At 40.4% G+C, this 72089-nt stretch overlaps 2 protein-coding genes across 3 annotated transcripts; both read right to left on the reverse strand.

Annotated features, from left to right (window-relative positions):
- Positions 1-732: 732 nt before the first annotated feature.
- Positions 733-34688, reverse strand: PAXBP1 (PAX3 and PAX7 binding protein 1). 2 transcript variants are annotated; one of them, XM_067739366.1, is made up of 18 exons: positions 34038-34651; positions 32473-32601; positions 27543-27719; positions 25760-25981; positions 25130-25233; positions 24011-24228; positions 23312-23501; positions 19624-19747; positions 16120-16219; positions 15917-16032; positions 13837-14036; positions 12228-12372; positions 11423-11544; positions 10515-10591; positions 10087-10153; positions 6462-6608; positions 4652-4806; positions 733-1927 (listed from the first exon to the last, which is right to left on the reverse strand). In XM_067739366.1, exons 1-18 carry the CDS (start codon positions 34378-34380, stop codon positions 1810-1812), a joined length of 2754 nt encoding a protein of 917 aa, XP_067595467.1. In that variant the 5' UTR covers positions 34381-34651; the 3' UTR covers positions 733-1809. The 2 variants fall into 2 exon arrangements, with proteins under 2 accessions (XP_067595467.1, XP_067595468.1); XM_067739367.1 differs by lacking the exons at positions 733-1927; positions 4652-4806; positions 6462-6608; positions 10087-10153; positions 10515-10591 and having other exon boundaries at positions 12250-12372; positions 34038-34688.
- Positions 34689-45826: 11138 nt separating this feature from the next.
- Positions 45827-65566, reverse strand: EPCIP (exosomal polycystin 1 interacting protein). The gene is made up of 2 exons (XM_067739368.1): positions 65172-65566; positions 45827-49247 (listed from the first exon to the last, which is right to left on the reverse strand). The coding sequence occupies exon 2, from the start codon at positions 49186-49188 to the stop codon at positions 48529-48531; it is 660 nt and encodes a 219-aa protein (XP_067595469.1). The 5' UTR covers positions 49189-49247; positions 65172-65566; the 3' UTR covers positions 45827-48528.
- Positions 65567-72089: the final 6523 nt, after the last annotated feature.

The following is a 72089-nucleotide window of genomic DNA, read 5'->3' on the forward strand; positions in this document are numbered from 1 at the left end:
ATGCCTATGGTTTACGTTGTCTCAATAAAGTAACTTTCCTTTTCAAAAATCTTCCTCATCTATTTTGGAAGTATTTTGGAAGACTGCGCCAAAAGAAAAAACTGCAAAGACAAAACCTCAGCTTTATTAAAATGTCACTCTCTGAATTTATCTTTTGACAATTTCCTTCCTAAGAAAGAATGTCCTTTAGCTATTTCAGGAATAAAAAACTTTGGGTTGTGAAACGAAAACCACTTGTTTTATGCACAGTTCTATGCTAAATTCACCTGACATCAAGGTCCTAGCGTGGTGTTCAAACTCATTCCTAAAACAGCCTGATGGATGTCACATGATGAAAAATCTGAGTTTACTTCAAGAGTCCTTAAATGCAGATATAGGAAAAGTAATCGGTTCAGTGCATTTGGAAACACAAATTTAAGAAACAAATGATGTGCATGTCATATATATATATATGCGAGTTTATATGTTTTAGTCCATTTAAGTTGAGAATAAGTGTTCTATTTTAATTCTATTTACTAGGCCACTTTCTCCAGAATGAATTCATCCAGAATGAATCTGTAGGGATAAGCAATGATCCTACAATAAAGATAAAATTGACAGAGCAATTAGAGTGCATGACACTGTTCTAAATATTATTTGACTTGACCAAGGGTACACATGCTAATAGTCTCACTATATCAGTCATTTGAAATGCTCCAACTAAAATTAGTCGCCAGCCAAATATAACAAAGGTTCTATTTAAAAATTAATTTAATGCTTGGCTAAAGCTTAATTACATATATAATTATCAAACAATAGTCCTTAATTTCCAAAAAGTTCCTCTTTTGAAAATCACAGAATCAGAAAGCATAAACTTTAAAACAAGTTCTCTGAGTATTTACAACATGGTATAAACATTACAGAAGACCATGGATATTAAACTGCTTGGGTGTAGCTCATCAGCAAGGCGTGTTCTTTATTGCATATCATAACTCACATATGTGAGATTTAAAATATAATGCTAGATTACTAAAATCCAAATGCATGTATTTTTTTAAGCTGGTCAGGGAGTAAAATCATGAATGAGACAGGAGAGTCAGCCCCAAACCATGCATTAGGTTGTGGATCTATTATTTCCAAAAATGAAACTTCTATGTTCTTTTCAAAAACCTATGTTGCATATATTTATTTAGAGCTCACATTAAACATACAGTTGACTGTAATGCTAATTCAAGGAAGAAAAGTTCACCATTCACCAATGACTAAGTCCACACTCAACTCTCAATTTTAAGGCAGCACAGCTGCGGTGGTAGCAACTGCTAACCAAAAGGTGACGAATACTTAGTCACTTGCCAGCCCTTTTGTTGCAACAGTGTAGTAATTTCCCTAAGACAATTTGCTACTGAATAATTTTCTGCTGTTAAAAGGCTTACTCTGTAGAAAAACACCACAAATTTCCAGTGTGAAAGTAACTCCATGGTGGTATAAATATATATATATATATATGCATAATTATACAATATACACTGCACACATTGTTTACAGAGAACAATTAGCTGAGAGAGTTAATTTAAATGACCATATAAAATACTTCTGTAAACAAAGTATGACAGGCAGTTAAGGAAACCATTCACAGACTTCCTAGAAATAATCTGAATTCATTTCATTCTGAAGAAATCGCATTTAAAGACACAGTATTGAATATTAATAATGTTCTTTGTATTAAAACAAGAGCCAATATTTTACAGTTTAAGAAACTTTACATATATACAAAATTTTTACATTGGGAATGGTATTAGAACAAATAGGCTTCTTTTCAGTCTCATAGATCTATTTTCCTTCGATCAAAGACTTAAATTCTTTCACATTGTGGTCACTTGCAACAGACATAGCGTGATCCAGAGCTCGAACACTTGCAAGGAGTTTTACTATCTGTTTTATGTTTTCCCTAAAGGAGAAAAAAGGAAACACGGATCAGCAGGTTACAGCATGTGGGAAAAAAAATTGTCCATATTAAAAAAAAAAACCCGCCCATGTTTAAATACCCAGAAACAGAGGACCCATTTTCAAAACTAAAAACACCCCAAAATCTCATTCAGATCCATGATTTTCATTAATACCGAGAAAGGAGAGAAAGCACTCTATTGCCTAACTTAACTGCTTCAGAGCTCTGCCTTCCATTCCTTCCCAAACCAGAGTCCCAGCTCTCCTAGAGTACACCTGGAACACAAATTATATTCGTGGGTATTCATGACCAACCCACCAAGAGCCAGAGTAATTGCCACTCCTCCAAAATTCACTAATAAAGTATAACCTGGCTTCTTTTTTTTTTTTTGCGGTACGCGGGCCTCTCACTGTTGTGGCCTCTCCCCTTGCGGAGCACAGGCTCCGGACGCTCAGGCTCAGCGGCCATGGCTCACGGGCCCGGCCACTCCGCGGCATGTGGGATCTTCCCGGACCGGGGCACGAACCCGTGTCCCCTGCATCGGCAGGCGGACTCTCAACCACTGCGCCACCAGGGAAGCCCAACCTGGCTTCTTTTATCACCCAGCTAGAAGTCATTCTCAGTAATCCTCAAATTTTAGCATACATCAGGATTACCTAGAAGAGTGCTAAAACACAGATCACCAGGCCCCACCTTCAGAATTCTGTTCAGTAGGTCTGGAGCGGGGCCTGAGAATTTGCATTTCTAACAAAGCTCCCAGGTGATGCTGCCAGGAACTACTTTTAACATTTACAATAGTTTGAACCACTTGTGAGAAACAACACACAATGTGACATTATTGGCTGTCTCTTCTCTACAAAATTGTAGTAAGCACCTTTTAGGGAAGGATTATAATTTTTAAGATTTTGTGACTCACACTCATAAAGTGGAACCTACTTTATGTGCACTGCACACAGCAGATGCTTAAACAGCTGCTGAAATTCTTTTCCATAGAAAAGTAAATAGTGTTTGTTGATACTTACTCCTAAACAAAAACACTGTTACATATATAAATCAAAGTTTAAAAAAAGTGAAGTGAATAGGATTTATCTAGTAAAAAACAACACATTGAGAAGAAATATTAGTGCCAATAAATAACAACCAACAGCAAAATGACATGGTAAGGATGAAATAAAAATATAAACCAGGGAATTCCCTGGTGGTCCAGAGGTTAGCACTCCAAGCTCTCACTGCCAAGGGCCTGGGTTTGATCACTGGTCAGGGAGCTAAAACCCCACAAGCCACACAGTGTGGCCAAAAAAAAAACCCCAAAATCACCTGGCAAAGATTTTTTTTTAACCACTGAAGTATTTACTATCTACTTTACCTTTAATTTTATTATAAAAGATAGCAAATTTTCTCTCAAGAAAATAAGGTTCTTTTTCCTGGAAGGGGAACAGGGGAAAAGAAAAGGATTTTGTTAGGGGGTATGACTAATGGTGTGATCAAAATGAAAATGAAACTCTGACATTAGGAAGAATATATGAAATGAAACTTTAAAAAATAAAATTCGTCTTTGGGAATTCCTTGGTGGTCCAGTGGTTAGGACTCGGCGCTTTCACTGTGGTGGGCCTGGGTTCAATCCCTGGTCTGGGAACTAAGATCCCACAAGCCATGCAGTGTGGCCAAAAAATACCAAAAAAAACCCGAAAAACAAAACAAAAACAAAGATTCTTCCAAATGGTGGTACTAGTTGTTATTATTACTACTACTTACTTTTTATGCTAGAGATCTACCCCCAAATTCCATGAACACCCAAGACAATGTACTGGAAAAGGGGTAATGGTTTGTTCATTCCTTCCTTGAAACCTTGATAAAAAATATGTATAAGCTGCTCCCCATAAATCATGAGTGATGACTTAGTCTATGATATGGATATAGAAAAACTCAACATAGAGCACAAACATCTCAAAATTGAGATATAACCTTCAATATACTTTGGGTTTCAGTGGCTGTCTTTTCTAGGGTTTGTATCTGTAAAATGAACCTCCAAAGACCAAGATCCATGACATTCTAAGAGACTGAGATTTCCCCAATTATTCAAGGGAGGAGACAGAAAAAGCAATGATTCACTTACCAGAAATCTTCCCTTAATATCTTCATAAATAAAATATTGAAAAAAGGTTAGGTAAAAGTTGCAAAAATGAAAAAAATAATGTGTATTTTTGGTAGGTTTATCAATACTAAGTCAATGTTTACAATTTAAAGTAAAATATAGGGCTTCCCTGGTGGCACAGTGATTAAGAGTCTGCCTGCCAACGCAGGGGACATGGGTTCAAGCCCTGGTCCGGGAAGATCCCACAGGCCGCAGAGCAACTAAGGCTGTGTGTGCGCCGCAACTACTGAGCCTGCGCTCTAGAGCCTGCGAGCCACAACTACTGAAGCCCACGTGCCTTGAGCCTGTGCTCTGCAACAAGGGAAGCCACCACAATGAGAAGCCTGCGCACCGCAACGAAGAGTAGCTGCCGCTCTCTGCAACTAGAGAAAGGCCGCGCGCAGCAACAAAGACCCAGAGAAGCCAAAACTAAATAAATTAATTAATTTAAAAAAAAGAAAGAAAAGAATCAAAATAAAATAAAAATTCAAGTAAAAGATAACCATGTCTCTACTGAAAACATTTTAATAATACTAAACCTAACAACTAAAGACTCTAGATCACTGTTTCATTCTATAATTACAAATAATTACCTTGCATTTCTTTTTTCCACATCAGAGCACCCGATACTGTTTCTGTAAATTGTATCTGCTAAGTGTACAAGGTATCGACAGAAGTTTTCTAACTGAGAAATAGTTCTTTCTCCTTTCAGATTCATGAACCACTGCTTGGGGAAACAACTGATCACCTATGAAGAAGAAAGATGTAAACAGTTAAAACAAAAATAAATTAAAGCATCTAAAAGCTGAGTCTAGATAATGCGTATAATGTACTTAACTAGAAGACTTGCTATTGAGCAACACATAACTAATTACTTAGAAGGGATAGTCTTTTAAACCTGATTTTCTACATAAACTATACAAATACACCTAGATATACCCTAATTTTAAACTTCAATATATAGACACTCAAAGCAAAAGATAAATAATTTCTCCAATATTTAAGTAAATTAGGGACATAAAATTGATAACCAATTGCTTCATTTTCCAGTCTTCCAGAAAGCCCTAAATGAACTGAACTGTCCTTCGATCAGCAGCTTTTAATGTAAAAACATGTATAGCATAAGTACCAAACTGCAGCCTCTCCCCATGCCAAACAGTTCAGTAAGTAGGCATCCTTGCTGGCAGTAGGAGCCGTGCTGGCCCAGAGAAGTGAAGAGAGCATCACACCGGAGGGGCAGCCTAGGGCAAGAGCCCAAGCAGGATGCGAACAGGGCATGGTGGCAACCTGGCATGGGGTACCAAAACCCGAGCAAGGGGAGGCTGTTTCCCACCCGGGAGAAAGCAGCCAGTGGGTAGAGACAGCTCCCCACCAAAGAACCCAGGGATGCTTGGAGAAACAACTGATTCCAGAGCTGGGCCAAGCAGGTACAAGATAAGCCTGGAACATCATGTGCCAGAAAGCAAGAAAGTGCTCCCCCCAAATTAGACATGCCACAAGGTCACAGAGGTCAACTTGAAGGAACTCACACTAATGAAGTCTAGGACAATTCCTGACAAAGATGCAAAATCTGAATCTATTCATGAGAGAATATCAGACAAACCCAAATTGAGGGACATTCTACAAAATAACTGGCTTATCATCTTCAGAAGGTATGAAGGTCAAGGAATCCAGCACTCTTCCAGATTAAAGGAGACTAAAGAGACATGACAATTAAATGCAAAGGATGATCTGGGAATTTCTTTTGCCAGTTCCTTTGGATATTATTGAGATAGCTGATAAAACGTGAAAAGGGGCCTAAGGATTAGGTGACAGTAATATATAAATGTTAATTTCCTGATGTTGATGGTCATATTGTAATCGTGTACAAGAAAATCCATGTTTATAGGAAACAGACACAAAACTATTTGAGGGTGAGGGAGTATCATGTCAGAGAATTACTCTGATGTGGTTAGGTCGAAAAACTGTACTGTACTTGCACATTTTCTTTAATCATATGATTGTTTAAAAAATAGTTTAAAAAATTATCAAAACTGTATAACTCATGTATATGAAGTAAAAAAAAATTAACTAAAATTATTTCTTAAATGAGAGAAGAGACCATTTCTTTAGTAACACTTAAAATAGCATTCATTCAACTGTTAAAAAATTATCCCCAAATTAAAACTTTTATTAATACCTATAAAAATATTGATACAGATAGATGGATAGAAGGACAAATATACACATATATAACAGTACAACTTTTTATGTAAAAAATGCTAAGGGGAGATTGTCAACATTATACCAACTTCGATAATCAAAGGGGTTTTCATGAAATTCTCAAATCTCTTCAAACAAGGAAAACTTAATCCATCTTAACTCGTATGCTTTAAAAACTACAATATGTGTCATTTAACTCACATTTTGGGCTTTTTTGATGCTGTCATCGCCATATTCTGAATTCTGAAAAGCCATGAGAATGTATCTATTTAATAAACCGTCTATTGATAATTCCTGAAGAGTTTTGTTTGAGAAAATGCCATACCATTGAAGAAAATTCCCTAAGAGCTAGAAAGAAGAAGAAAATTATTTTCCCCCAGTTTTATTGAGATATAATTGACATGTAACATTGTGTAAGTTTAAGGCATACAACAAAATGATTTAAATATATATTGTGAAATAATCACCATAAGTTAACATCCTTCCCCTCACGCAGTTACAAATCTTTTTTCTATTCTCTTAGCAACTTTCAAATATACAATACACTATTGTTAATTACAGTCACCATGTTGTACATTACATCCCCAGAACTTATCTTATCTTACAACTGGGAAGTCTGTACCTTCTGATCCCCCTTTATCCAATCTCCCCACAACTCCCCACCTGTGGCAACCACAAATCTGATTTCTATTACTAAAAGTTTGGTTTTTTGAGAAGAAAAAAAAATTGAGAGGCAATGTAAAGCAGTTAAGTACAAAGTAAATTACTTACACAATAAAACACCTTATGAAATACCCTGGACCATGTCTTGCCAAAGCACTAATAAGCAGTTTTGAAGGGTCTGAATATTTCTGATAATGACTGAGGTTAACTAAAATTTAAATAGCCACATGGAGCTAGTGTTTACTATAGTGGACAATGCAGATACAGACCATTTCCCATCATAACAGAAAGTACTGGTGGGCAAATGATGATTCTTAGATAAATGTCCTCCCTTGAAAATCATGCCTAAACCAGTCCTGTGACCCTGCAAAAAGATGGAAATTCTTTTTTTGACTACCACATTGCATGCTTACCAGACTTCATGAACCTGGATATTGGAACTACTTAAGCTCAATACATATAAAATGGAAGCCCCCGCCCATTCCACCATAAAATTCTAAGTTCCCAGTATTTCTCATCTTAGGAAATGGCAACGCTATCCAACAATTCAATCGAGCCAGAGCCTACATGAGCCTTATCATTCTCGCCCTCGCCCTCAAGCTGTCGAACCCCACCTCTCCCCATTCTGTGCCTCTCTCTCAGTCCTTGCCGCCATGCCCCTGATCGAAGCTGCCGTCATCTCTTTGTGGGCCCTGCAGTTATTCAACTGACTACGAGCAACAGCGCTGGTCTAGTTCTCCTCCAGCAGGGCTCTGTGAGAGAACTAAAACCTACAGAAAATGATCTGAGTGACTCCTTACATAATTTTCCCAACGATGGTACAAGCTAGTACCCTTCTAGCTGCATACGCAAGGGAGGCCTTAGGGCATCAGGTATTAATTCTTCCACAGAAACCCAGCTGAGAAGAGCTGCTCAAGAGTTTGACTGGCCTGAGTTAGACTCCCATCTCTGCCACTTAACAAAGGGATGAGCCTGGGCAGGTTATTCTGTGCCTCACTGTCCCATCAGCAGAGTCAAGCTCATAGGGCTGCTGTGAGGATTCAATGAGATAATGTGTGCTGCAGTGCTTGGCACACAGTAAATATGTAATAAGTACTAATTTCCATTTTCATCATTACTATCCTCACCTACTTCATTTCATTATCCCCACACAGAAGCCAGAATATGTTAAAAAGGGCAATATTTTCATGTCACTTCCCTACAAAAACCCTTCCACAACCCATATAAGAGCAAATGATTCTCAGCAAAGGAACAAAAGCAATTTAATTTTAAAAAGGATAGTCTTTTCAACAAACTGTGCTGGGACAAAGGAACTTCAAGGCCTCATGCTCTATATAAAAATTAACTCAAAATGGATCACAGACTTAAATGTAAAACCTAAAACTATGAAATGTCTAGGAGAAAGGATAGGAAGAAAACTCTGTGGCCTTGTATTAGGCAAAGATTTCTTAGATGCAACACCTAAAGCACAACTCATAACAGGAAAAGATAATAAGTTGGACTTCATCAAAATGAAGAACTTCTGCACTCTGAAGCACTGTTAAGACACAGACGGGGGGAAAAACTCTTTGCAGATCACATATCTGATAAAGTACTTGTTTCAAGAATACAAAACTCAAAGCTCAATAATAAGAAAACCCAATTTTTAAAAATGGGCAAAAGATTTGAACAGATACTTCATCGAAGAACATATACAAACGGCAAGTAAGCACATGAAAACATGCCTGGGCTTCCCTGGTGGCACAGTGGCTAAGAATCCGCCCGTCAATGCAGGGGACATGAGTTCAAGCCCTGGTCCGGGAAGATCTCACATGCCGCGGAGCAACTAAGCCCGTGCGCCACAACTACTGAAGCCCACGTGCCTAGAGCCCATGCTCTGCAACAAGAGAAGCCACTGCAATGAGAAGCCCGCGCACTGTGACGAAGAGTAGCCCCCGCTAGCCGCAAGCAGCAACGAAGACCTAACACAGCCAAAAATAAATAAATAAAAGAAATAAATTTATTTATAAAAAAGAGGGAAAAAAAGGAAACATGCTCAACATCATCAGTTGTTAGGAAAATGCAAATTAAAATAATAACAAGACATAACTATACATCTAGGAGAATGACTTAAAAAAAATAAAAACCCTGAAGATACCAAGTGTGGTGAGTGGTGAAAAAGAAGAATAACTAGAACGCTAATATATTGTTGGTTTAGAAAACAGCTTTGCCTAGGTATTTATCCAAGTGATGAAAACTTATATACCCAGAAAAACCTGTGTGCAAACAGGTTTATTCATAATTACTCCAAACTGGAAACAATCCAGTGTCCCTCAATTGGGGAATGGATAAAAAACAAAACAAAAAAAACCTGTGGGATATCCACCATACGATGGAATACTACTTGGCAATAAAAAGGAGTGAACACAAGACAACACTGATAGATCACGAATGCATTCTGTTAAGTGAATGAAGCCAGACTCAAAAGGCTAGTTAGTACGTAATTCTATTCCTAAGACATTCTTATAAAGAAAACTACAGGACAATAAGAAGGGGTGGCCAGGCCGTAGGGGTGGGCTTGACTACAAAGGGGCATGGGGAATCTGGGGGAGATGATGGAAGCATTATACATCTTGATTTAGGGAGTGGTTACATGTCTACATGTAAATTAGAGCTCCCCTATCATCTGAACTGCTCATCTCTTCCCTAACTCTAGCCATCCTGGCCTTTTCTCAGTTCTAGTATACCCTGCTCTCCCTTACCTCAGGGCCAACTAATAACCTAAATATCACTTCCTCAGGGTGGCACAGAATCTTCTGTGACTCATCCGTCAAGGTATTTGTGACCCTTGTCATATGCTCCCATACAACTTTGAATTTTTTTTCAAAACTCATCACACCTGAGATTACTTATTTGCTACTGCCAATTGAGCGTGGTTATAAACGCCATGAAGGCTCTACTTCTATCTTAATTCAGTGCTATATTTCCGCAACTTGGAGAGTATCTGGTACTCTCCTTGCTGTGGTTTAGTAAGGCATCTTGTTGGCTAGTTTGGACCTTACTGGAACTCAGAATACATTTTCACCTCTGCAAACATCAAACCTGAATAAACTTTTGGAATAAAATTAGTTTGTATGAAGTCAAACAAAATCTGAAGTCTTTTAGATAGCCTACAGACACGTACCTTAACTGAAGACCAAAACTGTCGTTGAAAAAACAAGTAAGGCCCAGAATTTTTATTTTCCAAGACACTAAGAAAAAAAGAGAAACACATCATGATCAAAGTTGTGTGATAAATGCCATCTGATTCCTAGAAGATTTCTGTAAGTAAAAGGGGTGAACATAAGAAGTTAACTAATTCTTCAAATTTTCAAACAGCTGTATTCCAGAAGGTAATTTTAAAAGGTAACGGCAATTTACTGTGAGACACTAAGGGTTATGCTGCGTAAGGGAGCAATTTCCCCACTGAGCCACTCTCTTTGGGCTACACGTTTATACTATGTAGGTAAAGCTTGTATTTCAAGCTATGCTTAGTTTTCCGGAGTTTAAGAAGTCTTCTCTGAAAAATAATGGAGAATATTATCATCTTTAATGTTCTTAGGAGTTACTTACTTTTTGGGATACAAGGGCATGAATACATCATCATCTAAAGTTCTTCTCATTCTCAATAGAAGTGCTTTTAGGTACACCTAAGGAGTTAAAAACAGATCATGCATTTTAATAAGGGTTACTATAAAAGTTAAATTTTAGTAAATAAAAATAAGCAATATTCCAAATCATACAGAGTATTCAATTTTGAGTGAACAGCATCTCAAATTTTTTAACTTTCCCCACTGACGGTTCTAAGGTCTTTAATATTTACTACTTACTCTTCGTTCAGCCCTCATGAATTACCAAGCAATGAAGCCATTTAGAAATCTTCCAACCTCTTAATCTACTATATAAAGATTTAAGATCAGACCTATAATCTGGTTCCTCTCAAAATGAGGTCAGTGAAAATAAAACAATGATAAGGAGTACTTTCTCATATCTAAATAGCTCATCAGAATGTTCAGTGCAGGCAGCGGCAATCTGAAGTTCTGAAACTCTATAACACAATACCTCGTTATTTTACATGCTATTTAAATGTTTCAGCATTTAAATTATCAATTGTTACCCATTCCAGTAGTTTTTCTTTTCCCAAAAAAAATACAGGTCTTCAAGGGATGTGTGATTAGTCCGATTGAGAATGGGGGTGGGGTGGTGAGGAGGGTGAAAACAGTACAAACGAGAGGCTATCTAGACCAATTACATCATCTTTCCCAATCGATATTCTGAAATTAAAAACTACTATCTCAAATTCTGTATATTTCAGGCTATAAAAGACAGATGCCTCAAGTGGGAGAATCAGATTTTCTCGCTGGCTCAGAATATAACCACTCATTCTCTCAACTCTTGCTCATTTTCAAAGGGAAAGGAGAAGACAAAATAATAAATTTAAAAAAATTTAAAAAACCTTTCATAGATAATAATTAAATTACCTGTGTATTTTTGTTTTCTGCATTCACTACTGAAGGATACCCATTTATTAATTTTAGAGTAATTCCAACCATTCTTGAAGTCTGTGTTGTAGAAAAGGGGTCCCACATATTTTCAGCTATCACTATTAAGGGGAAAAAAAAAGCAGAATGTACTGAGATACAGAAGTAAACTGCTGCTGACTTGAATCTGATGTCAAGCAGTCCCCAACTTAGAAACGCCAATCATGACGTTTTTCTTCCTCTAGAGTGTAAGCTTCAGTCTTCTTTGTCCTCTTAACCGCGGGAATGTTGAAGATTAGGCGCATGTGGCGAGGGGACAGATTCCTATGATTTTCTGCTTCTTGGTGAAAATAAAGATTCGGGAAAGCAGGATTTCTGTATCCTAGGAGATGCTGTGCCAGCAACAAGAATTTCCACCTGAACTTGAGCTTTATTTTTAATATCAATATTTTAAATAGGTCAACAATTCCTAATTTGTTTGTGAGAAATGGATGAAAGTAATGAAACTGCTCCCCAGAAAAAGGCATATCCCCCCTGAAACTATGTACTCAGTTCTGCTTCAGGCAGTTCTTAAGAGCCTGAAATTTGCCTGTGGATCAATTACTGCCCCCAATTCCAGGCCCTCCCCAAGGTGGTCTTTAAGTCCCAAGTTAAAAGATAGGTACCCTTTAGCCGTCTCTGGGTCTGGTGGTAACTTTATTATTAATAATATAATTTCTATGAGAAAATATGTTCTGATTAAAAACTCCTAAAAATAGATTTGAAAAACCCAATGTGTTTGAATGTTCAATTCAGTAATCTCTACCTGTTAGTTTAGGGAGAATCACCTTTTCCACAATGGTAGGTAACAGTGCAACATCTACATCATCTTTTTCTTGCTCTCGCTCTTCACAACCGTAAAACAGCAAAGATTCAAACCACAGCATATTCTCAAAGTCACGACATTTTGCCTAGAAAATAGTTAAAAGGTTACCCAAACGTTTAAAATAGTGGCTATTTCTGCTTCCAGTCATGAAAAGAGTAACAGGAACTGGATTTAGCCTTCAGTCATAAACTAAAAACTGGACAAATATATGAAACATCTATTTTCAGACAATGGACCACAGGCAGTATAGGACTATGACCCCTGAAAGAACGGAATCAAATGAGGTGAGCTCCTGGTCAGAAGAGGAGATCAGGGTAGGCAACCGCAAGCAGAGCAGTCCTGCTGAGTTAGTAGACAATCTAAGCTCAGGAAGGCTGGAACGCTAGAAGCTGTGGGGCAGAGGAAGGAGCTACACAGAAGGAGAGCTCCCAGATGCACACGAGTGTCCCCGAGTCTCTGCTGGACACTGAGAAACACATGGACAGGGTGGGACTCCACAAGGTCTGGCAAAGAGCAATCAGGAGCTGGGAGCTGAATGGTTCCCAGAGCTTAGATTTCTTTCCTCTTGTTTTCAGGGCTTCAACCTCAGTCTTCTTTTCGTTACAGTTCACATATTCAACCCAGCCCATCTCATTCATGCCCACGGCTCCATCCATATGTTGGTAACTTCCAAAACCGTATCATAAGCATGACCACTACATGTAAACAGACAATTTGAGTTTCCTCCCTTACGTAACAGGCAAAGAGGTCCTATTGATTCCACCTCTTAAATCTATCAGTTTATCTCATCCTCCTGATTTCCATCACCACTGACTTAGTTCAGGGTCCCATTTCACATCTTCCTCATTGAGCTTTCCCATGATGTTCTGTTTTTCTGGAATCAAAGAACCAAGTTCTTATTCATTCATGTTCGTATCTCAGCGTCACTACATGTAATTTTAGTTGACTGAGAAAGACACTGTATAAAAATCGAAAAGCAAGAGGCAGTTCTCTTGAGAAGGGACAGAACATAAAAGGAAAGATCGTAAGATTATGCCCAGTGATAATGTGTCAATTATAGCCCTGTGGGTGACCTATCTCCCCTGAAAAACACTTTGCTGAGGCTTACATCTCTAGCTTTGAGGTTACAATTGCCCAAGGCATCATGGTATATTGCTTTTTTTTTTCCTTTTAGAAGAAAGTGTTGCTTTCTTTTAAAATTAATTAATTAAATGTATGGCTGCACTGGGTCTTGCTGTGTGCGGGCTTTCTCTAGTTGCAGCAAGTGCGGGCTACTCTTCATTGTGGTGCATGGGTTTCTCATTGTGGTGGCTTCTCTTGTAGCGAAGCATGAGCTCTAGGTGCGCGGGCTTCAGTAGTTGTGGCTTGCGAGCTCTAGAGCTCAGGCTCAGCAGTTGTGGCACATGGGCTTAGTAGCTCCATGGCATGTGGGATCTTCCCGGACCAGGGCTCGAACCCATGTCCTCCGCATTGGCAGATGGATTCTTAACCACTGTGCCACCAGGCAAGTCCAGTATATTGCTTTTCAACAGTGATAGAAGCCACTCACCTCAAGAGGAGTCCAAGTGAGAAGCTGCAGCCTTATGAGGGGGTTGAACAACTTTGGCAAGCAAAGGCCGATGTAAGCATCCTTGTAGGATGTGTAGTATTTTGAACGCCATGCTTCAAACTGGGATTTAATACAATCGATTGAACAGAAACTTTCAAGGACATCTTCAAATACCTTGCTGGACTCTTTTGAAATGCGATCTAAAAACAACAACAACAAAACCCCACAGAGAATCAAAACTTAGTATGTGGTAGAAAAAACACAGTTCAAATATTTTCAGTGTTTTCTTTGTAGCTTGAGTATCAATAAGATAGGCTCATTAGCAAAGGAATAACTGTTAACTGCAACTTAAAAGAAAAGAACCAGAGGTAAGTTTAGGTTCCAAACGTCTATCATGCAAACCACAGTGCAGGTAGTCTCCGTTCTGCATAGTTCCAATATGTACTATTATCTGTCACCACAGTCTAAATAACACCTGTCCCCAAAAACTCGGTTCAAATTTCAAGCACCATGGAAGAGTAACTGTGAGTAACTGCAGAAAGTACAAACTCTGTTATCCAGCTCTTCAGCCCACAAATCACCACGTAAATAACAGATGTGTAGTATCACTATCAGTGACCAATCATCTCTCTTCTTTCAAAGTCTGTTGGTGACTGCAATAACTGACATAGACAAGAATCAGCAATGGATGCTAGGATCTTTAAGTAAAAGGTTATTTAACGCTCCATATGACTTGGAACAGCAGACTCTTTATAACGAGGAGACCAAGTCGTGACAACCTGCTTCTCAAGATCCATGTTAACACCACTAATAGTGGGCAACCTAACATTTGCCATCTGGTATCATGCTGGTAACAGCATCTTGTGTGAAGCATTCTTGCCAAAAAAGCTTTAACCTGAATCTAATCAAGACTTAACTTCCAGTTTACAAGAAATATAGCGACTGGAAGAACAAGTGAAAACCATGAGGAAACAGACAAATTTAGAATGTAGGACGTTTTACAAGATAAGTGGCCTGGTCTCTTCAGGAAGTTAATGCCTTAAACAAATAAAGAAAGGGGTGTGTGTATGTGTATAAGGTATCATGATATTCACTAATTCTACATAAAAAGATGTAACAACCAAGTGCGATGCAGGAACCTTGTGTGGATCCAGGTTTAGAAGATACAGAGTAACAGAAACGGTCCCAGGAATTCTGGGCGGGGTTGCGGGGGGCTGTTACGGAGGAAAACTGAATGCAGACATGATACTAAAACTTCTAGGTAATTTTCGCAGGTGTGACAACAGTGTGGCAGTTAGGTAGAAAAGCATCCTTTTTTTTTTTTTTTTTTTTTAAAGAAGACATTAAAGATGTTAAAGTTTTTAGAGGGAAGTGCCACGATGTCCGTAAGTTAATTTCAAATGTTTCAGCAAAACACACACAAATCCAAAGCAAACTTGGCTAAACGACGGTAAGAATTGCTGAATATGGGTGACAGGTGTATATGGGTGATCACTGTGCTATTCCTTCCAGTTTTCCGTATGTTTGGAAATGTTCACTGTAAAAAGAGTGGGAGAAAAAAATAAGCTTATCCAACTAAGTTCCAAAGGGCTCGCAGTCACTACAATTCCAAATAATCACAGCCAGTGGTGGGAAATAAAGACTTTTACTAGGGGATCCTTCTGGAAAGGTCTTCATGTAACAGAACTAACTATTCCTCTTGACTGAATTATTCGGGGCTCCCAAAATCAGGAATTCCCTTCAGGGCTGAATGCCCTACTGCCAACCTTTACCTTTCTAGACCAGACAGGCTGCATTAGGGCTGCCCCTGGGATCTGAAACATTTTCTTGTCACTTTTAAAATTCTGTGATTCAAAGAGTGATATCATTTATAATGCAAGTACTAGATGAACCCCACAACAAAGTGTTACCCCTAATTTTGAGAACTCCTCAATAAAAATGGGTGCGAGTTTTAATAATTAAACCAGAGTGCCTAGTTCTAAAGCAGAGGCCACAAAACTTCAAATTATTTCATGGTAGAAACCACAGCCAAGGAGAAAGCACATTGACAGTGAATCTCATTTCCAAATAAATGTCTAACCTTTTTCCAGATTGAAATTTGTAATATCTGTAGATGTTTCTTCGTCATCACTGGACAGGCCTTCAAGGTGATCTGCCATCTTACCGGTTTGCTCTCTGGCTTGTCTACGACGAGTCCTAAATAACAAATATCAAGTTCCCAAACCAGATAAAAGAGACTCCTCCCTTCACAAACAAACCAACAGCAAGCGTCTGTAGAATTACCTTCTCGCCTCCCGTTCTGCAATCCGCCGTTTTGCGTGCTCTTGATACAGTGCCCGATCTCGTCCAAAGGAATCAAGATTTGGCGCCATCAGAGCTTTATCTGTAAAACAACGATGGTTAAAATTAAAAGCCTTCCTTCAGCAATCTTGAGGAAAGAGTTTGCACAGAATAAGCCATAATGATAGACTGCTTTCTAATCTCAACAGCAGGATTCTGCAGTAACCGATAAACTGGATAGTTTTCTAGTTTAGAGCAAATCTCAGTATTAATCTGTGTTCCCACGAAAAGGAAGAGAAAAATAAATGGAGAGTTCAACAACACTACACAAATGCAAATGGGCTTAATCCCTGTTCTTATGTCTAAGTAACAGAACTAGTTTATGCTATCATGATGACCAAATAAATTAAAAATCTAAATTACTTGTGTAAAGGGAAAAATAATACATTACTTTTTTAAGGACGAACTTAGGCATCACATGTTGAATGATATGACAGCAGAGACACAAGTAGGAAGGATGAAAAAACAGCTTTGTTGCAGGAGTTTAATCATTTATTCTATTTCATTCTAATTTTTCTTTGTAGAAATTTATTCTCTATTACTATTTTAAGAACAAGGGCAGAATCAACATATAGACTGAAAATCATATCTGATAGGACCAAGTTGTGCTTTCTCAAACCCTACTTTCAAAGCACAATTCCCTTATTTCTTTTTTCCCCTATTTTCCATCTCTCTTTTTTTAATTTCTAGGGCAATTTTCTAGCTTTAGCTTTCAACCTTCCTATTTAAATTTATATTTCACTTACCACGTGTTTAGTTTCTGAGATACAGCTATTCTTCTTAGAACATTCCTTTTCTATAGCATCCTCTACTTGTGCTACGCGTAGGATCCCTTCCAACATCTCCCTGAGGACAGCAATTATGTTTTAAATTTTCTCCCGTCACCTGCATTGTCTTTGTTTCCTCAGTCCCTTTGGTTCTAACTGCTTGTGTTGATCACCATGATCATTAACTACCTCCTACGTAAGAATGAGACTGGAAGTTTTGTGGATGTAGGTGGGAGCTGTCTAGCAGGGGCATCTCCATCAGATCCCGGGTACAAGTCAACTTTCTGTTGGGGCCCCCAGATGTTATAGTCTTTTCTCTGGACCCACTCTCTTTCTCCAGAGAAGAATCTTCGAATCTCTTGCCTAGGGTAGAAGGAAGAGTGGGGCAAACATCTGTCTGTGACGCTTCCTCATGTCTACACTTAAGTTCTACGCTATGGAGATATTCTGTATTACATGGGATAGTAACGAGAAGCACAAAACCCAAAGGGTGGTGGCGGGGGAGGGGGAGATCACGTGCAAAATGAAAGACGTCAATTTAAGGCTTTTCCATAGTTTTTTTCCTGATATCAAAGATGTGTCACTGATAGCAACAACAGGAAAAATAAAACCAAAAATGAGCTGGTATCCACTTCGGTGTATCCTAACTATCCTAGATCCTACTACTTTTAAAAGTTGACTCTTTTACTGAATTTTTCATTCATATTCCAAAATAGCTTGGATGTTAGGAAGTATGTTCCAGAGTTCAAATTACAAAAAAAGATCAGTAAACAAAATGCCCCAGCTCTACCTCAACTGGAACTCCACTACACACCATAGATGAATTGGCTAAAAAGTCCCAAACTACAGAAATGATTCCTGCCTCTTTAAGAGCTACCCTTCATTAAAGAAATATTTTAAAGAAAATTCTCTACTATAATAAATACTTAAAATGTTATTATATTTACAGATTTTGTAAAATATATACTGAGGGAGATATAAGAGAGTAGATGACTCGAGAGATAGCCTCCCTCACTTCGGTCAGAATTATATGCAGTAACTGTGATAAGTGTTTACAAATCTAAACAAATGAATTTCTGGCTGTATTTTTGTTTCTTTAAAAAAAGATCAGAAAAAGAATCCATACTTCAGTACCCCATGCAATTTTTCTCAAATGTTTGGCAATTAATGAATACTCCCTCTAGGAAAATACTTTTCACTTTCTCATTACCTTTCACTTCTTTGCAGCTATCAATCTAATTAACATCCATCATTCAACCCTTACTTCAAATTCCATATCAGTAAATACCTCCAAATTGTAAAGAACAGATTATAGGCAGGAAAAAGCATTTGATGAAATGCATGGCTCACCCAACCGTTTAACTTAAAAGGAAATTACTTCCCGTCATAGGTACAATGATTACCTGTAATTTGCCCCAGAAATCTGGTTCTGTCTGGATCAAAAGTGATTTGGGCGGGATGCATTAGTTATTTAGGTGCCCCAGATGGCACTAATCCAATTTAAACGTGTACGGCAAAAACAGAAGGTCAAAGCCATTCATGTGGCTTACATCTGAGTCTGACTCATCTGACGGCCATGTTACCACCTCTTTACGATGCTCCAAAGCCCATCCAGCACACAGGAGAATGCTTTCTCAGGGATTCAAGGTCTCTCTAATTTAGAGGACACGCTATATGACAAAGCATTGTTTTCAGAAAGAATAACAGGGCCCTCTGCACTTGGAACACCTGGGGTGGTTGTTTAATATGCAGATTACTGGACACCATCCAAGACCTGGCAAGAATCTCTGGGGACAGGACCAAGAAATCCGCATTTTAAATTAACATCATGGGTAATTCTGATGTACACTTCCACTTAAGAACTGCTGACATAGGGACCGAAGAGATGACAAAAGAAGCCATGAGAAATCCAACGTAGGAAAATTCCTATTACAGCACCCAAGAATATAAGAGGGCAATGAAAAAGCAGAATTAAAATGTTTAAAACGTCTGGTTAAAGAATTTCAGCTCAACTATTTAATAAGAGGTTTCCAATTAATTTTGGTTTTCCATAACACATATCATAATGAAAGGAATATAAATTAAATCTCCAAATTTTTACACTAAAATTTCAAAAAGTGTAGGCACCAACTGACTTACTAAAAAAAAACCCCACTATATGAGGCAAACTAGAAAATACAAAAGAATTTTAAATACAAAACATTTTGCTTTATCTAAGGGGTGAAGCTCAAAACTCCCCTCATCTTGGAGTTGTACCATTTGTTATGTAATAAAGCCCCCTCTCCCATACAGAATTTCCCAGCCCCTAACTCAAAACCTTTGTTGTGATCAACAACAGCGTTTGTATTGGTGTTAAAATGGGGGGAAAATCAGTTAGGGCCAAATAGGTACTGGTTTTAAGATAAAATACTGATGATGTCTTTACTATAAAGAATGAAAGAATGCCCAAAGAAGAATAAGATCGATAGAATATTAGTACATGATTTGAGTTCCTTCGCAAAGCTATATTTTCTTAAACACAATCCAAGCACATGCTAATTTTAGATCTACCTGACACAAGAGCAAGGAAATTTGTTTCTTTAAAAAGAAAAAATGCTCTGAGACGTCTAATTTTCAATTAGGATGCACTAAGTAAACAAGGTTGTTTAATGAATAATAAAAACCTTCAAGATGGACTGACTTGAATGGCTTGAAAACTCCGAAGATTCATCTTTAATATCATCTTGTCGTCTTTGGACAAGGCGGGAAGCTCGCTGTTTGTACAGCTGATGTATTGCTGATTCAAGTTCATTAATCAGTGGCACCTGTAAAAATACAACACACTCCGTAACACCAAACTCCTCAGCTGCTTATATATTTGAGGGTTCCATATTATTTCCGGATTTCTGAAAAAGTACCCTCTGGACAGAATAATCATGAACTCTCAATGAAACACAAATAGTAATTCAGTTTTATGATTTCTGGGAAACACCACTTCTTCTTTTATTCCGTATATGGAGCTATAATGTCCAGTGCCTAGTTATTGGAGCAAAAGTTTGGTTAGGTTAAACACTTTAACATTAGTAAAGAGAGTGAGTAAAGAATTGTCAGAAATTTTAGTGCTTCTTTTAGAATAAAGTACTTGAAAGTCCTTTTTAAAAGTCCATTTTTAACTTTCTAGCAGCATGATCTCCCTTGCCAATTTCTGTAGTTTAAAATAAACCATTATTGCCGTGTAATACCAAAAGATGCAAAGGCACCTTTATGGCTTTATTACACATTTAAAACGTGAACTGCATTCATTCACATTAATTAATATGGTGAATAAAATTTCTAGCTACCACTAACCTGTCTAAAATCAATCTATCTAAAACTCAGAAAGTTCTTCTCTTCCTATCAAATGTTTAAATTTCTCCATATTTGTAAGTAAAATAACAAAATTCTTTGCATAAATTGTCAGTTTACAAAGTCAACAAATTTTTCCAGGTTAATAGCCACAGCTAAGCATTCACTTGGTTCATATGGAATACAAAAAGCTTACGGAATGACACCTAACTTAAAAGGAAAAACCAGAAAATGTTCTCTTTATAAATACCTATGCTATAACCAAATGCTATGAAACTCTCACAAACGCTGACAACCACTACACATACCTGAGGAAACCAGAAATTCTAGTTTCCTGATGGTTAGTGCAAATGAAAAAACACATTAGAGTTTGGGAACACTGGCACCAAGTGTTATAGCAGCGTCCTGAACTGAACAGACTGTAAATGGAAAATAAAAAAAGGCAGGTGGAATACAAAGATGTCTGTAATAAAAGCAGTTTTATACACTTGCATGATCCCATTGCAAAAGCAGCCAATGTTTACAGAAAGGTCAAACTGATGGAGTTATTTTATTCTTTAATATGCCACACCATGGGCAACAATGTCCCCAAATCTGCACTGATTCATCTTGGTGATATGAGCTGAGCCCACAGACTCTAAAATTAACTAGAATCGATTTTTGAAGCAATTACTGTCATATTATTGTGACTTACACTTACCTACCCCCTCATTTTTTCAAACTGTGCAGGACTAAAGACAAATGTACCTATGCATTCCTTTAGTCCTGGAGATTATTAACACTCCTCTACTATAAGAGCTGCACGCCTGAGGTTGCATCAGACAGAACCTTAATTACTCAATTTATAGTTAAAATTCCGATAACGTGATTTTCCTGTTTAGGTAATTAAAATGCCTTTTAACAAAGCCCAGAGAAAATTCTACTGAGAATAAAAGCCCTAAAACACATTTTCGGCTCTCATTCATGTTTCTTAACAATACTAATTTATCTCAAGAGTGCACCATGACAATTTCTTTACCCTCTCCAAACTGGAAATTGTTATTGACTATCATTATTTCAAGTCCAAATTTAAGACAAAGAACACAGAAGGAAGATGACTGCAGAAAAACAAAACAATGTAAAGTTAAAATAATCTGCAAAATAATTAAAAATCTAAGTTCAAAACCACTTGAACTTTTATAACAAAAGAGAAAAAAACAAGAGTGTTTCTATTTTGATGGTCTTACCCTGAAACAATATTTTTATAGTATAACTGGAATGAATATTCAAATCTATCCAATTATTCCTCAGTATTTCCAAAATGACAACTTATGACATTATTAACTCAGCAGCAGACTCAATAAAATCAAATGCATATGAAACTGTCAAAATGAAATACTCATCTTTAAAAGGGAATTATCTACTTCTCTTTTAATTAAACTGTAGTCACTATATAATAGATACGTTTAAGATCTGCTCCATAAACATTTATCTAAGTGACTCTGTAAAAACCTATCAGCACAGTCTGAGGGATACTTCCCTAGGAACAGGGTAATCAAGGAGAGATAAAGTACACTAAGTGTTTTTAAAATAGTAAGCAATTGAAAACTATATGAACTAGATATTCTACTAGTCTCTTTAACTCTCAAGAATGGTACAATCTAGTTGATCATATTACTGTCGATATTTTTTAAGAGTTCAGTTTGCAATTACAAGCGTGTAAGTTTACTCAAGTAAGTTGCAAAGCAAAGACCCAGATACTTCAAGAAAAAGCTCCACGGGGACAAATCTCACTTACAAAGTATGGTTTAAGACAGAGATCCTTTCTCTAGTCACAAAAGGTTATTAGACCTGCTCTCGGCACCATGTCCCCCGGGCTCATACGGGCTTTATTAGTAGGAAGGACACAACTGCCAAGTCCGACATTTATGTCCACTTCTCTTGACTCCAGCCCCTCTGCAGTCAAACCTATGTTTCTTTCTCACCCCTGTATTTGTCACCCTAAGCCACAGATCTGCCACAAGGGATATCATAGCTTAGAATGTAGCTGCTTCTCCAGAAATCAGGTGATAAGGACAAGAACATGAATCCTTCAGAGAAGACTTGGTGGATCTGACAGACTGGCTGGAACCATTAAGATCCATTTGGAAGACACAGTTTGGCACTGTTCTTTAGCCAGCCTTTGGCCTTAAGATACTGAAGTAATCAACGGAGATAATAAAAAGTTAAAATACTGTATGCTTACCGATTCTATGCTAATTCATATGGCCAAGAATAACAGAAAATGTGCCTTCTAATCCTGTATCACTTGCAAGTTTATAGAGACAGGATATTCAAAAGCACCATGATTTTACTTTTTTTTAAAGAAAAGGCTGTGAAGTCCACAGATGCCTATAAACCAATGCATCAAACAATAACATTTATCTTAAAGAAAAATCAATTAAAAGGCTGTTTGAGAAAAGGATTCCGCGGGCAGCTAACAAAAAATGCAAACAAATGGTACAATAGGATGCAAATAATTGTGCCAACTGACTGTCATACTAAAAAAAATGAACTTGGAAGAAATGAGACCTTAACAGAAATTATGGCCAATGAATGGTTTCTGAAATGGATAAAGCACAGGCTTATTTAGATGAAAGCTATTAGCAGCAATGGCAATCAACTTTATCTAGGGTAAAAAAAGCTAATAAAATATTACAACTTTATGCATATTTGGAATTACTTGTAGAAACAGTTTAAAGGCAAGTTTAGATCTGAACCATAAAAAAGAAAATTTCATGAGTCCCTTATATTTTAATAATTCAGGACAGGCCAATAATCTACCATTAAATTAAGGCAGGATTTGCCAAAGTCTTATTTAAATATGCTTTGAATTATCTTTTTTTGTTTTCTACAAGGCACTAGATTACCCCAAGATAGAAGGTTGTTAATGAAGTGGAGAAAATGAAGCATGACTTTTCATCACTTCTAAAGTTGAATTCAGTGGATATTTTCTGAGAAATACAGAAATCTAGACCTCCTTAATTTTGCCTTATTCAAAGAGATTAATATTTTTGCATTCTTACCTTTTCACTGAAACACTCAAGCAAGTCTTGGACATACCCTCGCATTTCTTGCAAAAATTTATACCGTTCACCAATACCCCCAGAAGACCCTTCTAATCTTTCAATAGCCCTGGTGGAGTCCACTCGGCTTTGCAGATGTTTCTCATGCTGCTGTCGATTTGTTTTGTGCAGTTCTTTCATGGAGTCCAACCTTAAGAACAGAAAAGGATAAATATAACACATTTACATCTGAAAGTCTATGCTGTCAGGACTCTTGCAATATTTATAATAATGCATTTAGTTCCACTATTAGAATATAAAAATGCTTGGAGTGGATCTTTTCATCTGTACTGCTCTTTTCCTCAAAAAAACGGCAGTTTACAGACTTCACATAAAGTTATTTGGTGGGCTAACCAAAATCTCACTGTTTTGTTTTTCCCCCCATATCTTGACTACACTTTTTCAGAGTCCAAGAGGTGCAAATTCAGAACTGTCTTCAACAAGATCACGGAGTGGTATTTTTAAAAACTTTTCGAGGCTTCCACAGAAGTAATCCAAGAAGGTAGCAGAACAAAGTATGAAGTCATCTTCTGTTTAGCTTTTGAAGACAGGCCAGTGAATCTTCTTTGCCGATATTCTGCATCTGCTACCCCAGACTACATGTTGCCTGAGGGAACGGAAAGCTAGAGGACAGGTCTTTAAGAAGTTGATCTGCCCTACCTGTCTTTAAGCTGTTTCTTTACCAAATCAATAGTAACGGGAGTCATCTCATTACTGGGAGTTTTGAAAGGGACTGTATTATCTGTTTTTTGAGATTTGGCATCGGATGATCCGTAGGCTGTGTAACTATAAGGAATGCCATAGGATGAACCGTAAGGCATTGTCTGGTAAGTGTTCTGGTAGTACATGTTCACTTCAGTGGGCTGACTTGCTTGAACCTAGAAAAGAAATGGGATGTATATTAAAACTAGTAGCTGAAACTATGAAAAGAAAAATCCCATGCCTTTAGTGTTAAACAAACAAACAAAAAAACCACTAACAATATAAACTACACCCATTTTCCAAATAGTATGTAACTAAAATAAGTAATTGCAGAGCTCCTCAAAATCAGATAAAAGTAGGGCTGGATTCATTTCTAATTCCTATGCGATTACTGGATTCATTTCTAGTAACTTTCGGGAAAACAATAACGAAGTTTAGAGTTAGGGACATTAAATTGTGTCAAAACACGAGCAACAAAAAAAATTTTATGTGGTATTTCCGCTGTACTACTTACTTCTATAAAATAAATTGTTACAACTATTGAGGAAGATATTTTTCATCTACAATAAGATTTTTGCATTCCTGAGAAATCCATCTTCTACAAAATAATTTTTAAAGTCAGAAAAAAAAGAGCTCTATAGGAAAGAAACACCTTATCTATACAGTGGCTTCCAAACTTTAGGAGCAACAGAATCGCCCAGAGGACTTGTTAAACAGATGGCAGGGCCCCACCCCCAGGGTTTCTCATTCACTAGGTCTCACTCGGGAGGGTGAGAATTTGCATTTCTAACAAGCTTCCATATGATGCTGCCGGCTGAAGGACCAGTTAGAGAAACAGTTACCTAAGAAACCAGAAATTCTTCCATCATTTGGATGGTAAAAGGCAAAATATAATATAGTTTCTTCTAACAGCTTACTGGATACATAACTTTATATAATTTTCCCTCATTATGTTACTTGAATGAATGACAAAGGATCAGTTCAATGTGCAATATGTTTTTACTTTAACAAAATAAGCTAAAATTTTTTTTAATTTCTTTTTTTTTAATTTTTGAAGTTTAATTCTTTGGTTCTTACCTGAGGGATATTAATTCCTTTTCTTATCTGCTCCTGTTCCCATCGGCTGAGCTCTTCATCTTGTTCTCCAGTTACTAAAGCATCATCATCACTCCCCTCAATACCTATAGCCATAAGCAGCGAAGTAAATAATTCCAAAAAAACAGTGAGGGAAGAGATGCTACCATGATATTTCACAAAAATCAAGCAAAACTATTGGCATTAACTCAATCTTACTGAAGTTAAAATGTCTATTATGATCTCTCCCACATTTGATACTTCTGCTTTTGCTTGTTTTAACACACAGCATACCTTAAGCAAAAGGCAGTATCAATGTAACAATTAAAACCTCAGATGAGTTTCCTAACCTCTGGAAACCTAATGCCTCCTAAGAATGAAGAGCCAATTACATATATTTATGTATGTTACGTGCTTAGCACAATACTGGTCACACAGTGCTCAACAGACACTAGCTACCAAAATCATGCTACACTTTTCAAAAACTTCCAATAAGACACTTACACCCAAGCAAGAACAGTTCTCTACCATTAAACATAGTTAAATAAGTATAGGTACTTTTTATCTGATTGTAGTATCAAATTATATTTAATAGCAATGAAACAGGCTTACTGTCCCATTAAATCAAGTTACCTATTTCCTCCGCAATTTTCTGCCTTTGTGATTTTTCTTTCACAGAAAAAACTATACGGCGTTTCTCATCATCGTCTTCGTCGTCACTGGCATCATTCTCATCTTCTCTAACAAGGCGGCCTTTACCAGGCTCACTATCATGAGGAGTGAAATCTCCCAATTCCCGGGCCATCTGACGCTTTTTCCTTGCAGCGTGTATAAAAGCTGCATCTGGAATTTCTCCTGGAAACAAATGGTGAGGATTATAAACTATGCAATTATTAGGGAATAAAGTTTCTATTTTCTTGAAAATACGAAAGATAAGTGAATCTCATCAAGACAACCTTGTCACAGTGATGTTCTAATGTTATCTGCTGGCATCCCCGGCCCCCTTCCCAAACTGTGCCTGCAAAACAACTGATTTATTTTTAGTTTAGTGTAAATGAAAGTAAAAGTCGCTAGGGAAACTAAGAAATATATATAATGGCAATATGTACAGGAAGGGGGGGAAGGGAAAATCCACCAAAGCAGTTTTATTTTAATGGTATATTTTTTCATTTTTAAGAAGTACACGAAAGCAATAAAATCACATTTATTACTAAACCAGAAAACAAATAAAAACAAAAAAGGTATCTACAATCTTACACCCTAAAAAACACTATTAGATTTATAGTATATTTCTCTTGCAAATAGTTTTCAGTTGACCTGTAAGCACACTGAATATATAATTCTGTATCTAATTTTTTCTTCATATTAAAACATAAGCTTTTTCCCATGTTGTTTTGCATAAACATAATTTTTAGTGGTTTACAACATTCACTCAATAAAGCATAATCTACTACATAATCAAATTAATTGACATTTTCACCTACAGTAAAAATTAATGCCTTGCTACTCTTCAAATTGTTATTTAAACAACTATATAATATCCCATCATGTAAATGCACCTTAACTTACTAAGCCATTCCTCTCCTGCTAGACATTTTCTAAATGTTGCTCATTGCAAATAACGTTGCAATAAAAACATTATTTCCTTGGATAAATTTCTCGCTATGGAATTACAGGGTCAAAGATTAAGAACATTTGAAATCTACTGATTCATACTGTCCAACTGCTTCCCATATAGACTGTACCAATTAGAATGCTACTAGAACTATATACATAACTTTTCACAACTTTACAAACCCAGAGTAAGAATTTTATTTTTTTTTAATTTATTATTATTTTTTGGCCTCCCTGCGCAGCCTGTGGGATATTAGTTCCCCGACCAGGGATTGAACCCCGGCCCACAGCAGTGAAAGCACTAGGGAATTCCCACAGAATAAGTATTTTTAGATTTTATAATGAATTAAATGGTTACTCTTCATAATTTAAATTTGGCTACTAAGCAATTTATTTATTCAAAAGCTGATTAGCCAGTGAATATATCTACAAATTATTTCCATAAAAAAGTTAAAGAAAAAAAAAGTGTGAACATAAAACTAGCAGCAATTTTGCCTTTGGTAGCAGTTCTTAAAAATGTTAAAATCTTAATCTGAAATACATAAAAAAAGGACTTTAGTACCATTTACTTGAAGCCCTACATTTGCTTTGATAATAAAACTGCCTGTCTGAGAATGAACTTGGAAAGTTGGGAAGTTTCTCGTTTTCTTACTTTCTGTATTTGCAAAATGAAACAACCTGGCTTCAAAGAGGGATGTCATAAGAAACACCACTTTGCTAACTCCTTCCTAACGACCATCTTTACAGACAGCTCATTCTTGAGGGCTTACTTCAGTTCTAAGGAGAATTTGCAAGTACACACCTGGACGGAGAACATTCAAAGAAGATAAAGCATTTGAAAAGGCTCCGGCAGGCTTTGGCTTTTCTTCCTCCTTCTCGCTTTCCATATCCATTTCATCTTCCCCGTGTTCACTGATGATGACTCCATCTTCTTGACTGGTGTCCTTAACATGACCTGTTTTGTCCAAAGGAGGTTCGCCTACATTTTTGAAAAAAGTAATAAAATATATCTAAAACAAGATCCATAAATTAAGGAGTCACTTCTAATGCAATTATGGGCTCAATTCATTAAAGCTTGAACTATTTTAATTGTTTATAAAAAACTAAAACCACTGATGTGTGAAAATGAATAAATCACAATAAACACAATTGGGAGGTAACAACAATACAGGGGACGCAGGGATGCATGAGGCCTGCCCAATCGCTACCTTTAATTTTTTTTTTTTTTTTTTTTTGCGGTACGCGGGTCTCTCACTGTTGTGGCCTCTCCCGTTGTGGAGCACAGGCTCCAGACGCGCAGGCTCAGCGGCCATGGCTGACGGGGCCCAGCCGCTCCGCGGCACGTGGGATCCTCCCGGACCGGGGCACGAACCCGGGTCCCCTGCATCGGCAGGCAGACTCTCAACCACTGCGCCACCAGGGAAGCTCGCTACCTTTAATTTTATCAAAATTTTACTAGTTTATCAACTAACTGTTTCTCCCTCTAAACTCTCATAGGTAACTGTTCAAACCTCTTGGAAGCATTATTTCACTTTACATGTCAGTATTTCGTTAAACTCTAAGCCCACTTGAGGCAGCTTTCTATCAAGAACAAAGATTACAGACCAGAAAAACCTCTCTGTAATGAACACTTTACGGGGTATCATCTTAGTTCACAGCCATTTGTCACCCATCATCTGAAGGGTCGAGACCCAAAAGTCACATTTACACTGTGTAAGCCCCTGACCCCACTGCCATGAATGAACGTTTAAGAGTGGATGTGTGACTAAACTTGATTTTTCTGGCAATCTGGAATTGGGACACAGAGACAAGTCAGAGACTAGGTGGCACTAAAAACCACATGCAAACTAGGAAGGGAGTTGTGGAGTAGCCGTACTTGGCCACGTGGACAGAGGAGAGAGCTCTCTAGTTCTCAGGCCATTCCCGAGGCCAGTTTCAAGACCGTTACAGTGGTTTACTTCACACCAAACGGTTTACTTTACTTATAACTAAATAGTCCTATTACACCCTTCCCAGGCAAAGCTCAGAAAATCAGTGTTTTTCACCTTGAAGTACTGAACCTGGCAATGCACACAAGAGGCACCATGAATATAATGGAAGAGTAAAACAAAAGTTCATTCTAAATATGAAAGATAAACTTCTGTTGTTTCCCTAGCATGCTCCCCTCCCTCCCCAAAACTGCTTCAAAAGTTCTTAGTTCTTCTCAAACCATATTCTACTTCCCTAAAGAAGAGTGCTGGGGATAATGACTCCCCCCACCCCCCAGCTTTACTGAGAAGATTTAGGTCATTCTGCTTTAAGGCTCTTTAGTTTTTTAAATTTACCATCCTACCTCATTAGCCACAGACTCCCTCTGAAGTGACTTCTAAGGCTATGAGATTTTAAAACTCAGTTTAATCAGATGTATAAAGATAGATATAGTCAAGAACTACCCATTTCCTTCTGCTCTCAATCTACACTACATCAATGGCTTTTATAGACAAAACAGAACTACAAGAAGGTTTACTAGATCAGATATGCCCAGATAAAGATTTCTGCAGACTTCAAAAGATTCAGTGTTTCAATAAGTTGATAAGTATTTGCTTGTGATTGAGCAAATACAAGTCCAAAACATGGCTGACGGGTGAATTTTTGTGACTTGGTCATATATTATCCTTTCAGACAGCTTTATAAAAAGAGACGCTAACTAAGCTTCTCTAGGCTCCTCTTGTGCCTCAATTTCTTTGACTGCTACTTTCAGAAACTTGCTGTCACAAATATTCTCTCTACTTTGAATGATTTTTTTTTTAGGTTTGCAGCTGTTTTATTTATAAGTATACATTTAACACAAGGAAATAAACACTGATATATGGAAGTATAGTTAATAGTAGTGTAGCTATGTATCATTCGGATGATTACATGATTTTAAACAACAAACTACACTGAAAAATTAATGCGATAAAATTCTTGGTCATAATATTATTAAGAATATATAAACTGAAATTATGATTGCTCCAAATTTGAAAATGGAAGTGAACTCACTTGGACAGAGTCAGAGTTTAACATAATCTGAAAGGAGGTGGGGGTCAGGCTCTCCCTCTCCTTTCTTCTGTCTACAAAGACACACAGGCTTCTCTTTAGCAAAAGAACTTCTACTTGATCCCAATTGTTTCTCTACCGTCCTTTCCTTCTCCCTCTGCCAAACTCCCCAAAGCAGCAGTGCAGACCTGCTACCCACCCCTTCCTCACCAATTTGCATGCCTCAACCCTGGCAAACAGCCTTTGATTTCTCCCATTCCAAGCTCACCAACTAACCCAAAGGCTGCAGCCACAGCTAATTCATACAGTATCACTGAGCAATTTAGTAAAAGATGTTCCTTCCTCCAAACAGGCACAGAGCTTGGCAAGTAAACTAGCCTCTTTTGCCAGATGCCCTCCTCCGGAAAAGAACACAGCAACCCTGCCAATAGCCCTTCCTCAGCCCTTACTTTTCCTGACCTTTCTGATACTATTTCACACAACTGACAGTCATCATCTTGAAACTTTCCTATCTTTTCTCCTTTGGACTTTATGATTCTTTTTATCTCTTCAGTAAACCCTCTTCTCTATGTGTATGCTTATTACAGGTAGAAGTCTTTGGTCCTCAGGAATTTTTCCTTTATGCTACTCCCTCATCAACTCCATTTACTCTGGTTTTAATGATCACCTCAATGAGCACCATATCTAAACCTACATCTCCAAATCTTCACTGGCCATTTCCACTCAAATTCAAGTTTAAAGGTAAACTCATCATTTTAGGAATATCACAAAAGTAGACTGATACTACCCTTGTTTTCAAGTTAATGCACTTCTGCCTGTCTAAGGAGGGCTGGGGTAGGAAAAGCCCGGGATTGTGATTTGATGAATGAGAAGAGCTACAGAGCGCCATCACTTCAGAGATGACGACCTATATAACACAGAGGCTCCACCTTTGGGGAGGACATTAATTGAGTTATTGGGTGAGTAGGAAATCCGTTATATGAAAGTAGAAGATAGAAGAGGTCACAGAAGGTGGCTTCAAAAACCTTGTACTTGCTTCAATTTCTTAACCTAACAGTAAAATGGTCCTTTCTCAGTTCTCACTTTTCCTGACCTTCCTTGCTCGATTTCATCGTACACAGTTGGTTCTCAAGAGATCTGGAAAATATGAAGCAGCTTCCTAGAGTCAAAAATAATCAGTTCCCCTAAAAACCCTCCTCCCTCCTCCTCCCACCTGCATTCCCTATTTCTGTATATCATACATAATTATTATCTCAGTCACCTGGCACAAAAGCTCAAATCTGACTATTTCTTTTAAATCCAATAGCTGACTCATACTTTAGGTCTACCAATTCTTCCCTTGCAATACTTCTCAAATCATCTTTTACTAGTTCTTTACCCACACCCACAGCAAACATTTTTAACTCATCCACAATTTCCCACTGAGTCAGGAAAAGCCTCCGTCTTGCTCAGCTGAGACCTTTTTAAACCCACTACTAATGGATTAAAGCTGGCCCTTGCATTTCAACTGCTTTAAGCCTCCAATCTCTCCCTGTGCCAATCCATGCTGCATGCTAACACCAGGTTAAGATTTCAAAAGGCATTCATCATGTCGGCATCTTGCAGGCCGCTGAAACAGCAACCCTAAATCCCTTACTAGATAGTAAACATCCTTCACATTCTGTCAGCAACGTACCTTTCACCCTAAACCTCCGCTTCCTCCACAAATCGTCTACTTTGGCCTGTCAGGCATACTTGCTCTTTTCCAAAACAGCCTAGGTCACATTAATCTTTAATATCCCCATACCTCCCCTAGCCTTTGGTATTTAAATTATCAAAAAGCCGGCTTCAAATTCCACTTTATCTAGGAAGCATTCCTTTACCCACCTCTAAAAAAAAATGTAGTTAAACTTCACCGGACACTTTGCCAAATACTGGGTCCAGTTATACATTTAAGTGATGCTGTCTCCAAAATAAGATCGCAAATTTGAGATATAAGGACATACTTTTCCACATTAAGCATATAGCGGAGAACTGGGAAATAATAATTCTACCTTTAATTCCATAAAATAAAAATATTTCCCTAAAGCACTTGCAGTGAGAATAACTCATATTAGCATATGATAATGGAACCACTTTCCTAAGGACAAATAACTGCTTAAAAATTTTAACTTAGATTGTGAGAGGACATGAGAGATGTCTGTACAACGCAGGCAGGGGCCACACACTGAGGAGTCTTCATCTGTGTAGCTGATGAGGCTGCTGAATGGGAGTATTGTCAACATTAGACTTAGGGCATTCCTAAAAGTTCTCTAAGAATTAAACCAACTGTGTAAATAACACCAAAGGAATCGAAAGCTTGTCTCTACAAAATACAAGTACGGGAATTTGCACAGTACTCCTTCAAATAGGAATAAACCTGTATCTCAGGTTTAAGTGCGAAACCTCCCTTCTCTGTTCAACAGCAATTGGAACACTAGTAGGAAAACTGGGAGACAATTTAGTCATTGCAGCAGAAACATTCCTGTGGCAACAGTTCTGCCTTTTTAAAAAATGTATTTACAATGCAATTGTCTTATAATTAAACAAAAGAACTGTATCGTTACTCAATTTGTACCCCTGACAACGACAAAGTCAACTGAACAAGTTCACTATATATACCAAATCCATTCAAACCCTGTGAGAAACAGTTTCATTTTGTCATTTCAAAAGAATCATATTCGTTTGGTACTTACTGTCAGCTGATGAGTTGATTTCTGTCTTAATCTTCGATTTTTCAAGATCTTCTTTATATTCTTTCTTAAGCAATTTTACTATCTTTTTGCTATAACTTGATTTCTTCACTTTGAAAACTTCTTCACTTTCTTAAAAAAAGAAATTAAACGAAGTCTGTAGTAACCATTTTCAGACAGTGTTTTCCATTCTAACTTGCAAATTCTTCCAAATACATACTCATACACGCCAAATCATTACATAACTTGAAATTATTTCAAATCTGTAATAGGTTCTCAAAAACTGAGTCAACTTCATAGGTTAATCTGGAATAATGCCAATTTGAGACTTTTTAAAAGGCAAAACACATGTAACTGCAAAAAATTGTCCTGTGTCCTACTGTCTTCCTTGAATCATCTATTGCAGGAGGAAGAAAAAGTCATCGAAAAAGCACCTGATTATCATATTATTAAGGTATCCGAAACAAAACATCCAAAATCAAAAGGTGCTAGTTTACAGAGCTGTCAAATCCGAGTAACTCTATATTCATCACAAACTGACATACTGTTATTTCAAGACTAAGCTGAGAGCTAATCACTTTTCAAAAATAAGTTTTGATGACGTATCCATCATCCTTGATTTGAAAACTTTAAAAGTCAAACGCACTTTGCCAAATTGTCCCTGTATCATTAAAAACAAAAATGTGGCTGTACTCCTCTCAAACTTAAGATAAAAAACAACAGGAAAGCCAAAGAGAAACTGCCTATTACTGGAAACAAGAAAGCATCCCGCACCGAGATGCTTCATAACATGGACTTAACTGGGTTATATAAACACACACTCAACAATTCGGGAGGTAAAACGGTTTAAGATTTAAGGCTCATTTACGATCAGAAATCTAAATCCACTGCAGCCTGGCCCCTCACACCAGACTGGATAAACTGCCCTGAAATACCATTACACTGTCTTTCTTCATTGTCCAAATGTCAATGCGAGGAAGGCCGCACATCTGTACCCCTGTTTACTTTTATGGGTAAACTGAGGCTCCGCGATCGCAAGGGACTGGCCCCAGGTGACTCAGAACCAGAGCTTCAACTCCGGGCGTCTGTTCCCAGACCGAGTACTCCTTACACACCCGGCCTTCCCGATCAAGGATGTCTAACCAGGACGAGAACGGCAAAAGGGGTGGGCACGGTGACCTACAGAGGGCTCAGAGAACGTGCCAAGAGCAGTATGGGGACCTGACTCGAGTTCTCCCTAAAACACACCCGCCAGTTAAAAGAAGCAGGACAGGGAACACTGAATTTCCACTTGAAAAACTCAGAATGACTGATCTGAGATCCAGGAATAGGAGATGCACGGGAGGACGATGAGAAGGAGGCGGTAGTTAAGAAAAGGCTGGTGGCGGCGCGGGAACACGTCCCCAGCCAGAGCAGAAGGCCGGAGGCGGGGACAGTGTGCAGCGGGTCGGGCGGGAAGGGGCTCCGTTGCCGGGGGCTGAGGCTGGGAGCCCAGGGAATGCGGGGACTCGAGGTGGATGCGCGGGGTAGGGATGTCGGGATCTGGGAGGTCGAAGCGCGAAGGTTACCTTCGTCCTCATCCTGGAAGCTGAGCAGGCTGGCCCGGGGCACCTCTTTGTTCTCTCGTGGCCTCTTGCGCGGCTTCAGCCCGTTGCCGGGCTCCGCGCCTCCCGGGAAGCAGCCCCCGGCTTCAATCCCGGGGCCCGAGGTCAGCGCGGAAGGCGGAGGCAGCCCCGGGCCCAGCAGCGGCTCCCCCCCGGGGGCCCTGTCGCCGCCGCCGGGGCCCGGCTCTTCGCCGGTGCCCGGCGGCGGCAGCAACGGCGGCGGCTCCTGCTCCTCATCGCGTTCTCGCTCCTCCTCCTCCGAGTCATTCCGCTTACGCACGTTCACTCGCCGGGCCTTTCGGAACATTCTCGCGGCCCGCACGTCTGTCTCCCACCGGCACTCACACCGCGGCCCCGGCAGCGCAGAACTCGCGAAGGCGCACGCGCGCTCCCCCCAAGCTTCAGCCGAGTCGCGTCTTCCCTCCAGCGACAGTGCACCCCTGAGCGCGCTTGCGCTCCCGCTCTCAGTACTTGGGGAGAACTCCGCGCCTCTCGCGAGAACATCAGCTGTTTGCACTGTCCTCTGTCGGCGTGGAGGATTATCGGCATGGAACTCTGAGACTTCGGTGCTATCCGACGGGTCACAAAGAGGATCATAGAGATTAGAGGACAGAGTAAACCCTGCTGTCCCTCAGCCCAGGGAGCTGCAGTGCGCCTTCTGCACTTACGTAGTCACGCAAGGAAACCTCCCGCCAAGCGCAGGGAGGGGCAAATAGAGAAGGAGGAGGAGGGGAGGGAGGAGGAGGGGAGGGAGGAGGGGAGGGAGGAGGGGCGGAGCCAGGTTTGGCGAGGGAAAGTGCAATCCAGCGGATAGGATGTTACTCTCGAGACTGAGGTGTGGTATGATAATTATAACTAACTCTACTGAGTAGCACTTCGTATTTCTACAGCTTTATGGCTATCGAGCACTTTCAAAAACACTGAATCTCATTTAGGATAAAATGTTCCTTGGCCTGATATTTTAGCCACCTTCCCTCTGTTACAACGAAAGCAAAAGTGTTTTTGGTGTTTTCGAAAGAATGCCAGGTTTGCTAGCAGTTCCGAAACCTGGCTGATTTCAGAAACAAACGGAAGGAAAAATCGACTTGAGGGTTGGAAATGGTTGTGACACATTTCAGACTTGTGTCACATAGTAACAATCTTAACTGCCAAGGGCGGAACCGGGTATTTGACTTTGAAGTGGAACTCACCTGCTTTCTCATTGTGCCACCAAATGTAGGGCCTTGTCCTTCACTTATGTGCATATATGCGAATTTTCTTGTCTCAAAATTCAAAAGGTGACAAGGGGCATTCATTCATATAGTGAAAAAAGCCCACCCATCTCTAGAAGCCTTCCAGTTCGCCGGCAATGTTAAAAGTTTCTTATGACCCTCCAGAGGTATTCTATGAACATAAAAGAAAAGATGTATATTTTATGAATTACCCTTTTTATACAATGTGCAAACAGTGCATTTTTAGTCTAACATAAATTGGAGATCAGTTCATATCTGTTCATAAAACGTTGTCTCTTCTAATACCCACCTGCATAGTGATCCACGGTTAGACTGTACCATAATCTATTTAACCAGTCCCATTAAAAAATTGGTATTACGGTTATTTCCAGTCTTGCTGTAATAATCAATGTTGCAATGAAAAGCTTCGAAAAATGGTCACTAGTAGGATGAACTAGTAGTGGAATCGCTAGATCCAAAGATGTGCGTTTGTAATTTGGCTAATTCTAAGTTCTTTATAGCAGCTGTGCCAGTCTGTACTCCTACCAAAGTGCCTACTTGCCTACACCATCCTGTCAAAATTTCACTTGAGATTTAAGTTCCAAGTTGAAAAAGATCCCAAGCTCAAGAATTTCTATATCATACACATCTGCCTCTGGTTTTCTTTGATTGGATTGAGATCTGCCCACCCATCACTCACTTTTGGAAACTGGCAAGATGATCTAGGCTGAGAGCGTCCTCTGTAACATTTTCTTCCAGTTAATAGGGAACGTTAATAACATCTAGCTTCCATTCTACTCAAATTACTCTAAGTTCTTATATTCTGGCTATTCAGCATTGATTTAAGTTCTGATTCCAACAGTGTTTCATTGGTGAAATTGAACTCCAATTCCTATCACCGAAGATTCAAATTGTGCCTGGTCAGCCTCTAGACAGCAGCTCCAGAGCCAAGAGACAGATTTGCAGTAACTTGATTAGGGTAGAGGCAACAAAGACAAGGTCCGGAGGACTTAAGGACTATGTTAATATTTTGGCTTAAAACCTCAAAAAGATCTTCCACTGTACAAGTGGCGATTGAATATGGGTAGAGAGGAGACCATTGGTAGTTTTAAAGCAAGCTAACAAATGAAAAGACAACATGTATTTATAACTTTGACAATCTACCTATTCAGATAATTGAAGGGCAAAGTTAAACTCTTAGAAGTTATCTTGCTGCCAAAGCAAGCCAGAGGTCCTTCTAGAGGTTATAGACCCTGTGGAAATTAAATTCCTGAAACTGACTAGCTGCTTTAATTGCCTGTCATCCAGTATATTATCTGAAACTAATTATTTTATAAAATGCTCTGTGCTTTGAGTATTAAACTGACTAATTTGTTTATTGAATACAGTATGTCATCACTTTTTTTTTTTGGCCATGCTGCATGGCACGTGGGATCTTAGTTCCTGCACCAGGGGTTGAAGCCGAGCCTCCTGCAGTGGAAGCTCAGAGTCTTAACCACTGGACCTCTAGGGAAGTCCCAAGTGTGTCATCACTATTTAATGTTGGAGTGCTTTTAGTATCTGGGAAGACAAAGACTGCTTCCTAAGAACTCTTACATCCATCATTTTGTTTGAATCAATCAGTTCAGTGCTTTTTTAAAGTTATCTTTCCAAGCAATAATTCTGATTCATTTTTTTTCCACCAAATTGTGACCTTAAATGGATTAACTGGCCCATAAATTCAAACAAAAAAGGCAAACCACTTTTGTTTGTTTTGTTTGCCAACTCAGACTCTATAGTCTGGAACGATAGTTACCAAATGCAGGTCTATGAACCTGTGAAGTTTTCCCTAGGCAGCTGCCAGATGAGAAGAGTAAGAACACCCTGTTCATGTAGAGTAGCCAGATGTCCTTTCTTGGGGGGAAAAAATGGTCCTTTATTCAGAGATTGTCTTTCTCTTTCCATGTTAAGGTACTGAAATCTCTTTCCTTATATGAAATAATGATGATAGTATATGGTAGTGTGTTTGTTTGTTTGTTTTTCTGCGGTACGCGGGCCTCTCACTGCCGTGGACTCTCCCACCGCGGAGCACGGGCTTCGGACGCGCAGGCTCAGTGACCATGGCTCACGGGCCCAGCCGCTCCGCAGCATGTGGGATCTTCCCGGACCGGGGCATGAACCCGTGTCCCCTGCATCGGCAGGCGGACTCTTAACCACTGCGCCACCAGGGAAGCCCTGTTTGTTTGTTTTTATACACTTATTTGGCAAACTAAAAGGTAGTGAAAGCTATGAGTCCTCCCAAATCGTTTATGTAAGAATTTTATTTGGCAGGCAAATAAGTAGTCTAAGTAATAGTCTAATCTAATAGTCTATGAATCCCTGATCTACAGATTTTTCTTTTCTTCCTAAAACTATAACTCAATAATTCTGTTCTGGAAAAAAAAAAGCTGAAGAAATCATTTAATTATTTAATTAAATTATGTTAGCCCTTGCCTTGGCGCAGACAGCTGTGCATTAACTTAAAGTAAAATGTAAGTTTCATGGGGGAGGAGATTTTATGTTTTGTTCACTGCTAGCTTTAGGGTACCTACCATAGTGCCTGGCACACAGTAGGCAATAAATATTTGTTGACGGAATGGTACTAGACATTATCTGTGTATTTAATTAGTGATAAATGTTTTACCCTATGTTGATATAAATCAATATTTTCAACAGTTTACATCTCTTTATTCTCAAAACAAGATCACAAGACATTCGTTATAAGTTACTGGGTAGATTAGTTCTTAAAGTAGTTATAGATACCTCCCCTTCTGCCTTTGGGAACTGCCTCCTTTGGGAGGAAGGCACCCCACCCAGTGAAGGCTGGAAGACTGGTTACATTGTACTGATTAGGCAAAGGATAGGGACCTGATCCAAGGTAGGCCAATCAGGTTCTCCCAAGATTTTGCTCTTGAAACAGAGACAATGAGTCCCTGCTTGTGGCTGGACTTGCAGTGAACTCAGAAGCTGTAGGAAAGCCATCAATTACCATGTCAATTCAGGAGCTGAGAAAGCTAGTCTGTGTAGAAGGAGAGAAGGGTGAAGCAGATGTGCTAGAAAGCAGAAGAGGACAAAAAGAATAGCATATGGGATTCTTGTGCGTTTCCCGGTTCCTATTCTCAACTCTTCTTAAAGCAGGACTGCACTCCTGTCTGTGGGTTCCCTTAGATACCCCCAGAATCCTTAGAATAAATGTTTTTTGTTTTTTGCGGTACGCAGGCCTCTGACTGTTGTGGCCTCTCCCGTTGCAGAGCACAGGCTCCAGACGCGCAGGCTCAGCGGCCATGGCTCACGGGCCCAGCCGCTCCGTGGCATATGGGATCTTCCCGGACCGGGACACGAACCCGTATCCCTTGCATTGGCAGGCGGACTCTCAACCACTGCGCCACCAGGGAAGCCCCTTAGCTTTTAATTAATGGAAATAAACTTGAACTACTTTAAGCAAACATGCACACAAACAAAACATCATCAACGACAAAACAAAACAAAACAAAAAGACAGGGCTTCCCTGGTGGCGCAGTGGTTGAGAGTCCGCCTGCCAGTGCTAAGGGATACGGGTTCGTGTCCCGGTCCGGGAAGAACCCACATGCCGCGGAGCGGCTGTGCCCGTGAGCCATGGCCGCTGAGCCTGCGCGTCCGGAGCTTGTGCTCCGCAACCGGAGAGGCCACAACAGTGAGAGGCCTGCATACCGCAAAAAAAAAAAAAAAAAAGAGACAACAGAGTTATAAGTATCTCTTCTGGGTATAAAGACAAAAGAATGTTTTTTTTTTCTGTGTTATTTAGTTTTACTCTAGGGCAGCAAAACTATACAATAAATACACAGTAACATTATAGTATGATTACAGAGGGAAGCATCAAATCAAGCTTTGAATTTTATTTTTAATATTTATTTATTTATCTTTTGGCTGCATTGGGTCTTCGTTGCAGTGCACGGGCTTCTCATTGCGGTGGCTTCTCTTATTGCGGAGCACGGGCTCTAGGCACGTGGGCTCAGTAGTTGTGGCTCTCGGGCTCTAGAGCGCAGGCTCTAGTTGTGGTGTGCGGCCTTAGTTGCTCCGCGGCATGTGGGATCTTTCCGGACCAGGGCTCGAACCCGTATCCCCTGCATTGGCAGGCGGATTCTTAACCACTGCGCCACCAGGAAAGCCCAAGCTTTGGATTTTGGAAAAAACTAAGTTGACTTTAAAAAATAACCTTTGTCTGATTTTAAGAGTACTACCTGTGTTACTACATTTTAGAAATTTAGAAAATGTAGAACAATACAAAGAAGAAAATAAGGATCACTTATAATCTTAACAGTTAATTTTTGGTGAATTTCTTTCCAGAATTGTTTTATGAACATTCACTCATTCATTCTTAGTGGCTTCAACATTCCAGTGCAATATCTACTTGGAGTTAGTTCTCTAACCTCCTGACTCTAGTCCTCCTATCATAATCATTGCATCTTGGACCTCCTCCAAGTTACTAGTGAGTTACAGGGAGTCTTCCCCAGTGAAAGCTTCACTTCCATCCTTCTAGTCTGCTTACTCTACCTCCAGTCCAATGAACCCATGACTTTTCACTGCCCATCCTCTTGCTTCTGCCTTTGTTTCCCTCCTTATCCAGATTGGATTTCATGGGGACAAGATTATAGTCACTCCCTTGTAACAACTTCAACTCCCTTTCCGCCTCCTGCTCTGTTGTACTCACCCAGCAAAACCCTAGTCATAGTTGAGCCAGACTGTGGCCTTCTCTTTATCTGTCCCTGAGTGGCTAATTTTTCCTATTTTCTCTTAAATTAACTACAGACTTCAAATGGACACTAAATACATTATTTTTCTTAGTAATACATTATTTGAATATGCTTCTCAGTTTCAATCAGGCAGATGACGTAGTCAAATAATGTGTAAGTTTATATGGGATTTTAATAATATAATCAGTGAGCTCAAATACATAGATAGATAGAATTTTGTACTCTCCAAACAGAGTCCATTTAATCACCTACATCATCTGTGAGACATTTATAAATATCAGTCATTAACCTGGCTACCAAAAAAAAAAAAAAAAACCTGAACAAATTCTTCAAAATAGAGATTTTTATAGGGCACGTTTTCCAACCAGAGAAAAAGTTAAATGACAAACCAAATTCAAGAAGTTGAGTGACACTTCCTAATTAAAAAAAAAAAAAAGCCTTAACTACTTTGGAATTAATAAACCATCTTCTAAATCTCTGAATCAAAGAGGAAATAAAATATACATTATCTAAAACTCTAGAAATTAATAAAAATGGTATTTCCATATGAACATATATGGTACATAGCTAAAGGGGTACACAGAGAATAATGTATAACTTTAAGTTTATAATTACCAAAGTGAAAACAGAAATAAAGTATTCAGCCTCAGAAATGACAAAGGAAAGAAAAACCCAGCAAAACAATTCAAGAATGTGTGGAGTAGGAATAGTCAAAGATAAAACAGTAATTAATAAATCAGAAAATAATAAAATAAATCCCAGGGCTTCCCTGGTGCCGCAGTGGTTGAGAGTCCGCCTGCCAATGCAGGGGACGCGGGTTCATGCCCCGGTCCGGGAAGATCCCACATGCCGTGGGGCGGCTGGGCCCGTGAGCCATGGCCGCTGAGCCTGCGCGTCCGGAGCCTGTGCTCCGCAACGGGAGAGGCCACAACATTGAGAGGCCTGCGTACTGCGCAAGAAAAATAAAAAATAAAGAAAATAAATCCCCAAACATAGGAATTACAAGGAAAAACCCAAGCTTAATTAAGGAAGAATACAGAACACACATACATATCCCCACAACTTTACATATAACCAGACACGAGGAAGAGCCGAATTAATTATAAGAAAATGTGCTACGGAGCCCAGTGAAAATACATTTGAAATTCTACAGAAAATGTGTATTCTAGCAAAATACAAATTTCACAACTGACTTAAGAAGAACCTAATAGCTCTTAGCAAACCAATAAGCAAAGAAGAAGCAGGAAAGACTTTAAGAGGTAAATCGACTTTGAGTTAAAGATGTGGGAATAACCATAGGTTTTTATCATTTCCTTCTCCCATCACTCCAACGAAACAATGGCAAAGGCTTAAAATGTGTAAACATATGGCAATGAAGAGAACATGAGAGAGTCATCTGCACCTTAGGGATTTCAACAAATTTATCTATCTAGTATTTTTAATGTTCCCTTGGTCAGTTTGCTTTCCCATACCAGGAGATTATTATGTACCTGTTCTCAAGCCCTTCATGCTATCCCCAACTAATAACTACATAATTCTTTACTGAAAAGAGAGAATCATCAGAGGGAACCACATCTACAAACCAACTTGTATCTGTACTCCTCTTCCTTGCCTCCACTCATGAAAATGAAAAACGTGGCCTTCTCCCTATCAAAGATGAGTTCATCAACTTGTGCTCAGAATTCTATCCCCTTAAAGCCTTCACTCTTTTGGCCTTCCTGTCTTCTGCCTCATCAACATTTTGTACTGTGTCATGTCCACCAGCATGCACACTATATTAGTAAGTCCATCCTAAAATTTCTTTTGATCACTCTTTCCAACCACTGCTCTGTTTCTCTGGTCTCCTTCACAGCCAGACTTCTCCATACATATACCTTCACTAACTCCAGCCCTTTTTCATGTCCCATTCATTCCTCAAACCTCTCCAATCTGACTTCTGTCCTTACAACTTCACTAACACTTCCATTATTGAGGTCACCAATGACTTACCTCTCGCAAAGCCAGAGGACCCTCCTATGTTCACCTTATTTGACCCATCAACAGCCTTCAACAGAACTGACCCCACTCTCCTACTTAAAACACTGTCCTCTCTATGGTGTGCTAGGGCTGGCTCGTCTAGCTTACAGAGCTGATTCTGCACATCTCCCAACTTCAAGTTCAGTGATTCCACATTGTAGCTTGAAATTGGCCATGGTAGGAGTATTTACACCATGGAAACCAGCAAATGCCTCAAACTGGACTTCTTTTTCCTTGAGAGCTGATTATTAAACGTTTACCAGAACACCATTCCTTCAAAAACACCCCAGCTCATGTTATTTCCTTCCTCACTAACCTTGTCAACCCTTTATTGGCTCTCCTCTAAGTGGTCCCTAAGTATTCAGGTGCTTTATTGTTTGTTCCTGGGCCCTCTTTTTCACTCTCTTGTTAGGTGACCAAACTAAGTCCTGTGGCTTTAAATACTCTTATAGTAAGGATAATCTTAGGCCTGTGACCAGTATGTATCAGGTAATAAGCTGAAGTTGAATTCAATTAAATGACAAATAAGTATTCTCCTTTTGAGAAATTGCTCCTGGCTTGAGTAAGCCCTAATAGAGATTGAATATTTAACCATGGGACACCAAGTGACCGTATGATCTTAGCTGCCCCAAATAAACTAAAGTTATCTGATCTGCTAAAAATATAATGATGGGCATGAAAACAGCCCTCTATACATGAGTGGAAGTCATATATATGTGACTGGATGCTAGTGGTCTTGAAGACACAAGCAAGTTGAAAGAGTACTTACCTGTTCCCTGTGCTTTGTTGCTCTTACTCTTTTTTTTTTTTTTGCGGTATGCAGGCCTCTCACTGTTGTGGCCTCTCCCGTTGCGGAGCACAGGCTCCGGACGCGCAGGCTCAGCAGCCATGGCTCACGGGCCCAGCCGCTCCGCGGCATGTGGGATCTTCCCGGACCGGGGCACGAACCCATGTCCCCTGCATCGGCAGGCGGACTCTCAACCATTGCGCCACCAGGGAAGCCCCGCTCTCACTCTTGATGCATTGCTCACTGTCCCTTGAGCCATACCTATGGCCAACTGATTAAGGAAGAAAAAGTTCAAGTCTAGAGCACATATGGTTCCACACGATGTGCTGGCATCATCTGAAGTGGGCTCAGTAGCATTATAGCCCCAATCGGGCATAGGCATGAGGGAAATAGTGAAGGGAAACCTTCCCAGCAGAAGAACACCAAGCAGTGCATCTGGTTGTCTGCTTTGCCTGGAAAGAACATGGGTAGAACTACAGATCTATTCTGACTCATTAGTAGTAATTAATGGCTTGGCTGGATCACCACTTCTCAACTGGGGTTCCTAGAGACAATTAGCCTTAATGTCCTAAGGTATCCATTTTATGTAATAAATTAACTTATCTTGTATGCATCTAGGCGTGTTCCATCTTGGGAGAGTTGAGAGAATAATCATTCAAATCATTTTCTATATGATTTACTTCTCTCACAAAACCCAGAGGAAGAAAGGCTGGGGTGAATGTTACAGGACTTGGAAGGAATAAGACAAGGAGATGTGGGGAAGAGTTACAAGGACAGACTCAGAATAAGCACAGGTAAGAGGACGTTTGTGTCTATGTGAATACTCCAAAGTGCCCCCACGAAAAAGGGTGCCCACAATAATAAGGTGGATGAGATGACTCATTCTATAGATACCAGTCTACCTCCTTCCCTAGCTATTCCTGTGCTTACCCAATGGGCTCATGAACAAAGTAGCCACGGTGTCAGGGGTGAAGGTTCTGTATGGATTCAAATGGACTTCTGATCTGTTTAGCATCCAACCTTGATCCCCCAATATGGAACACTCCCTGGGAGGATGAGCCAGTTTCATTATACTAGACCCTTTCCCTCATGAAGGGGACAGCAGTTTGTTCTCACTAGATAAAACGGACGCTTATTCTACGGAGTTGCCTTTTCCTGTGTGTGCCAGTTAATTTTATGTGTCAACTTGACTGGGCCAAGTGATGCTCAGACAGCTGATAAAACATTATTTCTGGGTGTGTCTGTGAGGGTGTCTGGTAGAGATAAGATCACCCTCACCAGTGCGGATGGGCATCATCCAATCCTTTGAGGGCCTGAATATAACCAAAAGTCAGAGAAAGAGAAATTTACTCTCTATGCTCGAGCTGAGACGTCTATCTTCTCCTGCCCCTTTTTTTGTCCATGCCGCACAGCATGCAGGATCTTAGTTCCCCAACCAGGAATCAAACCCGCACCCCATGCAGTGGAAGCACGGGAGTCTTAACCACTGGACCACCAGGAAAGTCCCATTCTCCTGTCTTTTATAGCTGTTGGTTTTTCCCCAATTCAGGATCCAATGAAGATTGCACGTTATATTTAGTTGTCATGACTAGTTAGTCTCCTTCATTCTAGAACAGCTCATCCCTTTTTTTAAACTTTCATGACACTGATATTTTTGCAAAGTCCAGGCCAGTTGTTTTGGTTTGCTTATTTGTTGGTTTGCTTATTTGCTTATCCTCAATTTGGATTTGGGTTAGATGCAGGTTTAACATTTTAGGCAAGAATACTTCATAGTTAATGTGTCCTTCTCAGGTGTATCACATCAGGCAGCCCATGATGCCAATTTGTCCCATTAAGTTCAGTCCCTCATTTAGGGACCTTTCTCCATCATAAAGGTACCATTTGTGGTTTACAAATACTCTGCATGATGATAATACTTTTAGACATATTTCATCCAATCATTTTAGCATCCATTAATGATTCTTTTCAGAATTAATTATTATGGTGGTGTTTGCAAAATGGTGATTTTGTATTTCTATTACTCCTTCTATATGTATTTGTTGCCATTCTTCTGTAAAGTAGTACTTTCCCTTCCCCATTCCCACTTCTTTCTTTTTCTCCCTCCCTCCCTCCCTCCCTCCCTCCCTCCCTCCCTCCCTCCCTTCCTTCCTTCCTTCCTTCCTTCCTTCCTTCCTTCCTTCCTTCCTTCGTTTTGACAGTACTAACTCATGGAATTTTTTTCAAGTCAATATGCTAAAATCCACTCTGGTAATTGATCATATTGATGCTCAGATGGTCCCTTTGTGACCGGTGGAATTCTTTAAGCTGACTTCTATATTTTTTTATATGTCCCCATCAATTTATTGAGCTTTTCTTACTTTCTGTCACATTAAGATGTTCCAGGCTCACCCTTAAATTTTTGCTGCCCTAGCCCTGTGCAATCAGTTATTTCTTCAAGGCCCTATTTTCTTTTTAAAAATTTTTATTTATTTAGGCTGTACCAGGTCTTAGTTGCGGCCTGCGGGATCTTTTAGTTGTGGTATGCAGACTTAGTTGCAGCATGCGGGATCTAGTTCTCCGACCACGGATCGAACACGGGCTCCCTGCGTTGAAGTCCCGGGGTCCTATTTTCTTTGTTGTTGTTGTTTTGTTTGTTTTAATGCGGAATGGTTTTGAGGAACCAAAATGTAGGTATCGATGTGCTTTTTGCTACAGGAGTGTCGTTGCTTCTTGGCCCTCTCAGTGGATAAAGCTAAGAAATATGTCTTTAAAATGTCTTTTAAAACACTACATATCAGGGTTTTACTTATTGTTTTGTTGAGTGTGATGGGAAAAATGTTAACAGTGCAGACTAAACGTAAAAATGTATCATGTCTGTAGCCCTTACATTGTGACTAGTCCCCTAAATTGAGGAAAATTTCCTCCAGTATTTGCAACCAATTATTTGATTCAGCAAAGAAGTTGCTTACATCATTGACTAACAAGTGGCATTCCCACATACATCTTTATTGTTTAACTTTCCTCTTACTCCTAACATAAATGAAAATATCAACCAACACTTACGCCAGAATTATACTTGCTCATCAATTGGCGCCCTACGTTGGCTTTGGATACAAGATTTTGGCAAAAATCAACTAAAGCATTCTTTGAGAGTTAATTGCGTACAGAGTTTATAATAAAGAGCGTTACACGTTTTATTATCATTCGTAAATTGTGTGCTACACATCCTTTCTATCAATAAAATTTATAATAAACGTAGGCACGTTTATATCTACACACAGACTTTTGGTGGGAGAGCTGACGGTTAAACTTTCCCTAGCACACCACTGATCAGAGGCGACAAATGGCTAGTCCCAGACTCCACGGGGACCACTGACATAGTTTGACCCACACAGTGGTATTTAAAGCAACAAACAAAAAAGCAGAATAATGTGCCAACGTTTACAAATCACCTGGAGTTCCTAATTCCCTTGAAGGATCAGGTCTGGCCCTGCTGTATTCTCCCATGGCAGTGACACTCAGCCAGCTTGCACTGCTGTGGACCCTTCAGGTGGATGTGCATGCCCAGCTCGCCACAATCCCCACCGCTCCCTATTGTCCTCCCAACCCTGTGACTGAGCGCCAGATGCCATGTTTCCCCCTGTATGTGCTTATTTGTCCTCTGTCAGCACAACCTGAACCGCATTTCAGTCTAGAAACCTGGCAACCTCAGGCTTGATTTATAACTTAATTAGCTTTCCTCCTCTATTGATTTAAGTCCCATTGACCCACAATTATTTCTTATAAGAATCACTTAAAACACATGTGAAAGGGCTCTGAAACTATTAAAAGCCACCAAATGGAAGATATGCACATTAAGATGCTCAGAATGTCTAACATCAGTTAAGTCTATACTTTATTAATAAAAATCTATTAAAATTCAATTTGTTACATTTTCAGTAACTAATGACAGTAAATATATTTATTATTAATCTTTTCACTTGTATCCTTCTTGCCATTCATTCTCCCTCTTTTTTTCTTCTTTGTCTTTTTCCATCACTTTAATCTTACCTCTCAAATACAATGTCAGTAATGAGGTCATTACATTTTTCTATTAAAATTCATATTTTGGTCTTAGTTTTGGCCTAATTTAAACACTGACATTATAGATGCATGCTAATTAGCCCTAATGGCCAAATCCCCCACCAATTACGCAAATGTAGACATTTCAGGTTATTTCAGTCACCCTGTGTTAAGGTTAAGAGAAAAATGTGGTGAATGTGATATAAAGTCATCAATTCCAAGACAGCCTGTCATTTCATAATAGAACTATTTCTTATTATGATATCATAAATTCAGTAATGTTTCAAATTCTTTGCACTCTGAATTTAGACATTTATACCATAATTGCCACAGATTCTTTGTATTCCACTTTAATGGTAAGTTGGGTTTCTGGGAGAGAAGAATTTCTTCGTACAATGATGAGTCAGTTTAATTAATTAATTTTTAAATGTATTTATTTATCTATTTTCTGGCTGTGCCACACGGCTTGCAGGATCCTACTTCCCCAACCAGGGATAGAACCCGGGCCCTCAGGTGTGAGACTGCAGCATCCTGACCTGGACCACCAGGGAATCCCCAAGTCAATGTAATTAGAAAAGAAATATGTTGTGTTAGTTCCTTGTATCAATGCACATAAAACCATTTTGTGTTAACCCCATCATACAAAGTATCTTGACTTTCGTTAAGTTCTTTCGTTAATTATTAGTTATTATCTATTAGTAATCTGGGCATATTTACCCATGGGAGTAATGTTATAAGGGACTGTTACATTCCCAGGCTAGTCCCTAGTGTAGTCAAACATAGTTCTCCTGGTATTAATCTAAGTTCCGATTTCTGGAGCAGGAGAAGGAGGTGGGGGATGAAGACAAAGAGAGGAGAAAGGGGGAAGTGGTACAGCGGGGCCGAAGATAGTAGGCAAGACAAGAGAGGGACATGAAGGGCTAGAAGAGGAAAACTTTCCCTGGGTTTAGGCCTTGCTCTAAGGAAAAAACCCAATGCACTTGGCTTTTGTGACTTCCAATTTTGATTTCTGTATCCCTTCCTCAGGACCCTAGTGCCCTCATTCAGTCCTAAGGTCCCACCCTATCCTCCAAGCTTCAAACCTCCCTCACTAAACACACTCACAAGATTCCCCTTTCTCAATGTGAATATTCTTAACAAGATATTTGGAAAATACCAGTCTAAGAGAGCCTAATCTTTCTGTGGCACTCACAGTCTCAAAATGCTGAAGTCTATCATTCTCCACTTAGGGGAATTCCAACTTATCTAACAAAATGAAGCAAAAAAAAAAAAAAAATTAAGGCAATGTTTTGAAGGAAGGCGCCTTTCTTGGGGGTCATCCCCTCTGCTGAGCTCCACTAAGCAGTTCCTGGGGTGCACTGGTCTCTCCATTTCTGATCTGACATTTCTCCACCTGCCCCCAGTAGCAAGGACCTAGCCTCTAGCCGGCCCTCAAGGCTCGTTTCTGGACTGAATCAAGTAGGTTTTTTGGCTCTTTTTATTTTGTTTTACCATGGATGGGCATGGGCAGAGCAGAGGGGGCCGGCAGAATGGGGGCTGGGGGTGAAGTGAAGTTGAGGATAGGAATACCCATGACCTTGTTCACAGATTCCTTGTTGAAATGATCCATAATGTGCCCGAGGTCCCAAAGGTTGGACACAGCTACAATGTTAGTAAATGAATGTGACAACATAGCTTTTGTTGCTTAGAACTGGGAAGGTTTTAAAGTAGGAAAAGTAGGGGAAGTTGCTGGCCATGCTGGCAGAGTTTGCAATACTGTATGATTTTAAGGATGACTCCCTGTTGAAAAGTGCCATGTCTAAGAAGGAGATATACATACAGGTTTGCCAGCCTTGGTGTAACAACATGGGCTTCTCTCTGGATTCTCTCTCCCCACCATCGTGGATGAGTAAACTCTGCTCTGGGGAGGGATGCTTGGCCTCGGTGCTGATGCGAAGCCTCTTCAGACCGCAAATAGCCAGGTACTCAGTGGGGAGAACGTTGGCACTGCACAGAGAAAGCTTCAGGTCCCGGACCAGCGTGAAGTTCAACAGGGGTCCCAGTGCAGATGTGTCTGTGAACCAGATGGTCAGATGGTCATTGTAGCTGGTTTGCTCGACTGCAAAAGGCAGGACGGTTTTACAGCTGCACATCAGGTTGGCCAAACTGTAGTCACAGTCCCGGATGTCTGCAGAGCAGCTGCACTTCCGAATGGTGTTTTCCTTCGTGAAAATTAGCGTGCCGTTCTTCTGAGCTCTCGCGAAGCAGCCAAGTGCAAAGACGCCCAGTGCACCGAGCACAAGGAGGCTGCACCCAGAGGGTGGTACCATTCTTGTCTCAGGGTGGGCCAGCGAGCTTCCCCTTCATGAGCCGATTCACTGGAACTCACCTGAAAGAAAACGTGCAGCTCTGCGATCACAGCCTCTCATTAGAAACGTGCAGCTTCCGGAAAAGGAGCCCCCTACATAACCCGTCTTAAACTTTCTCTCTTGCAGTTTCTAGCAAAGGCAGGCAATGCTAGGAGCCCAAGTGCAGGCAACGCTCTTTTCTCAGAACCTCCTGGGAGGCCTCAGCCAATCCCATGAACTCTGCCCACCTGAGGGGTAAAACTCCCCGTGATGTCTGTTGGTAGTGAGACCAACATGCCAACAAGTAAGCAAGAGCAGATGCCGGACAGGAGACCTACCGCAGCCTGTCTGTGGGCAGGGATTTGGAGTGTTCTAAGCGCGTACTTCCAAACTTCCTCCAAACTTCCCGTTGCCAGTACTGAATACCTGTCTACTCTCTAAACAGGCACATATCCCCACCCCCCCTCAATATCTGACTTCCTGGAATTCAGGAGACAAACAGTTCCTTGTCGGAATCAGCTACCCACGTGCTACCTGTTAACACAGCATGAATACCGGTGAAACATTTAGTTAATGGTAAACTTCAATTTCTAACTAGACAAACATGCTCCCCTCGATCATATTAATCTGTTTGTAGGACCATTCATACTTTTCCTGGTCTCCTAGTCCAGAATTAGAATCCACTTTAACTGTGTTACTCGACAATGAAAAGATTAATCACACACCAGTTAATCACAATGATCCTGATTTATCTACTCCTTTCCCCGAACAAATTTTATAAATTGACTTTATTCAATAACTTACTATAGGGCTCCAAAAGGAAGCAATGTATAAGCACTGTTAAATGACCTAAATAAGGTAGGAATGCTTGTTTAATTTAAAGAGCAACCCTGATGTCCAATTTGGGGGGAAATGCCTTGCAGTGCCTGGCGTATAATAGACCTATGGTCTTCTTTTATGGTGTGCTTGGAATAAGACAGTACGAAATAGGGCACCAGATTTCAGTTTTGCAAAACTAAGGAAATTTCTCCTGAGTTAGCTGATGACTGAACAGACAGACCAAACAATACAGTTCAGTGCATCTATACCTATGGTGGTAGGCATGGCAAGATGCTGGGGATAAGACCTCTGAATAGGAGAGTCCAGAGCTAGTGATGGCCCCCTGCAGGAAGCGTGGCAAGGAAGGATTGATGCAAGGTCACTCCAGGGAGTTACACATGTGTCCAAAGAGGATGGTGACAGCAGGAAAGAAGCTAGGCAGACCTGCATCCCTCAGGGAGTAAGATGAGGCTACAAGATGGCAGAGTAAGTCAATGTGAAATCTAAGGTGGGGGGCAGAGCTAAAAACGCTGGGGTCAGGTACACAGGCAGGCAGCACAAGTCCATCAACAGGTTGGTGGTGTGAGTGCTGGGAGATTAAAAATCAGCTCAGTCAAGTAAACTTGAATGGATGGTAAGACATTGGTTCACAGCAATCCTAATACATCCATTCATTCAACAAATGCCCATTGGGAGTTTACTAGGTGGCAGGTACTTTGCTAGCCCAGGGGATACAGCCCAGAATAAGACAATGAGCTTATGTTTTAAAGGACTTGATTCTGCTTCCAGAGCCCAAGGTGGGTCAGGCCTACGTGTGAGGACCAGAGGCTATGAGAGTAGGGAAGGGAAAGGAGGCAAAGGCAGGAGTCAGGTAAGGCCAAGCAGAAGAAACAAAAATGGGCAAGAGCTGGACCCTGCCCCAAGGGCTCGTCTGCAAAAGAGGAAGACCAGGAAGGCTGAACCGAGAAAGCTCTCCTGAATGTACACACAAATATAGGATCATAGGAGAGAGGTAGGCTAAAATCCAGTCGGGAGACTGGATAAGGCGTCTGATAGTGTTTGTGTTTATCTTGAAGTTGGCACAGGGTTTTCTTCTTTTTTTTTTTAAGTATAAGTAGTGTTTTTATTCTTTCTAAAAATGGATTTTTCAAATAGGTTTTTTAATTAATTTTTATTGGAGTATAGTTGATTTACAATGTTGTGTTAGTTTCAGGTGTACAGCAAAGTGAATCAGTTATACATATACATAGATCCACTCTTTTTGAGAGTCTATTCCCATATAGGTCATTACAGAGTACTGAGTAGAGTTCCCTGCGCTATGCAGTAGGTTCTTATTAGTTATCTATTTTACATATAGTAGTGTGTATATGTCAATCCCAATCTCCCACTTTATCCCTCCCCCACCTTTCCCCTTGGTAACTGTAAGTTTGTTTTCTACATCCGAAACTCTATTTCTGTTTTGTAAATAGGTTCATTTGTACCATTTTTTAGATTCCACATATGAGCGATATCATATGATATTTGTCTTTCTGTGTCTGACTTACTTCACTCAGTATGACAATCTCTAGGTCCATGGCACAGGGTTTTCTTAAAGGATTTATTCATTAGTTCATTTTGTAGTAAAAGAAAGGGCTTTGAGAAACATGTAGATCCAGAATTCTCCCTGAACGAGAGGCTTAACAGTTTTAAATTGTGTTAGAATGTGGTGGCAAATACCCCACTTAGTAAGGAACAGTGCATAATTTACTAAATACAGATAATTTTAGATGATCACCTGTCCCAGATTCCACAGGAGGTTTCTAGGACTTCATGTCCCAGTAACCCCAGCATCCCAGAACTAGGAATGCTGTCATCGTATCAATGGCCTGCTCTGACCCCAGCCTTAGAGGGAAAGGGAGGGATGGGCATCCATGCATCAGCTGGAACCTGGTGACAAAAGTGTCTACCTCATTCTTTTAGGTGCTGTTACCATTCAGAGGCGTGCATGGAAGAAGACAAGGGGTAAGAAAGGAAAAAGATATGGATTTCCTGGAGCTCTCCAGTGGAGCTGGAGATCCCCAAAGGGATTTGTGAGCAACTTCCTAGCAGTCAAAGCCCTGGCTGGGCCTCAGCAGCGAGGGCGCTGCCTTCCGGACATCAGGGAACTTGAAGGCCAGAACAAGGAGGCCAGATGCCTGAAGCCTCATGAAGGGTTACAGAGGGGGACAAGTATCCCTGGTAACCAATTGATGGGGTTTCCACAGAGATGCTAGTTGGACATTTTTCTCCTTCAGTTTTTTTTTTTTTAATTTTTATTGGAGTATAGTTGATTTACAATGTTGTGTTAGTTTCAGGTATACAGTAAACTGAATCAGCTATACATATACATATATCCACTCTTTTTTTAGATTCTTTTCCCATATAGACCATTACAGAGTATTGAGTAGAGTTCCCTGTGCTATACAGTAGCTTCTTATTAGTTATCTATTTTATATATAGTAGTGTGTATATGTCAATCCCAAACTTCCAATTTATTCCCCCCCCCCCCCGCTTATCCCCTGGTAACCGTAAGTTTATTTTCTATATCTGTGACTCTACTTCTCTTTTATAAATAAGTTCATTTGTACCCTTTTTTTTAGATTCCACATATAAGTGATATCATATGATATTTGTCTTTGTCTGACTTACTTCACTCAGTATGACAATCTCTAGGTCCATCCATGTTCCTGCAAATGGCATTACTTTGTTCTTTTTTATGGCTGAGTAATGTTCCATTGTATATATGTACCACATCTTCTTTATCCACTCCTCTGTCAATGGACATTTAGGTTACTTCTATGTCCTGGCTATTGTAAATAGTGCTGCAGTGAACATTGGGGTGCATGTATCTTTTCGAATTATGGTTTTCTCCAGATATATGCCTAGGAGTGGGATTGCTGGATCATACAGTAGCTTTATTTTTAGTTGTTTTTTTTTTTTTTTTGTGGTACGCGGGCCTCTCACTGTTGTGGCCTCTCCCGTTGTGGAGCACAGGCTCCGGACGCGCAGGCTCAGCGGCCATGGCTCACGGGGCCCAGCTGCTCCGTGGCATGTGGGATCTTCCCGGACCGGGGCACGAACCCGTGTCCCCTGCATCGGCAGGCGGACTCTCAACCACTGCGCCACCAGGGAAGCCCTATTTTTAGTTTTTTAAGGATCTCCTTCAGCTTTATCATGGATTTCTTTCTTTAGGTTTGTTGAACGTGGATTATGAACACCCTACTTTCACTATGTATCTCTTCATCTGTGGGCAAATTCCAGCCTGGCATAAGCAGAGCGAGCACAGATACATCACATTGCCCCCGCCCCTTGACCTGCTCCTGCCCATGGTAGCGGGGGCACTGTTGGGAAAGACACTCTTTTCTCTGGGGGTTGCTCAGCTTGCAGAAGGGAAATACGAATCTATCGGTAACTGCCTTGTGTCCAGAATGGGTGAGCTTGAGAATGAAGCCAACACAGAGGAAAACAGAGACAAGAAGTAGAGAGACATTCCTAACAGTCTTTTTCTCAGCGCCCAGATCAAGCCACGTCTGACATTCTTCCTTGATTTTTTTTTTTTTTATTTCTTCCTTGATTTTTTAAAAATATATGAGCCAAGTTGTCTTCCCTACTCAAGCCAATCTGAACTGGGATATCTATAAGAAGCGATTAAAAGTGTCTTGGTACGCTGACATTTGGCGAACTATGATTTTTCAGTCACTCGGTAAACATTTGTCGAGCGCTTGCTTTGCGCTAGGCACTGTGCTAGAAGATAAAGCTAGTAGGAGCTTCGTCAAGGGCTTATACCCCAGTCAAAGACACACTGGAACCAATGATCACACAGTAATGTGGTAATAATTATAATAACAATTTGTATGGGATATTAAGTCTGTACCTAGGACTGCCTGGGAGTGGCTAAGTTCATAATATCTGCTTAGAGAAATATTTCTTGAGTGAGAAACATAAAAGGAAAATTACCTACGTAATTAGCATAGAGTGACCAGAATTTTTCAAATCAAAAGTAGGATAGAGAGATTGACAGGATATGAGGTTGGCAGAGGTGGTAGTGGGAAGGGGCAGTCGAGGGGTCCTGTGGGGCTGGAATCCTCTGACTTCCTCTGACAGATCATTTCTCAGCATCCCAGTTTTTTGTGGGCTCCATCATTGAGATTTACAGACTGTGTCCTAATATAAGCCCCCTCCACACCCCTAGGGTTGGGGCATAGGGAGGGCCAGGGGCATAGGGAGGGGCAGGGGGCGTGGGTTTTATGTGTGGCCATTCTGCTTATGCCATGCTGGAGTCTGCCCACTAATGAACAAATGCACAGTGAAACTAGGGCAAAGGTTCATTCCTCCCTTACATACAGCCTAATGCCATTAAAGGGGGGTGGAGGTAGGGAGGGTGTGCTCCGCTCCACAGTCATTCAGTGACTCAGGCTTTATGTATGTATGTATGTATGTATGTATTTAGGCCAACTTCTAGGGCCCTCAGCTCCTCCACAGTATTTTTTTTCTTTTTTTTTTGGCCGTACTGCGCGGCATGCGGGATCTTAGTTTCCTGACCAGGGATCGAACCTGCGCACTCTGCAGGGGAAGCGGGGAGTCTTAACCACTGGATTAGCAGGGGAGTCCCCTCCACAGTATTTTCTGCCCACATTTCATGGGCCGGAACTCAGCCACATGGCACCACGTGGCTGCAAGCAGCTTGGAAATGAAGCCCAGCACTTTGCCGGGAGAGGAGAGGAGAATGTGGGTATTGGTGGGCACTAGAAGTTTCTGACGTACCTAGGTTGTGAGATACAATGAACAGCTTTATGCAACCATGACAAAAGAAGCTCAGGTGGTGTGAGTCCACCTAAACTTTTCAGGCAAGATGCTGAAAACCATGTATGGCCGTTAAATCTTTGATCATTGAATCACTGAACATGTTTAGAAACCAGAGTTCCTATTCAGACTCATTTGAAATATTTTTATATCTCAGTTGGAGAAATCCTGAGAGCAATTAATACTAGCAGCTAGCTGCATGAAAGCAAAGACTCCTGAATTGAGCAGATACAGACATCAGTTACTTCAAAACAAATTCCACACAGATTCCTTCTCAATCTAGGATTACACCCCAAATGTAGATAATGTTTATACTTGGCTCCAAAAGGAATGTTTCAAACTGGACTAGTTTTGTTTATAAGAAGGTATTACTAGTAAGGAGATATTGTGTCAGCGGGAGGATAGCATTTGGACCATTTGCCTGAAACTGATTTGAAATGTCATGAAGAATGATCCTTTGAATTCGATAGTCTTAACACAAAAGACAAGACATAACGATTGTGGGAAAATAGAGCGACACTCTCCAAATCCTTACAGCAATCAAAAATTGAGTGATTTCAAATTTTAATTCAGATGTAAGTTGAATTTGAAATTAGAAGTGATTTGTTTTTAAGTGCAAAGACAATTAAGGGAAAGACTCAATTGAAGAAACTGGAGAAGAGAAGCAGACGCGGATGAGATGCTCCAGCAAGAAGCAGACAGTCTGAAATATAAATCTGAACGCAGCACGGGGAAGAAAGGGAGAAGAAATCCAGCGTCTGGGCATCCCAAGAAACCCACTTTGAAGCAGGACTTGCGGAGCTAAGTGAGGATGTCTCTCGCAAATGTAATCCCCAGAGTGTGTCCCTGCAAAAATCCTTAAAGATTTGGAGGTGCTGAAAATGAGAGGAATTCCTGAAAAGGAGACAATTTGGAATCTTAGGTGTACCCACAAAGTGAGATGCGTACCCATACTCTTGGAGTGTATTTTGTCAAAAGGGCACACACTGCCTGCTGACATGGACAGCAGTTAAGATGGCCTCGCTCACTGCTGGAGTCTAATGGGTTGCTCAAGGAACATCGCATGTACTCTGGGAACAAACAACTGGGCAACCAACTCTAAGGTGATGTGCATGGTGAGTGCTTATTAAAGACACAGACCAAGTGTTGGGCAGGGAGAAATGGGAAAGACTCCCAGAGATGGTGCTATGGGACTGAGGAGAGAGGGGATGGGGTGAGGAAAGCTGAGGTGCTGCATATAGAGGACTTGCTTGAGCAAAATCTCAAACTAGAGTACTTGGCATGTCTTGGGGCCATGAGGCTGGGACTGTGCCAGCCAAGCTAAGCGGTTTGATGTCCAAACGCTTCTGATCTTCACCCCACCAATAGAACCCCTCCCCAGTAGATATAATTTTTAATTTATAAAGGTATTAGAAATACCGTAATTATACTGTACACGAAGAGTAGAATTTTAAATACTTCAGATGAAAAATAAAAATGGAAGTTTGAGCATTGTCAGCTCTACCCCACTGGCTCGTGTACCCCCTTTGATGTACACCCTCCCTTTGGAGGCCCCTGCTAGAGGCAAAAGTGAGGCGCTGAAGGCTTGTAAGCAGGGGAGACCCGTGTAGATCTGTGCTTAAGGAAGTTCATGCAGATGCCAGGTGGAGATTGAATCAGAGGGGCAGAGACCAGAAAACAATGAGTTCTAAGTGAGAAAATGCTTTTCTTTTGTATTTTCTTTGAACGTTTATCTCTCTCCACTTGCTGACTCCTTCTAACTCCAGGCTCTCCAGATAAACTTATTTCACTATCTGGAATCCTTGAGGGGGTAGAGGGCACAAGAGAGTGGGATTGAGGAGGTGGGAATGAGGTCGAGGCTCCTGCCCTGCTGTCCCCTTGCTGTGCCTTCCTCTTAATTCCTTGGTCATCCCCTCATCCACTCTTTTCAGATGCCTGGTGCTAAAAGCCCACTCATACAGGGGTCTAATATCACGTGGTTAAGCCTTAGTACAGACTTAAGTAAACACATTCTTGCCCAAGGGGATTGCGCTTTAAGCCTTATCCCTACCTTGCCCCTTGTTAGAGGGATAGCGAGGGTTAAATAGAAATACAGGAGAAGTGTGGGGTGAGACTCCTTTCTAGGACCCAGAATTGTGTGGCCACCTGTTCTCAGGCCCAGTTCCCACTCATTTGTGGCTGTGCAATCACCCTTCCCATGGAGGTCAGGGAGGAAATGTTGGCTACTCTGTTCTGTGGGTGAGGAGCTCGCAGAGCTGCTGGATGAAGGCTTTAGGTGGAGGATCTTGAGAAGGATTTCTTGAAAAAAAAAGATTTTTAGCGTTTTCCTTTTCCTTGGCTCTGCTCCACAAGGGCACTTCAGGGGACAGTTTAGAGAGAAGCACTACATAAGATGATATTGGAAAGAGGAATAATGTTCTTATTGCTTAATATTTCAAAGCTTGTAATGTTGAAAGCGAATTTGGGTTTCTCCCCCATGTTTTCTTACTAGGATAAGTGTTGTCTTTTCTTTCTTCTTCACATTCCACAACGGCACACTCCCCATCCCTGGTACGAGCCACTGAATTTTCACACACCCTTCCAAGTCATTCTGAAGTCACCACCTTGTAAAGTCTCTGTCGACAAAAATCACTTCCCCTTCATCGAAGTTCACATGGTTCATCGTGAGAGGCAGGAAACGGGGTTTGCTGTGATTCTGATGGGATCAATTTCTCATTTGATTTATACAGTAAGACCTACACTATTTGCTATCATCTGATAGATTTCCTCATCTAGAAAAAGAGGAGATACAAGTTCATGTCTCCATAAGTTGGAATTTAGGCCAAATTAGCTTCAAGCATCCAATTTGGGTCTTCAGGGGACACAATTTAAAGCATTTTTGTGATTGTTAAACTCACTGAATATTTTTGGGCCAAAGAGCTTTTCTGAGTCATTTTTCTCAATATGGCATGGGAATGATAATACCTACCACACAAGGTTATAATAAGAGTAAAGCAAGGTGCATGTCATAATATATAGTCTATTAATGCTGTTCGTAAGTACTATTACCACTACTCATAAGCAACTATAATACACAGAGTACTATAGTACTATTCATAAACTATGGCATTTTGTAATGTCAGCATTATAGTGATAATAGGAATATATATATATTTGGGATATTAGAACATCCCAAAAGCCACCTTCCCCAAAATCCAAAGTAATGCTTAATTTAATGCACTGCTTGCATTGAAAATTTGAACAGAGAACAGGCTCAGCATAAAACAAAAAGATCTTCCTGTATCATTTTTTCTTGAACGTAATTTACAAATGTCCTCTTGTAAATTCTGAGGAATACGAGGCCTTGAAATTATTAGTAAGCAAGTCTGGTAAATGGAAATAACTGTCCAATTCCCATTTCTACTCATTTAAATGTGTGTAAAATGTTTACAGAGACAGCAAGAGCATGGGATATGATCAAAACACTTTCTTTCTGGTCTTCTACTGTGTTTGCTGGATATTGTGGTGTCTGAATAGCAGTCCCTAAAGATATCCATGTCCTTATTTATCCTTAGAACCTGTGAATATTACCTTACAAAGCAAGGAGGATTTTACATACGTGATTGAGTTAAAGATCTTGAGATGGGGAAATTATCCTGGATTATCTGGGTAGGCCCAACGAAATCACAAAGGTCCTTCTAAGAGGGATACAGGAAGAGAGAGAGAAGAAAAAGTGACAACAGAAGCAGAGACTGGAGTGATGTGACCATAATCCAAGGAATGCCAGCAGCCTCTAGAAGCTGGGAGAGGCAAGAAATGGATTCTCCTTTGGAGTCTCCAGAAGGATTAGCCCTGCCAGTACCTTGAATTTAGCGGAGTCAGACTGATTTTGGACCTCTGGCCTCCAGAAATGTGAAAGAATAAATTTGTGTTGTTTTAAGCCACTAAGTTTGTGGGAATTTGTTAGAATGGTGATAGGAAAGGAATATGGAAATTATGAGGAAACAAAACCACCCAATCAAACCACTTTTGGATCAAGCACACTAGCTCCTCTTTATTCACAGCCCTGCAGTATTCACTAGTTGTGTCATGTGTCTTATTACTCTCACTAGACTGGATCATAAGCTCTTAGGGTAACAATGTCCTAAACTCCTTTCCATTCTTCTGTAGTACCAAGCTCGGAGCTGTCATAGAGTAGCCGCCCTGTATTGGACCCAGCCCAGTCTGAACAGATGCATCTGGACACGTCTCATGAGTTCAGAGGGTGACCGTATCCAGGTGGTTATTTGTATATGTGGAATTGTTGAGAAAAAAGAAGGAAGAGTAAAGATGATGTGTGAGGGTCTGGGGCAGGACTGGGTGGAGGGACGGGACAGCACTTGCCTCTTCTTAACCCAGACTAATTAAAGCCTTGGGCTGAGTCCAGTGGAGTTGTAGGCAGATACTGTATGGACGGCTCTCAAGAACTCGGAGATTCGGGGCACAGTGGCCCCTGCCCAGGTGAGAAAGTGTGACACTGAGCAGGGGACAGAGTCATTCTCCCCACTTCTGCACTGAGGGCAGCTCAGCTCTGAAACAGCGAGGGATAAGGGGCAGATAGCATCATTTGGCCTCTCCTGGAGGACAGACTGGGATGTCCCCAGACACTGCTCTCCGGGCAACAAGTTAACAGGGAGCCCCATGGCAGTGGCATGGGGGGGCAGTCGACATCCAATGGTGGCTGGGGACAGAGGCACATGAAAGGATCGTTTGTGAATACAGGTGAGGCACTCCTGGGGACCCCAAGAAATGATTAGAGGAGACTCTATTGTGTAGACATGGGGGTGGGAAGGAGGCAAGGACCTGTATCAGGTAGATGGGAGCACAAACCAACCAGATACAAGCGATTAGTGTTAATTAAACCTTATTTGTGTCCACTGGTTGGTGAAGCCAGGATCTCTTCAAGTATCAATTGGATTACTGCTTTCAGATTAAACGTAGTTAATGATAGAAATGAACTAAAGTGTTCAAAAGCGTCTAGACTAAGATAATTAAGAACTAACTGGGGACTTTCCTGGTGGTCCAGTGGTAAAGAATCCGCCTTCCAATGCAGGGGACGCAGGTTCGATTCCTGGCTGGGGAACTAAGATCCCACATGCTGCAGGGCACCTAAGCCCTCGCGCCACAGCTACTGAGTTCGTGTGCCACAACTAGAGAGAAACCCGAGCACCACAACAAAGATCCCGCGTGCCACAACTCAGACCTGATGCAGCCAAGAAAATAAATAAATAGTTTTTAAAAATAGCTATATATATATATATATAAAGCTATTTTTTAAAAGAACGAACTGAAAAGCAGACGTTTTATGTTTTGAAAGCATTCAGCTTAATTGAATGTTGATTTCACCCACGAGTTTGTCTATTGGATGCCGGAACAATTGCTGCTGGTATGCTGTGTCAGCCAGATTTCTATTGTGACAGACCCCTGGTCTTCAAGTTGACCATGGTTTCCCCAGTCCTTAGCGCCTGACTCATAGAAGCACTCCGTAAATATTTATATTATCCAAATAAATCCCTATATTAGCTAAGTCAGAGAGACATGTTATTGATCCTTTACTTCCTCTTTTACCTTTTACCTCCTGGAATTGTGGAGTGTATCATATCAAATTAGCAAGCAAAATCCATCTTCTTCTTTAGCAGGAATTTCAGCGTGTGGTTCAGCCATGACAGAGGAAGTATAAGGAGATTTTGTGTACTGGTGAGAGGGTGGCAATTTAAACTCAACATCTTACGCCTTGCTTGTGAGTCTCCTTGAAGGTCACCGAATGACATCTGGCAAAAGACCCATGAGGCATCCGCAACCTCTTGTGACTTTACCAGTGAGCATCGACTAAGTTTGCAGTTGCCTTGGAACTTTTCTGTGAATCTGATGGGGACAAAGGGTGAAACACACTCACCTAGGATAGGGACCATGAGACCCGAGTCAGGACCCCAGATCACCGTCCTTCTACCTCACTCCACGTGGCTTCCCCAGGCTTCAGGGAGGCATGAGTTGAGTTAGTATATATTGATCTCACAGATATTTGTGGGCATCAGAAGCCATTGCCTTAATTGCTCTCCGTTGAGGGATTATAATAACCCCTGCTGCAAACTTCCCCACAATCTAACATTTAAGCATCCGGTCTTGTGAAACTAATTCAGGGAGAGCTTTGCTCAAATTACTGGGCCTGTATTATATGAGTGTGAGGTTGCCAAGGAAAATAAGTCTGAGTAATCCCTTTGCTAGGAGATGAGAAACAAAAAAATGCTGGCAGACCTTTAATATTTTAATTACCTGCTTCCAGAACAATCAAAAGGGATTCAGGCCTTCCACTTACAGTTGTACATTATTACAGCCCATAAAATACCTTAAACTATTTCCTTAAGATGTAAGCCTTAAGCTTTTTCCTTTCATCTGTATTCAACCATTAGATTTTAGACAAGTAAGAGTTAAATTTTTCCTTTAGTGGTTTTAGTTACAAGTATTGGAACCAAAGGTAATTTGAACCTTGTTGCTTTCTTGGAAGATTTTTTAGGGTTTTTACGTGCCTACAACTAAAGGTAATATGGGATCCTGGAACAGAAAAAGGACATTAGGTATCTAAGAAAATCTGAATAAAATATAGATATTAGTTAAAATAATAATAATGTATCAATATTGATTCATTAATTGTGACAAATGTATAATACAGTAATGTAAGTTGTTAATAATAGAGGAGACTGGGTGCGGGGTATATGGGAACTCTCTGTGCTAACTTCACAACTTTTTTGTAAGTCTAAAACTATTCTAACATAAGAATTTTATTTGAAAAGAATGCCTCCTGACCTCATTGATGACTCATTGAAGGTTATTTTTGTGACAAGAGCAGAACTCTAGTGGATAATATGGGCAACACAATTTGGGCTAAACTGAATACCCATGAAATGGTGACTAGGCATGACTCCAAAGGAATCCTGTAAAGCTCCTGGACACAGAGAAGATCCTGGCTTCCTAATGACCTTGGAGCCCAGGCAGTTCAGAAATGCAAATGAGAAGTGATCATTTTATGGGAAATGGATCAAAACTGGAATGGAAAGGCATCAGGGAATATTGTTAGAACAAGTCCTGATGGATGTGTGTGTGTGTGTGTGTGTGTGTGTGTGTATTGTCTTCTTTTGTGTGTGTGTGATGCCTCCCTCATGCTGCTTATGTTGCCCCCTGTGTCAGGAGTGTTTTCTATTTCTCTTCTGCTAAGAAACCACCCTCATCTCTTAAACTGTCTTCACATCTTTCACGGATCTTTATTGGCTAGATTCATGGATGACAGTGCTTGCCTACCTCAGACCTCTCATAGGTCCACATCAGTTAACCATAAAAGAAATTTAAAACCAAGCTTTTGCAAGCAAATCTATAATTATACTGAGAGCCCAGTGCCTGTTTTATGTTAGATTTTTTAAGCCACTCTAAGCCGGCTGTTCTTAGGGTCATTCCACTGGAATGATTGTTATCGGATTCCCAGTGACTCCCACCCCCCAAATGTGCCAAAACCAATGGTTAATGTCCTCGTCTCATTTTGCTTGACTTCTCACCAGCATTCAACATGGTTGCCAGCTCCCTCCTTCCTGAGCAAAGGCCTTTCTGTTCTTCCTTGACACCACATGCTCCTGTTTCTCTTGCTACCTCAATGCCAACTCCTTCTTAGTATCCGGCTGACGTCTGCTCGTCTTCCCTGAGTGTTGCATGCTCCTGGCTTGGCGCCTGGCTCTCTTCTCTGTGTATATCCACTCCCTTGGTGATTGCATGCTAACCCCTGGATTTCAGTATTATCTACATGCTGATGACTAACCGCTCCCACACCCTTCCCTGAGCTTCGTGCTCATGTATCCAACATCTCACTTGAATAGCTCTACCTGAATAGCTAACAGACACCTCAGACTTAACTCGTCAAATATACAACTCTTGACTCCCAAGAGAGTTCAGACCACTAGATAGAGAACAGATGTTATTGTACTAACATTTTACTACACACACCTTTATTGCCCCTCAGCCCTGTGTTCCCAGGGCTAAACTAGCTAAATACAGAAAATGGTCGTCGATAGGAGGCAACGTACTTTCACGTAAGAAATGTGGGAGTTCCATGTGTGTTGAAAAATGACTGAAATCAGGAACTACACATATTTTTCAAAGACGAATAATATTTAATAAGTGCTTCTTTTGTACCAGGTACTGTTTGAAGTATTTTACATGTTTTATTTCATTTCATCCTTACAATAATCGTAAAGGTAGATATTTTGGCCCCATTTTCTTATCAGAAAATGAAGACACAGAGAGGTTAAATAGCTTGGTCAAAGTCACAGAGCCAGAAAGAAACAACTGAGATTTGAACCCAGACAGCCAAATATACTCGAAGGCGTCATGGTGGAAATTACAGTTTCATTTCCCACCCCAGGGTCAAGTTCCTACTCACATGACGTTCTGTGCCTCGGATTCTATTACTAGAGTCCGTGGCCTCTAACCTCAAGTGTGCATAGAAACCTCACGCTACATGAATGGGAAATAAAAGGAATGAAGTGCGTTCTATCAGGCACAAGCATCAGAACGCTTTTTTTTTTAAAAAAAGAAATGGCTTATACATTAGATTTTAAAATAAGGACAACATTGGTTGAATGCTGCTGCTGTTAACATAGTCATGGAATGTGGGACAAAGATTCTCAGAGAGCAAGCCAGTGGGAAGTCTTAACTGAAATATGTGGCTACTGCACCCTTCTACTCAACACAGGTTCTTGTGAGAGTTTATTAACCAATGGTTGCAAACCCTTCAAGCATTTCCTGTGAATGGCTTGCTATACGTTGAGCTAATTAGATCATTGGTGCTCCAACCCCCATCTCGGCAGGTCTGGCCCCCTTAATCCCACACCCCTGGAACTGTGTGCTTTGTCTCTTCTCTCCATTGACACAGAGACACGAGGCACTGGACCCTGAATTTTTTTTCTTTTTTTTTGGCTGCACTGTGTGGCTTATGAGATATTAGTTCCCTGACCAGGGATCGAACCCGGGCCCCTGGCAGTGAGAGTGCCAAATCCTAACCACTGGACTGCCAGGGAATTCCATAGACCCTGAATTTTAAAAGTGGATCATACACTAGGTTCAAGCAATAAAAATATTGATGCGAAAAAGAAAATTGGGAAGTGCTGTGTCAACTGTTGAAAAGTATTCATTTCCATAGATACTGTATTGAATCTGTTATTTTCAGAAAATGCCCAATTTCTGTCAAAAAACATGATGAGAAATCTTTATTTCCTTTCAAGCATTATGTTTAAATAATGCATTACATTGAATTGTTTGGTATAAAAATAAAAGTAAAAAACTTGCGAAATATCATCCTTTTCATTAAAAAACATTTCAAGCAAATGAGGTCTGATATTTTTGGTAGTTTTTAAGGACAGGTTTTTATAAATATTATGCACAATTCTTTTGAAACATTTCCTTTCCTCAATATACACCAACACACTTATTGCTAAAAAACTGCCCCAAAACATATTTATTAAACAATGAATATATGCAGAACTGTGTAAGGATTACTGGTTTTGATTAAAACATCCCCATCACTGTTTTACTACAGTATTTATCGTGTTTGTTTCACTTTTGAATGCAAGAACCAAGTTTTTAAAAAGTTAACCAATCCAAATGTTGATGCTCATCTAAATTTGGTTTCTTCTTATCTTCCTATGTTTTCTTACGAATAGTGTGTAAATAAACAGTAAATATAATACCATTAGATAAAATCAGAGTGAAGAAACAATAAAAGCCAATGTTTTGAGAGTTCCTAGTTTTGCTGGTGATCACGGTAAGGAAAAGAGATATGACACAAATCTCTTTCATTTAATTGTTATTTAGCATTAAAGACCAACAGGGTAATATAGCCGGATTTTTTTGTTTGTTTTCTTTTTTTAATTTTATTTTAGCCAGATTTAAAAATAGAAACAGGAAGCTTAGATTCCACGGCGATATTTGTTATATAATATTAACCTAAGTGAGTTTATCTATTTAGGGACTGAGAAGACCATTTCATTCTTTGCTTAATGTACTGAAAACATTTCCTTTTAAAGGCAGAATCTCAGTAAAGAGCAACTCGTATGCCTGGAAGCTTAAAGGAGTGTTTCCCGGTGAAAGTGACTTATAAGTACGCATTATATTCAGGAAATGCAAACACTACAAGAAGAAGGTGGTGCCGATGGTGATTCTTCAAACCATCCCAGCACTTTCCTGCCATGCAGCAGAAATTGTGAAGCTATTAAAAACTGTTAAGCTAGACATGCTTTTCAAAAAAGAACAGAGAAATGACTTACATCTCAGGCTCCACTGCAAGGCTGGCTCCGCCACTCCCAGATCTCTGCCTGATGCTCCACTCTGGCTTGACAGCTGCTATAATCTGCAAGTCAGGACGGACGGAATGCCTGTTCTTGCACTTGCTGTTCTTTTCCGTTTTCAGAGAGCCAGTGGCCCTGGTCGTTTCCATGGCAACCAGAAGGAAGCTGCCCACCTACCGGTTTCATGAACCACACAGTGGGAGACAACCCACCTTGGAGACTGCTGGCTACTCTTTTGGGGGTTCCAAAGTGGAAAGTTTCCAGAAGGAATGAAGGAGACTGCTGCTCTATGCTGACCTGAAGGGCTAACAGTAATGCAAGAAATTCTACTGTAGCAGGAAATTGAATGAATTAAGTGTAGAGCATGGAGGCTCCTTGATGCTTTCACTATCATGATTTGTTCCACTCATTTTGGTCCAATGAATTGTTACTTATGGCAAATGCCTGAACTAGTATAAAAATTGTCCTATTGTGGTTTTTCCAGAGAGAAAGTGAACTCATTTCAACTCCAAAGTTGTAGTCCTAGAGTTTATTACACTATGTGAAGTAAGTCAGACAGAGAAAGACAAAGATCATATGATATCACTTATCTGTGGAATCTAAAATATGATACAATTTTAGTATATGTGCTGCCAAAGCCAGCCCTAAAATATGATACAAATGAACTTATTTACAAAACAGAAACAGACTCACGCACACAGAAAATAAACTTATGGTTACCAGGGATTTCCCTGGTGGTCCAGTGATTAAGACTCCACGCTTCCAATGCAGGGGGCGCGGGTTCGATCCTCGGTTGGGAAACTAAGATCCCGCAACCCCCCCCAACCCCCAGATAGCATCATACAACTATGGTTACCAAAGGGGAAAGGGGAGGGGGAGGGATAAGTTAGGAGTTTGTGATTAGCAGATACAAACTACTATATTTAAAACAGATGAAGAACAAGGTCTTACTGTATAACACAGGGAGCTGTACCCAATATCTTGTAATAACATATAATGGAAAAGAATATGAAAAAGAACATACGTGTGTGTGTGTGTGTGTGTGTGTGTGTGTGTGTATAATTGAATCACTTTGCTCTACACCAGAAACTAATACAACATTGTAAATCAACTATACTTCAACAATAACGAACAACAAACGTGTTGTCCTGTTCTCTCTTTTTTTAGTTCCTTTTATAAAAATGTTAAAATCAAATAAATATGTAAAAAACATTTTATGACATTAATTGGTGAGGGCTCACTATGGAAGAAATCAGGTGAATGATGGTGATGGAGAAAAATTTTTCTACTTAAAAACATTAGAAAACTAGAGTAATTGATTTATAATTACCCAGATACAGATTATCCAATACATTAAAGCAGAGAGCACCTCCCTAGGGAAATTTATTCATTTCTTTATTATTCATCCGGTGAACCCTTTCTACACTCCTGCATTGTGCCAGAAGTTTTAAAGGACAATAGAGGTAAACGTCGTCATTCTTGTTTTCAAGGAAGTTATAATGTGAAAGGGGTGATTATATATGTTGAATGTGGGAAATGTTTGAAGGGAGGTACAAAGAAAACATGTAGGAGATTCGGAAAATGCAGGACTACATTTTGGCAGGGAGACTGGAGAAGTCTCTGTGAAAAGGTGCTTGATCTGGGCCTGAAAGGCTGGCTGGATATGAGTAGTCGGATATGGGAGGAAAAGGGCAATAATGCCTTATGGGATGATTCTCTGGCCAATGGAGGATGTGAGCTGATGGATGTTTCCTCCTTTCTCACCTCATACAGTCCTGACACATACGTCATCAAGCTTCTCAAGTGGTCCATGGGATCAAGCAACACAGGCAATTAAGAAACTTGCTGGAGCAAAGGTTTCGAGATGGGAGAGCACCTACGAGTATTCTTTGAAAGCCAGTGATTCATATTTAGAAGCAAAGGAATTAAGAATAGAGAGAATCCATTATTGTTGGTGTTTAGTTTCAGCAAAGCAAACATATTAATTTTACCACATGAGGATGGTGGAACATGGACTTCAGTTCAAATCTCGATTCTGCTACCTTCTAGAACATTATTACCTTTTAATTTTTTATTTATTGCAGTTAGTTGATTTACAGTATTGCATTAGTTTCAGGGGTATAACATAGTGATCCAGTTATTATTTTTTGCAGATTATATTCCACTGAGGTTATGAAAGGATATTGAACATTATTATTTAAATTTTATAAGCCTCAGTTTCCTCATCTATAAAGTGGGGATAGCAATATGTCATTGAGAGGTTGAGGTGAGAATTAAATGAGATGATATTTGTGGCCGGGATGCCTAGGATGGAAGAAGGGAAGGATGACTGTCCATACACCAGCTTTCCCAACTTTCCAGAAAAATTGTGGCTAATACAATGGCTTGGCGCACTCAACCTCTGTGCCAACGCTTTTCTCTCTCGCTTGCCTCTGCTACAGAGAATGGAAAACCAAAATAGTCAATTTGCAGAGTCCTCAACTGCCATGGCAGCTGGGGCTCCACACGTGATTTAAGTTTTATTGATCCTTTATCCTTGAGTCGGAACTGAGTCACAAGGAGAGAAGACCATGAGCGTTTGTTTGGGAACTGAGTTCAGTGGAGAGCAAGGGAAGGGTTGTGAGCATCTCTGTTGCTGGCCTGGGTCTCGGCAGAACTGGCCTAGTCTGGGAGCTAGTGCTGTGGGGGGTGTTTTCTGATTGACTTGCTTCCAGGTTGTGGCAGATGCCTTGGAGCCGATGACTGTGGCACTGGCTTCCTGTAGGAGAAAACGGCCTCTTAATTCAGCAACTGCCTGATGATGGAAGAGGCAGCAGCTCCCTTGATGACCCAATTCTACGGTGGCATTCTGAGTTCAACTAAAGTCTTTTCAGCCCTCCCCAATGATTTAAGAACTCTCTGTATATCTTAAGGAACTCTTTGCGTTTAAACCAGCTAAAGTGGACTCTGTTGTCTCTAATCGACATGATCCCTGAATGAAACACTAGTTCTGGCCAATACAAGGTAAGTTTGCTGGTACTGCCTCTTCTGCTGCTTCTTCCTGCTTGAACACAGACACAGATTGGGGGAGTAATTCCTATCACTGAGGACAGAGCAGGAACGTGAAGGAGCCTGGTACCCTGAGGACATTGCTGAATCCCTACAGCAGCTCTGTACCACCCAGTCTTCAAGATAGAGTTAATATAACCTGCTCACAGTTATTTTAATGACTAACTGGGATAAACTACACACAGTATTGAGCCTAAACTGTGCACAGAGGAGGCATTCAATCATGGTAGCTATTATAATCATTACTCTTTGTCACCATCTCTGTTTATGACATGGATGCTTTCCAGGACCTCTTGCCGAGTCAGGGGCTGGAATGAAGGCACAGAGAATGTAGGGGTGGGTTCCTCCCTGGAAACTTGAAGTCCAAAAAGACAGCTGCCGATGAAATATGGCTGGATCTCTGTGTGTGGCATGTTAAACATTTACCACAGGTTATATATCTCTCCATCTTTCTGAAACACTCACTTTCATTTGCTCTTTGTGTTAATGAGGTCACATGGTTTAAGTTGATTTAGCAAAGATAAGTGTTCGGAAGACTAAAGAAACCATTCCACTGCCTGTTCTGTTCAGCTGCAGAGTCAAGGGGGTGGTGGAAAAGTATTTGTTCCCTGTGGGCTTGAATCCTACTTTTGTCGTTGACTAATTTTGCTTCTTTCATTTTTTTCTCATCACAAGAGCAATGCAGGCTCCTGCTAGCACATTCAAATGATACCCAGTGTATTAAGTAAGAGTGAAAATCTACACCTACCTCTCCAACACGTCCTGGAGAAATAGTGCTCGTGTAAGTCTTTATTGAAGCAAATCTTGCTTTGTCTTTAAACCTCAGCAGCTGCTTTGATTGTTCATTAACATGCTGGCTCCTTAAACTCTTCTATGATGAGGTCATACCCCACCGCTTTCAACAGGCTTTCTTCTAGTTATTATCATCTGAGGACTCTACTACCACTGGCTTAGCCACCTCCAAATCATCACCAGTATCATCTAATACTGTTTATTCTGTCCTGGACCACTTCAGGAACCATGTCAGTTTCCTTCTTTCCTTCTCAACTCCTTCTTGGCGATGTCAACAACCCTATTACTCAATTCACTGCAGGATACAGACACTTATGTCTTCACCTGGTAGCACTGAGTGTGCTGTAGACTTTGTCATCGGTGTACGGCTCTGTTCCACCTTCCAGATGCCACTGCTTCCTTTTTTATTCTTTCTCCCATGCTCCTGCTCTGCTCCTATTGTCACAGAAACCTCTATACATTGGGGCCTTGGTTTTACTTTGTCTGTTGTACCTACTCTTGATTCTCTGATCAGCTGCTTCCATGCTGCCCTCCCCGCCACTCTGATGACCTTCCCACCCAACCATTGCTAGATGCCCCATACCACTCCACCCGACCCACAGAGTCTGCTTTCTCAGTTCCTACTCTTAGGGTGAAGGCACTCATGGAGAAAATGCAAAGAATTAAAAGTTCATGATGCTTGGCCTCAGATGGACCCCTACCACTATCCCATCATCCTTTCAGTCTGCTCTTCCCAGTGGTTTTGACAACTCTTCTCTACTTATAGCGAATACTCATTCCTAACACAGCATCCTCATTCCTGTAAGAGTGCCTGGCATCTTTTTGCCTTGAGAGGAGCCAGGACTTGGTCTGAGTTTCCTTATCATCCTATTCACACCAACACACGTCTTCTTAAACCAAAAACATCTTGGATCAGGCATCTCTCACGTACCACTTCAGATCCTTTCAGGCACACTTATCTTTTGTTCCAGCCACCCAACCAACTGCACATGGAGGCATTCTGCCAGCACCTCCTGCCTCCCATCCTAGGACTTATCTGTTTTCACCGTGGCTTGGGACTCTGCAGGCACCCCTCGGTATCCTCATAAGTACAACCCAGAAGTGCTGGAGAGCTAATGCTTCCTGGAATGTTCTTTGACTAGTGAGGGATGCAAGCTGCTGGATAAATGCTTCCTCCTTTCTCATCCCAGACTGGCAGTCCTGAGACGATGTCATATGGCTTCTCAAGAGGTCCATGGGATCAAGCAACTCAGTAACATATCTTGTGCAGCTTCTCACTGCTTCACTCTCTTTTACTCTTTCTTGAGATCACATGCAGATACAATAAAGGACATGCAGATACAATTTTTCTGAGGTCTGCTCTCTGGGGAAATAGTCTGAGACACATCCTTTATTCTTCTTTCCAAATTCTTCCTTCTTTGAGCTAAAAACCAGCCCTTCCCATTTCCTGAGAGAGCTTTCTTCTACAGTGATAGCCTCACCTCTTCCAGTAAGTAGAATCTTAATAATTTTAAGAGATGTGTCCTGAGAGCTTCAAAAATCGCACTGTGTTGAGTATCTCTCATGTATGATTCCCCCCAGAAAATGGAGAGAATATCCAAGACATCATGGTGATGTTTTCAGGCACTTCGGTGGCTTTGTAAAGTACAGTTCATCCTTAAACAACATGGTTTGAACAGTGTGGGTCCACTTACATGCGGATTCTTTTTCATTAGTAAATATTATAGCACTACACGATCCATGGTTGGTTGAATCTATGGGCGGAACTGTGGAGGAGGAACCGTGGATGGAAGATATGGAGGAACTGTGGATGCCGAGGGTCCACTTAAATTACATTAGGATTTTCTACTTCGAGGAGGGTCGGTGCCCCTAAACCCCACATTGGTCAAGCGTCACCTGGACTAAAGTAATTTGTCATAGTACATCACCATAATAGCAACATGATCCATGAGCTTGTCTGGATCTATGAAGAAGTAGAGTTCCTACCACTTCATGACAGTTACAGCCTATTCAGAGATTAGTAGAGAATAACAAAGCCATGATATGATACAGATGTTGGGCAGCTGGCTAGGCTCGCTCTCCAAAAAAGTGACTCACTCCTGCACAGCACTTTCGCAGCAGACATGATTCCAGTGTGTGCTTTGACAACATTTAAAAATTACTACTTGCCTTGGATCGTGGGGTCATTGACAAACAGTAAGAACCATGAGTATCAAAGTTACAAATGCCAGGGTCTATTGTACTTTCTATCTCTAAATCTGTACTGTCTGGACTTTGAACTTCGGATGTGCACAACCTCTTCAACAGGAAAAAATAAACCTTCACTTGACTTTACAGTGTCACTCAATTATGACTCTATTGTCAAATAGATCTACTGGACCTTCACTCGCCGGGTTGTCCTATGACTTTATTTTTGAATCTAGTGACTCTTCTAAGCTTTACTAGAAAGTAAATCTTACTACTTTACTTTCTAAGCCTCTCTGTTGTATTTGACTATTAGCCAGCCTTTCCTTGGTCCTCCATTATCATCCATGGGTCTGTGATTTTTCTCTAGTGTTTACTTCGTCATTCGAATCATCTCTTTCTCTTCTTTTTTTTTTTTTTTTGCGGTACGCGGCCCTCTCACTGTTGTGGCCTCTCCCACTGCGGAGCACAGGCTCCAGACGCGCAGGCTCAGTGGCCATGGCTCACGGGCCCAGCCGCTCTGCGGCACATGGGATCCTCCCAGACTGGGGCACGAACCCGTGTCCCCTGCATCGGCAGGCAGACTCTCAACCACTGCGCCACCAGGGAAGCCCTCTTTCTCTTCTTTTATCTCTTCTTTCTCCTTCCTTTGAGCACTACCCAAAGCCCATCCTTGACTCTGATCTTCTTTTACGTTTCTTCTTCATAAATTCCAGTTCCTTGTTTCAATTATACTAAGGCCATTTGGAGAACAAGCAGTCAGCACAGACGGTTAGAAATAGGAGGGCTGTCATCTTGATACTTGGTAATCCATCTTCATTTGAATGCCTCCGGAAATGAAGGGTTTACCTTCTCACACAACAGTTTTGTTTT

This window comes from Pseudorca crassidens, chromosome 5 (assembly GCF_039906515.1).
Source record: "Pseudorca crassidens isolate mPseCra1 chromosome 5, mPseCra1.hap1, whole genome shotgun sequence".
In the NCBI taxonomy this organism is placed as follows: Eukaryota; Metazoa; Chordata; class Mammalia; order Artiodactyla; family Delphinidae; genus Pseudorca; species Pseudorca crassidens.

What these genes read in the sequence shown, in the direction of transcription:
- EPCIP (XM_067739368.1), bottom strand. Translation starts at nt 49,188, where the DNA reads ATGGTACCACCCTCTGGGTGCAGCCTCCTTGTGCTCGGTGCACTGGGC.
- PAXBP1 (XM_067739366.1), bottom strand. Translation starts at nt 34,380, where the DNA reads ATGTTCCGAAAGGCCCGGCGAGTGAACGTGCGTAAGCGGAATGACTCG. An exon ending in TTGAGTGTTTCAGTGAAAAG is followed by an intron (nt 19,748 to 23,311) that starts GTAAGAATGCAA and finishes GTATTTTTACAG; the next exon opens with GTGCCACTGATTAATGAACT. An exon ending in GATTCTCCCTAAACTAACAG is followed by an intron (nt 11,545 to 12,227) that starts GTAGAGATTACT and finishes TCCCCTTAATAG; the next exon opens with TGATAGCTGAAAATATGTGG.